The sequence below is a fragment of the Spermophilus citellus genome, assembly GCF_964194105.1.
Source record: "Spermophilus citellus genome assembly, chromosome: 3".
Lineage (NCBI taxonomy): Eukaryota > Metazoa > Chordata > Mammalia > Rodentia > Sciuridae > Spermophilus > Spermophilus citellus.
In genome coordinates, this window is record NC_138184.1 from 51,553,494 (window position 1) to 51,625,582 (window position 72,089).

Genomic DNA, 72,089 nt, shown 5'->3' on the forward strand with positions numbered 1-72,089 from the left:
AAGTAAATACTGCATCTGGAATATGGATAAGGGAAAAAAGAAAATCTCTTGCCTTTGCTGAACATAGATACAATTATCCAATGAAGTCACTTATTTATTTAAATAGTAAATTTTTCATTTGGCTTTTATTCAAATCATGTCTACTAAAACATACTCATGTATGTTTCAATCCTGAAAACATTTTTTTAAGTTTTACCCATGGAATATGAGAGTTTTGTAATGTTAGTACTTAGGTCAACCCAGATTGAGTTCTTTCTGTTACCACTAAGATAAGATATAAATTCTGCTAACAATGTGTTTGCTATAACAAACTTACATACATGGATTCCTTCCTTGCACTAACATACAAAATACATTTGCCCAAATGCACTTTCTTTAGCTAATATATATAAAAATGCTTATTCCTTTATGATACTGAAACCACAAATATGAGAATGATACATTATTCTCATATGGCCCTAATTCTAATTTATTTCTCATTAAATTTTTGGTGCACTAGTATTAGCTTTCTCTCCATATATGTATATATTATTAATATATTTTTAATTATTTTGGGCAAGTTATCTAAAATAATTTCATTACTATGTCAATAGGGACACATTGACAGGCAAATATAAACAATAATTATAGTGACTTTGTCATTCAAAGTTTAATTAATTACAAAAGTATTCATTAATATGACTTATGCAAGACTAGTTTCATTTCATTTAAATTCTTGAATTGATACAAAAATTTCTCATGAAATTGGTAGATATATTAATGCAGGAAGAAGACTATTAATTTCTGCATTAAAATATAAATCCCTGGGTGAAGTCAAATATGTATGGAATCAGCATAAGTTTATGAGTGTGTGTGTGTGTGTGTGTGTGTGTGTGTGTGTGTGTATATATATATATATATATATATATATATATATATATATAACTGAATTGATATTTTTCCAATTTGGTTTCAGTATTTTTTACATAGATCTTTCAAGATAACCTCTTATGATTGATTGATAAATGAAAACTATTGCTAGCTTTTCAATTTTTCTTGTGTTTCTAAATATGTGAAAACAAATTAAACCAAGAAAATAAAACAAAGCAAAAACAACATATCCTGAAAACAAGTTTAGTGCTGGCACAACATACCTAAAATTAATTTACACATTTTTTCATATTTAATATATTAAAATGTAAAAACAAATTATTTTACTTAAAATAATTTTTTAGTAAGAAACATGGAAGTATTAAAATGCAAAACATGAGAAGTTTTTAAATATAATAGAAACTTTAAATGAAATGAAACAATTAATTCATTGTATTAATTCTGTGGGTTTTCTTAAAATACTTTCAAATTTTAACTTCACTCAATGCACAAGTTAGGCTAGTAAATTTACTTTTGTTTATTATCCCCACCCCCCGCCATATAGTCCAAAACCAAAGTAAAACAGGAATATTCTGAGAACTGTGAAAACTAGAACCAGAGACACATGCTGTAGTACCAAAAAACTCAAATGAAACCTCCTAACCAGACCTAGATAGATGAACTACTCTTCTTAGTTTATTTTCTATTTTCCCTTCTTATTAAAAGTTGACAATTCATTTTCCAAAACCAACTTCTGAGGTAAACATGGAGATCCACATAGCCCAACCTCCTATATCTCATTTCTATACCTATAGTCCAAAACTTGGTACCTCCCTACAAGGAGTATAGATACACTACAAGTCCCCATCACACTCATACTCCATTCTTGTCATGACAGCCAGGCTTGAAACAAAGAGTCTTCTGGTTCTTGGCCAAGACTCAAGACTCCTCAAATAATCCCATCAAATTCTCTTCCAGAAAGTACTAAAGAAAAGGCCACTTCTGGCTAGCATTGTAGCCCAGTGACAGAGCACTTGCCTTGTACATATGAGGCACTGTGTTTGAGCCTCAGCACCACATAAAAATAAATAAAATACAGGTATTGTGTCCATCTACAACTAAAAAAAAAGAAAGAAAGAAAAAGAAAAAAGAAAAGGCCACTTCAAGAAAAGTTTCTCATATACGATAAAACTGCTGCTGTGGGTGCAGGTAGCACCTTACCAAACTCCACATCGGAAAGGTCTCCCCCATTGGGAAAGTCTCGGGAACTATTCCTAGTTGACAGCTTGCTGCCACCACTCGATCGGTAATCAGAAGCACAAGCTTTGGCTACTGACTGCAGGAGGTGCTCATCATCTGCATTTCGCCAACCCCACCAGCTGACCTCTGGCTGTCCACAGCGGGCAATGACAGCTCCATTGCTCTGGTGCCTGTGCCGGAACAAGAGAAAACAACTGTATCATCCTAAGGGTACATATTTAGGGAGGCCCATTCAAATGCTCTGCACTCACATAGAGAGTAAGGTACAGAAGTTTAAGCACATTAATGAACAACCTACTCTAGGTTAAGTCCTGAACTGGCTTCAAGTTGTCTCAATATTAAAGAGGGCAAAAAATGTATACACCAACAATAACAACAAAACCAGTATGTATCTTTCTCAAGTACCATACCATCACAGAGATCTCTGTAAAGTTACTTACAAAATGAATAGAGAAATATTCATTTAGAGAAAATAAATGAATACTCATAATTTCAATATTTGAATATTGTATTTCTAGGAAATAAAAAATGATCTACAAATACTACATTAATTTTCTAGTCAATAACTAACTCCTCCTTTCTGATATGGTACCTAAATACCCTAGAATAATATATGCTGAACTAGAGGGGAAAATGTGTTGCTTCACTGACTCCTGAGGGTCTACTACAGCAACTGTGCACTCATGGCCGGCTTGGGCTTCTTTTTTTTTTTTTTTTTAAACAAAGAGATTGAACCCAGGCGCACTTAACCACTGAGCCACATCCCCAGCTGCCCCCTTACAGTGCGCTTTTTAAACATTTTATGCAGGGTCTTGCTAAGCTGCTTAGGGCCTCATTAAAGTTGCTGAGCCTTCTTCCCCCCACTCTCCCCGACACACCCCAAACAGATCCTACCTTTGGAACTGAAAACACTTGCCTAGACAAAATCTGAGATTTCATGAGTCAAAAATTGCTCTTATTTAGGCAGATAGCTCAATAAGCCCACTATCCTTCCTCAGGCTCTTAGTAAAAGAATAGCAACCTCAATAAATCATACTCTGACAGATCTTTTTTCCCAAAGCAGAAATCATACAGTCTACTTTAAGATGCTATTAAAACCCAAAGTGTTTTCTAATTAGGCAATTATAGCAATTAAAAGGTTAGAAAAATTATTTAGCACTAAAAAGGAGTAAATCTCTGATACATGCTACAACACTGATGAACCCTGAATATGTTATGCTAAATGAAATAAACTAGACACAAAAGGCCACATATTTTATGATTCCATTTATATGAAAGTATCCAGACTAGGTAGATAAAACAGATTGCTGGTTACCCAGGGGTAAGGGCACTGAGGAGGGAACAAGGAATGACTGCTAATGGTACAGAATGTCTCTTCCAGGTGATGAAAATGTATTAAAATTGATTGTAGTGACAGTTGAACAACTCTGAATATAGTATACTAAAAGTAATTAAACTGCACATTTTAAAAGTGTGAATTTTACATGGCATAGCTCAATTAAGCTATTTGTTATTGTTATAAAACTAATCAGTTGGCAGTAAAAATAAATTATCAGAATAAACAGATGATAAGCAAAAAATTTAAATGTCCCTATTCTATAACTCCAAGGAAAATACTTATGTTTTACTTTCCTTTAAAATTGTTTTTTTAAACATGTATAAGCATACACACAAACATATATATGACACAGATGGATTTAAATAAAACATACTACTGAATCTATGTTTTTTCCAGGGAACAAAGTGAGAAAGACTATTGTTTTTAATCCTAAAGCTCATGAGCAATAAATTCAATTTGGCAATAATCAAATTCCCTGAAAATACCACTTTACTTATAGTTTTTAAATCCTCCCTCACCAGGACAGACAAATAGTGCTAACACCCTGAACTGGCTCATGTGCTGAATGAAGCCAAACTGGACATAAAATCTCATTGGCCAGGTGTGGTGGTTCACACCTGTAACCCCAGCCACATAGGAGGCTGAGGTAGGAGAATCCCAAGTTTGCAAGGAGGCCAGCTTCAGTAACTTAGGGAGGCCCTAATCAACTTAAGCAAGACCCTGTCTCAAAAAAAAAAGAAAAGAAAAATTGGCTGGGAATGAAGCTCAGTGGTAAAGCAGTACCTCTGGATCCAATCCCTTGTACCAAAAACAAATAACAAAAAAAAAGAAAAGATAAGAAAACCTCATTGATTTTTTAACAATGCCTTGCAAATAACAGGCACTGGATAACCACTGAGGCAAATGACTGCAAATCTTCACAGAAGAGGTTGGTGGGACCTTTCCTGAGCATCCTCTTCCTCCACAATGTTTCCCAGCACTGCCCAAGAGGAACAGTATATGGCACTTTTCAGTCTAGGTCTTGGATTTTAAGGGTCAATGGCTATATTTCAACTGGACTACTGCCTTCTAAAATGCTTTAGACTTCATGAAAGAGAACTCAAACATTACAGTTAAAACTCACTAATTAAACAGTATTTCTATCACTTTAATAAAGAGAACGAGGAAAATTACAGAAGTTGAGATAGCCAATGGATGAGCCTCACTAAAACACTGAAAGCTTCAATTTTACACAGAAACAACTGTTTTGAAGTATCCCCAATTTATAGGTTAGGCAAGCCCTCTACATGATTAGGAGTTACTAATAATCACCACATGCACAAAGTGGGGAGCTGTGAATCGCACTACAGACGGTGCTCTTTGCACCATCTTGCTATGTTAGAGCAATCTCTGTCTTCAGTTATAAATCCAATTAAGTGTTCTCTCATCACAGCAGGAGAAAGCGCTAATCAGGCATTGGTTCAGCGTGGTGCTATCTAGTAACTGGCTACTGGCAACCTCAGGAATCATTACCACAAAATACAAAATGTAACACACATACATACACACACACATACACACACACACACACACACACACGTAACGTATTTACTGAATTTGGTGTCTGTCATATTCAGAAGCACTCTGCCACTTAGGCTGGTAGAACAGAAAGTGATAGAGTGTCCCAAACATACTTCATGTTTCCCTTTAAAAAAAAAAAAAAATCTGCCAACTAACAACCCAGTTTGGCACTCAGATAAAAGATATGTTCTATAGTTTGAGTCATTTACATCAAATAAGAATATTAGTTGAGAATTTTTTTCTAAGTTTTATATTCTATAAAGGCCTAAAAATAATGTATAAAGTAAAACATAGCCAACATGCAAAATTCCTTTTTACTTTTATTACATAAAAGTAATTGGAATTCTTATCTAATAAATATGATGTAGATATATAATAAATCACTAGATAGGTAGTGTGTTTCAATGAATATGTAATATTTTCTGAAGACATAAGGATTTCTAGTCATTAAACAAAAACTAATGAAATCTGTATCAGGAATTATAAGTTTGCCTTTCTAAAATAAAAAAAAAACAGCTAAATAATATTATTAATCCACTTGATTAACTGGTGTATTAAAAATAGATGATTGTGAAAACACCTAGAAACATGAATAATATTAAATGGAAGAACCACATATAAAACTGTATATCAATGATTACAAGTAAAGACCATTCTTTAATATAGAGTGGGCATAAATATTCCTATATTATAATAGCTGATGTGGTTATAAATAACTTTTAAAATTTCTTTCATATAAATTTTCTGGATTATGATTAGCATACTTTCTTAAGTAAATATTAAAGAATTACAAGGTTTATGATGCTTTAAAATTAACCTTCATCTAATTTTACTGTTTCAACACTAAATATAAAGGAGAAATTACAATTTTATTTTTAAGCAAGATTCTAAAACAGTAGTTTTAATCTAAATTTTGTATTTTATAATATTCAATATAAGTTAAATTTAAATTAACCATAACAAGTTAACAGAAAAAAATATCAAAATCTATTGCCAAATAAACAAGGTCAATTCATTAAAAAAAAAAAAAGATATATGTTCTGGGGCTGGGGCTGTGGCTCAGCAGTAGAGCACTCGCTTACCATGAGCAAGCTGCTAGGTTCCATTCTCAGCACCACATAAAAATAAATAAATAAAAGAAAGGTATTGTGTCCAATTACAACTAAAATATATATTTTTAAAAAAAGATATATGTTCTGAGATAGAACAACCAGTTCCAGAAAACCTATCTGGCTTTACAAAAGCTATACCATGAACTTTCATTTGTAATCTTGAGTAAGAGTTTTCACTTTTATGGTGTCTACAAAGGGAAAAAAGCTCTAGAGTTCATGCCCTCTAGAACAAATTTTAGAAAAGAAAAAAGGCTTCTTATTTTTATTATACTCTAGTTTTTCTTCAACTAGTATTCTTAGGCTTCTCTGCCAAAAGGGAGATTCAATCACAGCCTTTAACTTAGAAAATGAGAGTACTTCCCCCTTATGTTCAAAGCCAGCAGTCCTTGCAAATGCCTGATCTAAAGCAGTTGCTGGCCAGAGCAGTGGCTGGCTTCTTCCCCCATTCTAATGGGACTGATCATTGATTAAGAGTCATAAATCCCTTCAGTTTTTACTGCTCTCCAATTCTTGTGTCATCCTTACCACTTGAGTGATAGGTAAATTTGGTGACCTACTATTTTAGGACTGTCTGAAAATAAGAGTGATGAAAACTGAGATTGAAAACTTAATGGGTTCTACTGAGCCATAGCAAAAATCTTTCCATCTGTATTCAGGTTGAGCATCAGAATTTGCCTTCAATGAACTAAATGAAAATCTGGTTATCTCCATAAGATCTCCACAAGGAGAGAAATCCCTTCCTACAACCTCGATATTTCAGTGGAATGCCTCCTGGCATCAGAGAGTTTCTAACTAATCCATTGACTTGGACCAATTAGTCTGTAAAGTGGAAAAATGAAATGGAGAATGCTATAGGATGTAATAATTACTTCCTAGAAATTTTAACATGATAGTGTAAAAACTGAGATAGTCACTGAATTATAAAAGCAGGACTCAAGTATACAATCTACAATCTGCTCCAAACATTTCTTAAAGAAGAAGCCCAGTGTTTATAGGCCCTCATTCAGATGTCACAGTACATCTGCAAAGTAAGACCTATCTATCATTCCCCTTCTACTCATTAGGAAAAGACTGGGGTCAGCTAGGAGACTTACTCAAGGGCACAGCAAAGAATGTCAGAATAGGCTTGACCTCCAGTCTGTGTCTCCAAAACTTGTACTCCATCACCATTCTACCATCTCCTTCTAGAACTTGCATTCCTTGGTTCTCACAGCTTGGATATTTGAAATCTTCAACCAAGTTCAGCCCCACCCTTTTTCTCTAAATGCTCTCTCAAAACAAAATTGTTCCTCATGCTAAAGTGTCAATCACAAAGATAATCACAGATGATTCAACACTATTCTCAAGACTCAATTTCTAGGACTCACCTCTCTCAATCCAAAAGCCCTGCTAATATCTAAAGCTAAATGCAGTACCAGCACATGATCTTCTCACAGAATGAACTAGGAAGGATCTTGAAATAACAAGTCCATCTGCTTTTCTATTAAAATTTTCTCATCACTGTCAACTGAATCACCAGCTAATGCACAGGATGCATTATCAGTGTGTTACTAGAAAAGCAGCTTTAGCAATAAGGAAGCACAGACTTGCCTGGAAAGTTCTCTGAACCGTTCCCTCCCTAGATTAGCAATAGCAGAGACAGCAGACCACAAGTAACGAACAAGCAGTAGCACCAACAAAAGCTGGGGCTAATCCATCTTACACTTACCTGTAGACAACGGCAGGGATACGTTTCCAGGACCTGAAGCTTGCTACACTTTCTAGCTCTTTATCAGTGATCCAGGCAGGCACTATGAGCTCTTGTGGATAACTACCACATAACCTAATAAGAAAGATGAAAAGGGGGATGGGGAAGGGAGGGAAAGACAATAGGTGAGCCAGCACAGAGATTCTGATCATGCTATTACAAAACCACTTAAAAGGCAAGGAGGCATTAGTTGAGTTTTGGTCTCAATAGAATGAAGCACGATAAATGTTTGCTTATATATCTCTTGGATTGTTGCTTTTGATGTTACCTTTGAGAATCTGGCAATCTATCCAAGAAAGCAGGATGTAGGGGAGTTGAGGGGCACTCTCCTTATTTATTATAATTCTCTGTTGTAACAAATACATAGGTAATTTCTATCTACACAAGACCCAATTATTGGGGCAGGGGGTTCACCTCTAACAGACCTTTAGTCATTCAGACCTTTGTTGAAGGAAATGTGAAAAAGGATAAAGGTTCACAATTTCAAGTTTCCAAAGACCTCTTATGAGTAATTCACTCTTTGATTTGAACCAAACAGATTGTCCTAATTACAGGTAACAGGAGCAGCCATGAGTATAAAGAAACAATACCACATGCCAGTGTAGGTGCACACTCACAGTCTCCTTGAGAGCCAAGTTAGTAATGTGAATGAGCTAATAATCATAATGTCTATAAAACACACTTCAGAACAAATTATATTCAAGAAGAAAAAAAACTTTTTTTTTTTTTTTTTTTTTTTAAGAGAAGATGTTAGCTGCATGCCAGTCAAGCTGGTGTCACAGGAAGCTGTGTTTCTGATAGGTTTGTATTTACAGTACAGTCTCTCTCTGTGGGTAACCCAATCTTCCTTTTTAACAGTGAAGCTTGCCACAGACTTTAATCCAAATCTTAACACACACAAACTCTACCACCTCCACCACCACCACCCTCTACTCTAGACTATTCTGTGCATTAGAGGAAGAAATAGAAAAATGCACTGGATTGGGAATTGGAGATTTTTATCACTTTGTACCCTTCTCCTTATGATAACCGTTTTCTTAATTTCCAGAAGACAAAAGTTTCATGAATTAAAAAGCCACTCAACTAAGAAAACAGCTATGATCAAGAGCAGCTATACAAACTTTCTAACACCTACTCCATAAATTTAACCTGGGACACAATGATCATGATTAATATTCTAACCATGAGTTTCATTCCTTTCATTCTGTTTTAAACTCAAGAGATTTGGCTCTCATTCTTCCTTTTATAGAACTTTACAATGACCCAAAGACTGGTTTTAGAGTGGAACTAGTAGACTCAAAGACAAGAAGTTAATTTTTTAAATCCATATTAGGGATTTTGTTTTTAAATAATTGTGTGTGTGTGTGTGTGTGTGTGTGTGTGTGTGAGAGAGAGAGAGAGAGAGAGAGAGAGAGAGAGAGAGAGAGAGACCTGCACAATGTATAATGAACCTATTATCTTCCTAATGACCAATATACGAGCTTTAAAATGCTCGCACGCATTCTTGCGCAGTACCCAGGATTGAACTCAGGGGCACTCAACCACTGAGCCCCATCCCCAGCCCTTTTTTCTTTTATTGAGAGACAGGGTTGCTTAGCATCTCGCTTTTGCTGAGGCTGGCCTTGAACTCGAATCATCCTGCCTCAGGCTCACAAGCCACTGAGATTATAGGCATATACCTCTGTGCCTAGCTTAATTCAGGTTTTTGACTCACCAATTTTTCTGAACATTATGTTCATTGTCCTTTAGGTACAACATTATCCAGAAGTCAGCCCTTAAGCAAGAACTAGCTGCTCACTCTGAGTAAGCAATTCCATTTTAGAAAAGGGGAGTTATAATCAGCAAAGCCTGTAGTAATCTCGGGTTCTAAGGCTCTCCCTTCTCCAGTCTTCACTCTCCTTCTCTGCTGCAACTTGTCACTGAGAATAAGTAAAGATATGACAGACAGATCTGCAGACTGTGATTCTTCACAACACCCAGGCTTTTAACACCATGGGTGAGGTCCATGTTAAGAGCAGTATACAGGGGTGGGGTTGTGGCTCAGTGGTAGAGTGCATGTGTGAGGCCCTGGGTTCAATCCTCAGCACAACATAAAGATAAATAAATACAGGTATTGTGTCCATCTAGTACTAAAAAAATATTTTTTTAAAAAAAATCTGTATACAGTAACAAGCTATAGTTTTTTCAATGAAAAATGAAATACTGTGATGGTCAGACACAAATAGACCAGGAAAATAGCTATCATAAAGTGAGGCAGCTCAAAGAACCAAAGGATGATTAGTGCTGCAAGGAAACTTAAGAAAAGGATATTTTAATTTAAATTTTCTGGACAATTTTGTTTTACAGAAACTCAGATAACCGAAATCACAGTAGTTAACTGTCTTCTCCCCACCAAAGCACTTACATGTTTCAAGAAAACAAGTAATAGCTAAATATTTAATAATTATTACATGAATATTTAATGGGGAAATGATTATGAAGTTACTTTTATATCAACATATTAAAAGACCAGAATATTACTTGTGTCCATTTTATAAGATTCAGAATGAAATTAAGTCACAAAAACTAGTTTCTGAAGGTTTTGTCACTGCTTTTCATTGATTGTAATTCTCATGTGATGCCAAGTGATGATGTGCTTACCTACAGGTACACACAATATGATCTAGACATGCGTGTGCAAAAACAACAGAGGCCTGGAGGGATAGAAAGGAAGATTCCCGGATCACTTTCCACTCCAGTGGAAGCAACAGAATAAAAGGCTCAAGAAGTACTTTGATGATCATATGGTTAAACTTAATAAATAAAACCATTTCAAAGAAAATTCTGGGTTCAAATGTTCTTCCACATGAGAATTGGGGTTTCTGCAAAGGTGTTGGTTGTCAAACACAGTTTACAGGGACCCATATAACTCACTTATATTTCTCATTGATGTTAGAAATCCTCCAGGCGTTGTTCATATCAAAACCCATTCGCTCCACTTCATTCTTAAACCTTGACGTTACATGCTCCCCTAGGGACCACAGACAGCAGAAAGGAAAAAATGAATATCATTTTGCAAAACAGAATAAAACCATGGTTACCTTGTTCCATTACAGTTAAAAATATGTTAAAAGACAGGAATTGTATAAATAAGTCCAAGTTAAGATTTTTATAAAGAAAAAGGAAAGAAATTTAACTTTGATCAAGAATTGACTTATGTAATCTCTAATATCAACTATGAGGGCAACAGTGCATAGCTCATTTTACAGAGAACAAACAGACTGACAGATTATTATGGCTTATCTCTCTGGCCCTAAAACACATGTTCCTTCTTTTGACCATACTGGTCACTTTCATACTTCCACACTCAGACTGACATAATAAATAAAATTAATTAACAAGATCACCAGGAGTAATAATGATCTACAATACTTCATTTGAAACCTACTGTGTCTCATTTCAGAACTTGAGAATTTTCTGAATTTTAAGATGGTGCATATATTATACTATTAGGTTCATGATCTCAACAGGAGGTAATAAAGCATTGATTTTTTTTTCTTTTTGTATACCAGGGATTGAACTTGGGGGCACTCAACCATTAAGCCACATCCCCAGCCCTATTTTGTGTTTTATTTAGAGAAAGGGTCTCACTGAGTTGCTTAGGGCCTTGCTTTTGCTGAGGCTGGCTTTGAACTTGCAATCCTCCTGCCTCAGCCTCCAGAGCTGCTGGGATTATAGGCATGCACCCCCATGCCTTGCTGAATTTTTTTCCCCCTCAGTGAACTACACGGGTAATTCATACCAAGTGGGATTAATAAAGCTACAAGTAGTTTCCTGTCAGCTCAGATCAGGTCAGGTCAAGTCACCAAACAGTAAGAGAAGCCTTTTGGTTTTTAGAGACTTTGAGATTACAGAACTACAGTAGTAGTCATGGAATCCCAATTGCCATTACCCAAATGCACCAGGAAACACAATACTAAACTAAAGTGCTTGCTGGGCTCAGTGGCACACATCTGTTATTACAGAAACTTAGGATGCTAAGACAGGAGGATCCCAAGTTCAAGACCAGCCTCAGCAACTTAGCAAGGCTGTAAGCAACTTAAGGAGACCCTGTCTCAAAATGAAAAACAAAAAAGGCTGGGGGTATAGCTCAATGGTAAAATGCCTCTGGTTTCAATTCCTAGTACCCAAAACTAGGTAAAATCTGGCTATTTTGCCCTGATGAATTTGGCTTTTTTCCTCATATGAAAGCAAAAAGGTAAAAATGAACCTAACATAAAAGTCAGTAAGTCTGAAATATCTTCTTCCCTAAAAACACATTTACTAGAGAAATAAAATTATTAAAGCAAAAACAAAAACATTAGCAAACCCCTAACATACACAACCTGGTGTTACAGGTTGTAAAATAAATGCTGGTGAGGGCTGAAAGAAATCACAATGACAAATAAAAGCACAAAACAGACTGCTTTGATGATCAAAGCATAAAGCTTTCCTCTCCCTGGGAGAGGAATTACAGAATAGGAAACAGCAATTACTTGAATGAAGGACAATTCTATAAAACTACTTCCCATTTAAACTGCTTTTCTTGAGCTTAGACTGGGTATTATGTGTTTCCTGAAGGAGAACTATAAAAAGATGATGTTCAGAGATGCAGAGAGAAATAATAGCTGAATCTGCTCCATTTGGAAAAGTTTTAGAAGCAATGTAGTAGGTTTCCAAATAGGAAAAAAAAGCTATCCAAATGGGGTGCCATCTGTCAACAAATTGCAAGGAATATTGACCATGAAGAACAAAACAGGAAGTCTTTCATTCAAAAATCAAAATCTAAAGGCTGTAAAACTGGCAACTTCCAAATTCAGTAATGAAAGAAAAGATATTCCTCCTTCTTCCTGGTAACAGGTCCAAAATATTGCAAAGGCAAAAATACCTTTATTAAGGATGTTTTACATTAATCTCTCCATCTTAGCCAACATAAAGATCTTGTGATTCAAAAACAATCACTGGCAATAACCTACTATAACTACTAGCAACAATTTGCCACATAGAACCAACAGTTAAAGAAGGGCTTAGAATCACCATCCAGAGCACAAAATTCTGATCTTTACACAGAAAAATAAATACTGATTAATGACCATAGAAAATTTGTTATTTTATGTTATCCTATAAATCAGTGATCTTCACAAACTTTGAAACTGACTATCATGACCCACAATATGAATTACATTGATGTTTACATCACAACACAGTTTAAAATATTTTTACATTTATATTTTTGAAAGATTTTCACAAACAATACCCTTACCATGTGTGTGATGCATTTTGACATTTCTCATTTTAATTCATTTCTTTACAATTTGATTTCATGACCTATTAGTGAATGCTTTTTTTAAAAAAATCTGGGCTGGGGTTGTGGCTAGTAGCAGAGCGCTTGCCTCGTAGATGTGAGGCACTGGGTTCAATCCTCAGCACCACATAATAAAATAAAAATTTAACAGCAGATCTTATAGACAAGAGTAATTCAGCTTTTGAAATTTGTGCTAAATGTTCACTATGTTTATTTAGCCAGAAAAGTGAATAAAACATATTATATTCCTCATAAGAATTTCTACCTCAGCATTCCCATGTCTTAATTTATTCAACATTGTATACGTTGTAATATCAGAACTTATTTTAAATATTGTGACTATAAGGTTTTTGTTTGGCTTTATATTTCCATTTCAACTCTTCCTGTCTGCGTCCTTCACTCCCAAATGGGGATCTGTCTCTTGTTAATGCTTAGTATTTCTTTACTACAATTATAGACAATCCAACAATTTTCATTTCACTGGAGATAAAACTTACTTTAAAAAATAAGTTCCCTCTATCATAATCACAGAATCAATCTACATTCAAAAAAAATTCTTCCCCCCAAAATCTAGCTCATTGGGTGATTCTAGGTATTAAAACCCACAATACACTCATGTCAAAGGCCTAGGATAAAAGAGATAGGCTCTTACCCAGCATGTGAGAAAGCAAACCCTACCAGACTCAGAGGGGTAAAAACTACGTCTCCAAATTTTCAAATATGGAGGGAAGAATCACCCTTTTATATGTACAGAGATCCCAGAGAGTCCTCTAGGTACATACTTCCTGGGCTGTATTCAAGCCTGGATAAGACTGAGACTTATATGCTGTTAATGGAAAAACAAGAGGCACTTAATGGTCATTTCTCACCTGATGCTAAACTAGTAGTTGAACTGCCCAATCATCTGTCAAGACTCTAGACTAATGCTCTAATACAGAGGCATCACCAAGAAGCCAGCTGCAGTGAGGAGCAGGAAGCTGAAAGACATGGGAGAGAAGCTAAAGCTTTGAATCCACTCCTTGTATAAAGTGTGAGATGGGGCTAAGGACAGAATCAAGGGTTTGGTGAAAACTTTTACAGGTTTCACCACTGAACTCCAATAGCAATGCTAAGACTTTTTCCAAAGCTGATTAAGACCTAGAGTTATGGCCACAGTATCGTTGGCTTAACTAAAATTTATATTAGTACCAAGATAATCATGTGATTTGGCCATTTTCCTCCTCTCTGATACATTCTAATCTTATCAAGCTAGGTGCAAAGAACTGATAAAAGGCTTTATTAACTGCTGAAAGACTATTAACTCTCAGGCTATGCTTGTGATCTCACATATTGAGGCAGATTATACAAAGGCATCACTTTAAAAAATCTCAAAAGTGTTGTCTCACCTTTCAGATGACTTATTAGAATGTGGCTGTCTGGTATGCTCATAAACGGTGAGTAATGAATGCTGTAGCCACAACCAACACTCAACAATAGTGGGTGGAGACAGGAGAACTAGGTGAACTGGCTTTTAAAAATACCACGAGTATTCTGTTTCTTATTGAAAGCAAATTTTTCTTCTGTAGTCCATAGTGAAAATACATGAAAGGACAAAAGCCATAATACAACACACTTAAGGTCACTAAAATACAATACATTCCATGTGAGCAGGGGCAGGTTGATTTCAGCATGGACCCTGTGTCTTGGGAAGGAACAAAGGGTAACCTTTACTCAGAGAATCTCCAACATTGGTTATGACAGCATTACCTTGTAAGTTGCATAACTTTCAAAGAGTCTTCACAACCATTGCACATAGGAGGCACCCAAAACATTTACTGAACTGAACTCTGTAGCATTAAAAGATTTGCTCTTTAGGACATCCAGCTGAATCAGTACGGACAGAAAGAGTATGAATATCCCAGTTTGAAGAACAAAGGAGACCCAAGTGCAGAAAGGATGAATGACTTATCTGATATTATTTTCAAATAAATAGTATAGGTTTAAATTCAGGTTTTTGAACTCCAAAATCAGAACTTTACCACTTACATGTATAATAAGCCTGTGGGAAGACAGAGGACACTGTAGATATCTCTAAGTCCTGATGGCCAAGAAACCAGACATTATCAGGAAGAGAAAAACTAGGGGACCCCTCTTAGGGCAAAGCTACCCATAATTAAAAAGAGTGGGGTTCTGACTTAGCACATGTTAGGAATGCCCTAAGAGTTGGCTTAAATACAAAAGAAACTGAAAGTATCAAGGGAATAAATAAATCTTCTTAAAAAGATGGGGACTTGGGGCTGGGTTATGGTTCAGTGTAGAGCGTTTCCCTAGCATGTGTGAAGCACTGGGTTCAGTTCTCAGAACCACATCTAAATAAATAAACTCAATAAAGGTTCATTGATGACTAAAATTTTTTTTTTTAAATGAGGACTTTTCAGTGAAAGGAAAGGACAGAAGAAAGTAAGCTGACAACCCCAAATTGGGAAATGTCTCTTTAGAGTTAGGGATCCTCAACAAATCACAATTCTTATATAACATTATGAAGTATGATGCACTCTTAAATAAATTCATTATCCTAAGAGATGGTGGAAACTAAAAATTTAATAAATAAGAGGCAATGATTAAAAACTCAGAAAACATAACACATAAGATTCATACACTTTGTTGCCTGTAAACTTGACCATTAAAATCCTCCAAACTTGAAAAGAGCCATAAACAAATCCAAAAATAAATTTAAAATATGACAGCATCTCAAGAAAAATGAAAAACAGGAAAAAGAGGGGGCACCTATCAAGAAAGGAAAGTGAGAAACTTTCAAGGTGGGGACTGTTTCTTGTGAATGACTGGGTTCCACCAGCCTAGACAGGCTCAGTATACTGTGGATTCTGAGGCTGCCCCCAAGGCTCCATGAAGGTAGGTACCTCTGTTCTTCACACTAGGTAGCTATAGCACCCCACACCTTGGCTTTCAATAACTGAGGACTGGTTTTAAGTCCTACCTTGCTTACTGACTAGTAGTAGAACATGGCAACAGGCTTTACCTTTAAGCTCCCCATTTCTTGTGTTTCTTTCCTTTTTCTGAGTCTCCATTTCTTTGGCTCCTAAAACAAGGATACCAACCTATCCTGCCTGATTGATGAAGTCATAAGAATCAAGCAAAAGTATATATCAAACATCATTTAAAGTAAGACAAGGCTTATGTTTGTCATAAGCATTTTGATTAAATAGGACAAGAATCTGAACCAAAAGCTTCCCTTCCATCATTGATGGGTCATGAAACAAAGTAATATAAACATAGTCCCTTTAGCCTCAAATGTTTTAAATGACCAGGGCAGACACCAAAAATTGAAGATTCAGTATTAAAATTTCAGGTTTAAAGAAAAAAGTCCCAAAAGTAAGGGAGCTTACAACTTTCCACTGCTTTTAAATTCAAGACACACTGAAGAGTTGTTGTTGGACCAGCAAAGTTCCACTTATGGGAGCATAATATTTACAGAAAACTGAATGCAGAGAAATAACATGATCTTGATCAAAGCCACTTCAGAGGGAGAAAGAAACTGAAAGAGACAAGGACTATATGAGGATTCAGGAAATCTGGGTTTTAGTACTGGCTCAGCGTCTCTGTATTTGTCAGTGAGGAAGACAAATTTGCCTTTCTGGATTTCTTGTTTTTTCATCTTTGGGCAGAAAGGGGTAACTACTGCTAATTTATACCTTGAAAATTCTATGAGAGCAAAAAGCTATTTTGTATTCCCTATTCTCAAACCTGTGTACCTCTATTCATGCTACTTGCTATCTAATGTTCCCCATTCTCTAATCAATGAGCACCTATTCAACCTTCAAAGCCTACTCAAAAGCCTTTTTTTTTTTTTTTTGGACTGGGGATTGAACCCAGAGGTCCTTAACCACTGAGCCACATCCTCAGTCCTTTTTTATATTTTGTTTAGAGGCAAGGTCTCCCTGAGTTCCTTAGGGCCTCACTAAGTTGCTGAGGCTGGCTTTGAACTCATGATCCTCCTGCTTCAGTCACCTGAGTCACTAAGAATACAGGTGTGTGCTACCTCACCCAGCTCAAAAGTCATTTAATGTGAAGTCTTCCCAAACTTATACACAAAACTCGAAACTCCCTTCAAATGGGATTCCATAATACCCATGAACCTTATTATAGTTGCTTTTAGGTATAGAACACAATACCAAATCTTTTATTCTTCCCTTCCCCTGACAACAATATGTTCTTAAAAGGATTAGAAGAAAATAGGCACCTGCTATGATCCATAAAATATACATTGATTGGAATATAAGAGTACTAAGACACCCCATTTTGTATTAAGGTTACCTCCAGCCCCATTTTAGAAAGGGTTACCTGGTCTGCACAGGTCTCCATGTTGCTCTTTTTCACTGGCGTAGACCTCCATGCACCAAGCATGATATGCAAATGAGAAGAGATCTTCTATTTTAGCAGGAGGTCTGATTGCATTGTTCAGTCGCTTAAGCCAATCTTGACACTGTTCAAAGGTTGAGAACTGACACCTTTGTAAAGTCAAACAAGTATGAATATAATCAGATGACAGCTGACTATGAAATCTAAGAAAAGGCACCATTTTGAGAGTGTCTATTTATAGTGAACTACTAACTGAACAGAAAGCATCAAAGGCAATCATTTACATATTCACTACTGTTTATAATAAAAAACAGTTCCAAAAATTTTTAGCCAGCAGTGTAAAATATCAAAAAGACAAGAGCTTGGGGCTGGGATTGTGGCTCAGCGGTATAGTGCTCGCCTCGCACGGGGGTGACCCAGGTTCGATCCTAGCACCACATAAAAATAAAGGCATTGTGTTGTGTCCATCTACACCTAAAAAATAAATAAATATTTTTTTAAAAAAGACGAGAGCTGGACATTGGAAAATCTGATAATCTAATGAAACCTCTCCTTATAATGATTAATTATAATAATTAAAATAAAATTGCAGTTATTGTCTTTCAGAACGAGATTTCATTCTACTTCTTCAATCAGTATTATGGTTGTCCCTTTCAAGAAATATATTTAGAAGAGTCCTTTTAGTTTTGTTATGACATTTTAGACCAAGGTTAAAAAAAAAAACACACAAATACTATTTTTAGCCAGCTATGGAGTAATCAAAATTTGTCTGTTTAGCAATGAGGACAAATCAGCATGTCTGGATACAAATAAGACAGATTACATTGAAATTTTCAGCTGTGAACATGCAGAGAACAAAACAAATTCTATTTTATCAATTGCAATTTTCATTATGTACAATTAAGAGGTTAAAATAATAAATGCAAACTGTTTTTTTAGCAATTAAGTATTTGAGGTTTAAGCCTGAGTAATTAATAAGCAAACTTTGTAAAACTATGAGTGATAGTCACTATCATCATAAGTAAACCAAATCTCACTGGCTAACATGCAACTTAAATATTTACTTGAAAACTAATAAGGACAGCATTTATACCTCTTCCTTGTCCCAATCAATCTGACTCATCGACATGCTGACATACAATGCTTATTGGTATCTCAAAACAGGTCAAAGGGATAAAATAAACATATTCAGAATTTAAAATTTCTAGAGCTACTAAATTTAAAAGGCACATTTCAGATATCATTCTGCAACCATTATAGTTAAAATTAGATGAGATAAAAATAATCAATGAGTGGTAAATTTATGGAAAAGTTTTGATGAGAAGCAAGACATTTTCTCAGAGTGTTTCCCTAGACTATATTAGTTGTAAGGAAGAAAATATAGAAATTACACAGAAATCAGATGACAGCTTGATTGAAATAATCAAAATTCACCAATGAGGGACAAGTAGACTGTTCACCTCTGGATGTAACACAATAATGCCGTGAAAAGGACACAATACAAAATTCCAACTGAATACACAGTATTCCAGCTGGGAATGTATAACATCAATTTAATCTTGATGAAACATAGGACAAACACAAAATAAGAAACATTCTATTAAAAGAAAAGACCATATTCTTCAAAATGTATATGTCACAAAAGACAAAGAAAGGCTGTTGTGGAAAATGTTCCAGATTAAAAGAAGGCTACTGAATTATGGCAACTAAATGTATTTATTATCTGAGCTACACTGGGTTCCCACACTGAATGAGGTGGGTCAACTATCAAAATTGGAACATGGATTTGGGGTTGTGGCTCAGTAGCAAAGCGCTCGCCTAGAACAGGTGAGGGACTGGGTTCAATCCTCAGCACCACATAAAAATAAATTAATAAAAATAAAGGCATTGTGTCCACTTACAACTAAAATTTTTTTAAAAAGGGAACATGGATAGTAGACTGGATAACAGTATTACCAATGTAAAACTGTGATGTTGAGAATGATACCATGGTTATGGAAGAAAACATCCCTATTCTTAAGAAAGCACTTTAAAGTATTTTGGGATTAAGAATCATGTTTACCTCACTTACTCTCAATTTGTTCAGGAAACTCTCCTCCGTTCCAAACACCCCCCACCTAAACACACACACATCATAATACTCAGAAGGGTTCTGGGAATGATAAAGCAAATTGGGGTAAAGTGTTAACTACAGGTGACTCTGTTGTTCACATGTTATACTATTCACCTTTTATGCTGTTTTTATTTTTGCACTTTAAAAAACTTGAAATTATTTCCAAATGGAAAATAAAGCATTTGTCAACATAAGCAAAATATTGAAAAAAATATTGTAGGAACTACTCAGAAAATATTCCTAACAGTGCTTACTTTCAAGAAGATATTTTGCCACGTTTACCAAACCATATATTCATTTTTTAAGGTGCAGATGGACACAATATCTTTATTTTGTTTTGTTTGTTTGTTTTTACGTTGTGCTGGGGAATGAACCCAGTGCCTCACCCATGATAGGCAAGCACTCTACCACTGAGCCACAACCCTGGCCCCTTCATTCTTTAAAAAACATTTTCCACACAAAACAAACTGCACAAACGTACCTTATAACTTTGCAGTCTTTGCAAGTCAAATGAAGCTGAAATATATCTCGGCATTCAACGCTTTCTATAAGCTGTAATGGAACCTGTAATTTAAAAAGATGAAGTCCCTTAGTCAAAAAGGTTCTTCAATGTACCCAGCAAGACTGATTAGAAAGATCTCCTGGGGGAAGAAGCAAAAAAAAAAAAAAAAAAAAAAAAAAAAAAAAAAAAAAAACCCTATAAATTTAGCAGAATTAATAGTACCCAAGTGATCAACTACAAAGTGAATTAGGGCTTTCCTTATTCTACATAAATAGTCTCAAGCCATGTCATGGCAAGGGGAGGAACAAAGGGGAGGAACCACCTCTGGAAAAACAGTGTAATTATGTCACTTGAACATCAAACTCACAAGCTCATCTCTCAAAGTACTACTTTTACAGTTTTTTGCTGCCTATGATTTGCAATGACACAGAAACTGAAGGGTACTGGAGTAATAGTCCAGTCTTGCTTATAATAAAGAATCACAGAACACAGTGCAAGTGAGACTCTATTGGAATATTGACAAATGGAGTGGGCTTATGGCTTAGTGGCAGAAAGGAGGCTTGTGAAAAAGCTGGAAGTCTGAACTGCCTGTAGGTTGCAAAGAAGAGACAGGACAGTAGCTCCTGGTCCAGCTCTCAACTCAGCAGGATAGACCCACAGGAATCAGAAGGAAGGGAGAAGGTCACACAGTGGTCAAGACAGTAGGTACAACTTGCTTCAAAAGACCAGTTGAAGAACCCTGTTTGCCAAGTAGGGCTTGAGAGATCTGAGCAGGCTGTAATGGTTCTCCCCCTGAAGATCTGATCAACAGAGTGTACTTGAACACAGGATTGTATGAATAATGAATAGGATCAGAGACAGGAGGGAAAGCATCTGAACAGGGTGCAAATCTTAAGGGTGACATGAGGATCCTTCTCCCTCTGTCCCCAAAATCATCCTGACTCAATAACTGGCTTCAAAAAGCAGTTTCCAAGCCTTCAAAACAGAAGCTGGTAAATTAATAAGTGGATATTTTTATCCTTTGGAAAAGTAGTGGATCACTTGTCTTTTACACTATATCAAGCCCAGCCAAAATTTGGCTCTAGGAGTTGCAAGCAGCCTCCCAACAATTCTTGGTTAGCTTGAGAAGGATACAGCCTCCTCCAAAGCAGAGACAAGAGTTGTGCCTGCACAGGGTGGCTCTCATGTCAGCTGAATCAGTTTCAGAAACAGGCTTTCTGCAAACCCTGCCTCACCATGCAGCTGCCATAGTCAGCAGAGAACTCTGAGAACAAGGATGCAGAGATCAAAAAGAAGCCCAGTGCTGGAAATCTGAAACAAAGAAACAGAAACTGGGCCAGGGATTAAAAAAGAGAAGAAAGCAAAATAATATTGCTCAGATGAATGGCTGTGAGTTTTTACCTCAGGGCTAAATAAAGCCTCTTGCTTCTAAAATCTATAATCTATAAAAATTCCCTTACAGTTGTAGTAAGACTGGGAATAAGGACAAAGACTAAGAAATCTTGCCTGTGTTCTGAGAAAAAAAAGAAACTTTTGGCTCTCGGTTTTTAAGTCCTTAACCCCAAGGTGTTGTGAGAAACTGCAGCCGATGTGGCTAAAATTCTTTCAAGACCTGTACATCTAAGAAGGAAAGAAAAAAAAAAATGTCAGTAGAGATAAATTATAAAGAAGGAACATGGAGATTAAGAAGATACAGATTAGAAGATGACACTGATTTGTTCTCAGTCCAGTCCTTTTGGTGCCCTGTAATAGACTCTCATTATTTTATTTATTTATTTATTTATTAAATGTACTCCCACTATACATTTAGATACTGATGGCTTTAAAAGTGTACATCTGACACTCAAAACCAATTTGTTCCAAGCACAGGTGCAGTAACCACCTAGGATTCTCATTCTACCTTGCCCACTCACCCCCACCCCCACCCCCACAAAAAGTGGCTAGCTGACAGGCAAATGAGAAGCCTGAATTCTAGGCTTGTTTTTCTAAAATTTTACCACTTAAAAATTTGCCTGCTTCCTGGCTTCCTTGAATGAACCTCCAGACCCCTTATATGCCACCAGCCTCTGCTTTCTAAATTTCAGATGGTCACAATTTACTAGGTCTCATGTACAAGACTTGGGGTGAAGTGATAGTTTTAAAAATCCACACAGAGAGGCTGCTCTCCCAGTAGTCACCTGCATCCCAGGTCCTCTTCAATTGCCTTTCCTTATAGCTAGAAAAGGTAAAAAACACTTATGCTATTAGCTGTTGGGAGAATGTTATCAGCCTGTGCTACATTATTACAAACAATAGACAAGTTTTACATTTCTACTATTGGACCAGAGCCCAAGGGCCTGAGTCCAAACTCCAGGAATACGAATTAAAACCCCCCAGAGCATGCAAAATATCTGCTACCTAAAGTGCATTCAATAAAATTTGTATGAATCTTAACATTGCAGTTTTAAAGAATAATAATAAAAATGTTGGTTCTATGTTTCAAATCAGATTAGAGATACTCGACAAGACACCAAAACCAACAATGTGTTCTCAAGTCAGATATACAGAAAATTGGATTTTAATACTCATGCAAACTATCACATGCAGGGGAGTTTAATATGTAGCAAGAACAAGGACATTTAAAAGAGATACACCTAATTTTGTATCAATAAATGCTTCCTTTTTTCACTTCTCCGTTTGTCCTCTCTGATTTGTCCTCTCTTCCTTCTAAAAAGGCAGAATTTGCCACCTTTTCCTCTTTGACATTCAACTATACTGTTTTTCTACTTTAAGACCTACCACATGGCTCTAGTTTTCTTAACATTTCTCACCTATGGAAATGTTACCATTTCTATGACTAAACATATGCACTACTCAACCTCATAAACAAAGAATCAAATATTCAAGCCCAGTCTATTTCCTAGCCCAGGTTGGTTGAAATACACTATAAGCAAGCAGCAAAGTCTGGGTTAGAATTCTACGCTGCCTTTTAACCCAGGTTCCTTCGACCACATATGGTGTGACTTTCTTTCTTCCCCTAAGACTAACTGCCCTTCTGTTTAATACGAGATTTCCTTCACTTTACTTTCAAAAACAAAAATTTGGTTTCTCCACCAGGGATCATCAGGAGAAAAACAGAATTTAAAATAAAGATTCCTCAGAAGCAATTCCATCTGCAAAGGAAATAGAAAATCACTTTCAAACCTTCTCCAGACCAATGATTCGATGTTTCAAACAACTCATTTTCTTTTTGCTTCTTTCTCTTCCATCTTCTACCTGTCAGGTAATTCTATCTTTTTACACTGCATTTGGTCTAACAAATTCCACCAAACTCATGCTCAAACAATGCATAAAACACTTGGTACTGTTAATCAAATCCTCAAAAGGCCAAAAGTTACACTTTACAGGCACCAAAACCCAAGAGCATCAATCCACAAAAGCAAAAAAGAAGCAATTTAAAAATTTAATAGACATGCATAGGTATTAAAGACCCATAGTACTGTCATATTCATGAGAGATCTGACATCATCATACTCTAGTTTAACTCTTGAATTCATTCTGGGTGTGTGTGTGTGTGTGTGTGTGTGTGTGTGTGTGTATGCATGCATGTGTATTATTTTCAAGCACCAGGATTTAGAAGTGGAATAATTTCTACCTTTTTAAAAACAAGCACTCTTTTCATAATCTGAATGAGAAGTATTAATTTGTACATATGAAGTAAAACTGACAGTAACACAGTAAAAATAATAATTCTAATGATAAAATATAAAATAAAATGGAATATCTAGGCACCCAATCTAATCAGAGGAGGAAAAATACATAAATGCAAGCTATCTCCTTCCAGCCCTGATTTCAGATGCCTCAACTATTATATGAATGCTATGCCAAAATATACTCAAGTATTAACAATAACCTCCTCCTGGTAATATGGGGAATGAAGGTGATTGTTGAAGGAAAATGCAAAGTGCAAAGAAAAGGTTTTCTAAACTACTATATTTCCACACTTTTTTCCTAACAGGCATTGACAGATTGGCTTGAAAAATGGAAGTTTAATGTCCTCTTAAATACAAATGTTGATTTTACAAATTATTTCTGGCTAAAACTCAGATTACATTTCCATCACTTATGTATAAACTATGGGCCTTAATCTTCACCCCACAATCTGTTCTCATCAAAGCATACCACTAGAACAGGAAAGCAAATCATGCAGAGAAGACACATTTTGCTGATTTGCAAACTGTACATCTGACACTCAAAACCAATTTGTTCCAAGCACAGGTACAGTAACACCTAGGATTCTCATGCTACTTACTGGGATTTCAGAAGCAGCAGATTGAGAAGCAGTCTATTGAATTATACAACAAAAAAATTGTTTTAAACTTTCATAAATTCCACTTGAACATTTCTTTGTTTATATATTATCTAAGTTTCAAAGAAATATACCTGCATATATATATAAATATATAGTTTTGGAAAAAAACTAAGAATGGAAGCAATTCATACCTTAAATGTTACAAACAAACTCTATTACAGAGATTGTTTACCCTAGGAATTGGAACCTTGATATTTAGTGAATATGTGTAGATTAAGGTAATGATGTTCATGGTATCTAAATCTACTGACACATTTTACTCAATGTGCTGTGAAATTAAAAGAGAATACATGATATCAGGTAGCTTTTTAAAACTTGATGGCAAGTCATTTTCTAAAGTGCTAAATGATGTAAAGTGGGGCATACTACAACACAGAAAGGCACATTTCGAAACTGATGGCTTAAAGATTATTACATCCAAATCAAACACATTTAACAGGGGTTTCTTGATCTCCTATGTTTTACTAAAGTATTTATTTGCTGAGGAAAGGACAAAGGGAGGGAGGTGAGAAACAACACTATCAATAACCCTCTGATCTCCACCCATGTCTGATGCAGGAGAAGTCATTATTTCCTGGAATAACTTGAGGTTCCAAAAATCTAATGCTATGATGAGATTAACATATTAGTATGGAGAAAGGCTGATCTATCTAAATAGGAAGTGTTTATAGACACTACAATGTCAAAATATTTTTGCACAACCATCTTTTTGTGCAAAGCCATTATTTTGGGCTTTTAAGTGACATGTAGGCTCTAAGCCTTAGAATTATAATGCTAGAGAAAACATGTATACGAGGAACTGGGTCCAAAAGTAAGAGCAGTGGTAAGTTTCCTTAAGCATAATACTTCATCTGTGAAAGGGACCCACAATTCCAGTAAACAACCTACACATAGAGCTACTATTTGAGACAAAAACCACACATACACACAAAATATACAGGCCTATTCCCATAGAAATACATTGTTTTAAAATTAACTATAAATTCAAAAAGGGGAAAAAATTGTTCAATGTCTATTTCAAATTCATAGTAACTTCAATTAACTTAATATCTATTAGATAGCAAAACATCAGGAAACAAACTGGATCCTGGAGATACAAAGATGAAAACCAAAAAATTACAATATGCCTAGTAAATATTGTAAAGATATGTTCAAGATAAAGAAGAGGCCACATGACTATAATTAACTGTCAGGAAAGGAATGAGGACTGAGCAAGGCTTTTTAGAGGAAGTTATCACCTGAAGTGGGTTTTGAGAGATGAAGAGACGTTTGCTGAGCAGGAAAGAAGGGAGAGATAAGAAGTAAAACTGAAGTAAAGAGAAGTATGAGGTATGACTGACCAGTCCAGGGAGGCTGGTTTTACTAGTACAAAAGGTGAGAAGAGGGAAGAAGAACATAGAAAAGCTAGCAGGGACTCAAAGATCACTGTCTTACATCATGCAAAGTAATTTGATTTTCATCTTAGAAATAGAAAAGAAACACTGAAGGGCTTTAAGATAGTGAATGGCAAGACACTCGAACCAACCATTCCCAAAATAGATCTAAAACCAGTTAAAACCCAAAATGCTGATAATACAGTATGGCATGGGAAAATGCAATGACATGAAACTATCATTTTCACATGCAATTTACTTTTACTGAAATAACTTCATTGATTCCATCCATTTAAAACGCTGAAAGAACACAAAATTAAATTGTGTAGTTCTATTAATTATTACTTCCATAGTAGATGACGGGAAATTTTTGATGGCTGAGATTTTAGAATTTCCACCTTTTCTTTTCCATCATACACTCAAATCCAAATGGATCCTCCTGATCATATGCTATATGGTATGGAAGATAAGTATTGCCTCATTCCTTGATGAATTTGGCACATACTTTTAACTGATGGACAGAAAATTGATATAACAGCTAAGATTGTAGCCCAAATCTAGAATCCAGAGGAATTCAGGTCAAAAGGGCTCCTGAATATAAATGCTTAACTACAAAAAGAGATTAGATTAGGTGAAATTAGATAACACATACTAAGAAAATGGCAGCCACTGACTCATGGTAAATCACAGAGGATTTGGGTAACTTTTGGACTGGTGAGTAAAATGAATAAAAGTGACAGATCTCAAAGAACCAAAACACAATCTGAATGGAATACAATACTGACCTCTTATTAGGTGTTATAATATATTTCTCTGCGCTAGCACTGACATGCAGAAAACCACAATACCAGCAAATAAAGAATGCATTTGTTTTGTGCAAGTACAACTTTTGTGCCTCTGTGGGTTTCATTTAAATCTACTAATGACAGCAGTACACTGAAAGATCCAGTTCACTGAAAAGACCCTCATAATTGAAAAAGGGTAAGTATACCCTTGAGAATTCCTTTTCTTCGGTAATATATGGTCCATTATGCAAATAAACATTGCACTTAACATCTATACTTATACCACTTAGGAGCCATTAGAGTAACTTCATCCTATAATGAGTCTGCAGTGAGCTCAAAGCACATATCATCTGACATTAAGGCCCAGGAAGTAGTTGGTAACTACTAACAATTGAGGAATAAAAGCTTATTCAGACTCTGTACTTTTATAAAGCTTAACATAAGGCATTACTTAGTGCAAATTATTCAGTTTTAACTAAACATTGAACACCTCAGCTGACAACTAAATACATCATTTTAAATAAGGCATAAGAATTGCTGACTAACTAAATGTCCTTCAAGTGCAAAACAGAGAAAAGCAGAGCACACAATGCTCACACACCCCCAAATCCTGTATGTCTCTGAGTACACTATAAAGTTTTTTCAACTTAAACTTTCTATGTCTACCTTAGAGATAGTAGTTAGTAATCACTTACATTAACAAGAGACTCCTTGAACTTGATGTGAAGTCTATAATTTGAAAGGGCAATGATGGCATCCTCAGCACGACCCACATACTCTGTGCTCTCTCCATGAAGTTCAAGGAAAGGAACCTTCAAAATGAAGAAACTCTTCAGAGTTCTGAAGCAATTAAGGCCAAGTCTTTAAACAAAGGTCGGGTGAATAGATAGTGCATCCTCTTTAAATGGCCAGTCATCCAAGTTTAAAGTACAGTACATAAGTAAAGAGGACGAGATTATACCCACCTAATTCAAATATAATTATTCAAATCCTGGACTCCTAAAGGAATGATAGAGAACATCATCTCAAATAATGAATTCTAAGAACATAAGTCTTGCTACAATGGTTTCCAGCTTGCATTTCTATAGGTATGGCTTAAAAAAATATGTTTATAAGTCCATCCCTTTAATCCATTAGCTCTGCTACATCGTTACTATGATGCTAAATACATACATATTACAATCCAAAGTGGCCTATGATTACCTGAAGATTCTCATCCTCCCAAATCAGCTGCTTCCTGGGAAAGATCTGATTGGCCTGGATGCACTCAAGACTGTGCCGAGTCTCTTCATCCTGAAAAAAACAAAAATTTTAAAATAAATAACTTCAAAAACTTCTAGTTATCTATATTTAGTTTTTCTGCCATGTCTTCTCACATAATCACAGTAAGAGCCCAATGACCAAGGCAAATAGGCAGAAAAATGCAAGAAAAAAAATATTAATTCCCCAAACTGTTCCATCAACATATTAACTGCTACTATGGTTTGGATAAGTGTCCTCCAAAGGTCCATATGTTAAAGGGCTGGCCACCAGTCTGTGGTGCTACTGGGAGGTGGTACCTTTAAAAGGTGGGGCCTAGTGAGAGGAAGTTGGACACAGTGGGATCTGCCATTGAAGGAGATATTGGGACTCTAGCCTTTGTGTCACCTTTGATTTTTATGTGAAATTTTCATCAATCGAATCTTGAAAGAATATTTAAGAAAAAGTAAAAACTAAATTTCCCAAATTTGAAACATGTGTGAATACCAGCCCTAATTTACTCTGCCCTATATTCCCAAATAAATCTATTTCTGTTAAGGAAATTTCAAAAGAGAACAAAAACTTCTCATCTAAATTGCACTACAATTTAATTCACATTTTAAAAAGTAATGTTACAGGAAGACCCAAAAGAAATGTAACCTGTTAGAAAGCCTGACTCAAAATGATAGTGAAATCTGTTTACACAGATTTTTGAGGAGAGAGGGGAGCAGTGTTGGGAGTTGAACCCAGGACTTGATACATACATACATACATTTTTTTTTAACACAACCATTTTTAAAACAGCAAAAACCACATCATGTTCAACTTATAACCACTATTTACTGAACATTTAGCACATGCTACTTATCACAATGTTATAAATCTCCTCGGGGTGGGGGGGAGTATAAACAATTCTTAGGATTAGAGTTGCTGTTAAATAAAACCATATTACACTACTTTTATCAGTGTGGTTCTTCAAGTGAAGTCTGCAGATCCTATGAGGTCAAAACCACCTTCACAATAATATTAAGGCATTATCTGCCTTTTTCCTACTGTGTTGACACTTTTTCTAATACTCTAAAAAGAATAAGAAGGGTAAACTGAGCACCTTAGCACAATCAAGGCAGACATACCAATTTAACTAAAAATGACCTTGGAAAAGGCAGGAGAAAATTATATGAAATATTATGGTTGCTTCAAGGAAAAATATCTATGTGACTTTCAATTAACAATGAACTAGCCATTTTTTATGCACAATTTTTAATTGAAAGAATAACTGATGGACAAATTGTGGAAATTAAGACTTGGCCATATGGCAGATCTTTTTTCCAAATGACAATATATTTTTTATGCAAAAATTACAATACTGGAAAACCTGTCATCTGCCACCATGAATTTGATAGCTTTCCAATACTCAAAAATTTTGTGATAAAATCAGTGTGATATATCAAATATGATGTTTTAAAAATTCACTATATGTCAACAGTTGAAAGACCTGCATTGCATAATGAACCTATTATTTTCCTAATGACCAATGTATGATATTTTAAATCATACATGGATAAAAGTGCAAGATAAGGGCTGGAGTTCAGGGGTAAAGTGCTTGCCTACCACACTCAATGCCCTGGTTTTGATCCCCAGAACCACACACCTGCCAAAAAATTACAAGACAGATCAAAAACGGTTAAAATAGAACAAAGAGGTTCACTTATAGTTTTAGATTCACACTGCAACTAAATTAAGGAACTACCACTTGTCAAGTTTTGGTGTAGTATTAAAAGAAAATACACGTGATTATCTAAAACACTTTTAAAATATTCTTCACTTTTCTAACTACCTATTTATGTATGGCTGAATTTTCCTCACATTTGAAATAAAACATATTTTAATAGACTGAATGTGAGAGTAGATATGAGAATGTGTCATCTATTAAACCAAGCATTAAAGAGATCAGAAAAATTACACAATTTTTGGATAAGAAGTTATTTTTAATTAAAAATATTTATATTGCCATGTAATTTCTTACTTTTAAATGAGTTTATAAGCATTTGAGAGATTTCTCAGCTTTAATTTCTATTACAGTAAACACAGCAAACATAACCCACATAAACAAGCCCTCTTGGGAGTCCTTAATAATTTATCAATGTAAAAAGAGATGCTGAGACCAAAGGGTTTCAGAACTGCTATTCCAGACTGCACTCTAATACTAAGTAACAATTAAAGCTGTATAATTGGAAAAGCCAAACTTGTCCCAAAACTATTCTCCTATTGTTAATCCATGACAGAAAAAGCCACTCAGAATTTAACAATGACCTCAACCATCATTCTAGCAATCTTTGCTACAAAATGACTAAACCATTTTATTTTGAGACATGAGCTTTTTAAGGGCCTTTTAAAAAGATTAATATTTAAAATTTTTAAATAGCTTCAAATTATAAAAATATAATTTTACAAATGGTTTATAAAATGCTATGAAAAATTATGAAACTTCCATTATTAAATATACTTTTATTATTATTATAAAAAACGTATTTCCCTAGGATTACAAGCATCCCAGGATAATTGTTAAGAAACTATAGCTGATAATCAAATAATTTTAAAAGCAAAATTATATTAAAAAAAAACAACTTTTGTTTATTATGTAGCCAAAATAAAAATGTTTAATGAGGGCTGGGGTTGTAGCTCAATGGTAACGTGCTTGCCTAGTATTTGTGAGGCACTGGGTTCCATTCTCAGCACCACATATAAAAAAAATAAGTGAATAAAGGTCCATCAATAACTAATAATTTTTTTGAAAAAATACTTAAGTGATGCACTTTAATAAGGCTGATATGACAGAGCTTAGTGGTCTCGGAAAGAGTAATTACCTAAAGTGTACTAAAGTCTGTAAATGGCTCCACTCCTATAAACACCAAAATAACTTGTTAGATGAAAAATGTTGAATTATGTCCCATCTGATTGAAATGTATGATATGTCAAGGTCACTGTACTGTCATGTGTAACTAATTAAAACAAATTAAAAAAATAATATAAAAAAAGAAAAATGTTGTGTTGATCTGTACTATATTATGCCTTTCCACTCATTTCGTTTGAAGTCAATTAATGAGTGAAAGAACAGGGGGAAGTGATTTGTTTAAAAAGAACCCACTTTTCTACCATAAGTACTGGCTTTAAAAAAAATCCTACTTTCATTATTAAAAGGTATCTCTTGACTTAAAGAAGGCTTAATGTTTACACTTAAAGGGAATAAAAGGAAAAGAGAGAGAGAATCCTGAATCAAGAAAAATGTTCTCATGAACCAACAGGGAATAGGTAGGAATTGCTATAAAAGAGGGAGAGGGGACAGCTTTTAAAAATTCTTACCTGAAAGTACACTTTAAACATACCTTCTCAGCATCACATTAACTAGCTTTTTAACTCACATAAATGTATAAGGCCTAAACTTTTACTGTCTTTAAGATCATTTTACAGAGGCACTCATTATTTCTTTATGTGATTCCTTGACCCAGTTTTCCACTGACCCTCAAAACAGCTCAGAATTGAAATAATGTAGCAGGCTTTTTAAAAAGAGAAAGAAAAGGAAAAAGGAAAACAAGGGAAAGAGAAGCCATTTACCTATTCATTCTTGCTAGCACACTCACTTTGGTGCTAATCCAGACTAATGTACCTAACCAAAGTAGCTACTGAACACTGAAATAAAATTGTTTTCAACATATGAGAACTGACAATTAAGCCAGCAAGACAAGAACATGTAGTACTTATTTTCAGTTAAATCAAATAAATGCTCTTTTTAAAAAATACTGCCTCAGCTCATATTACCTATAAGGCTTCAGAAAAAATGTCCCCCTGGGCTGGGGTTGTAGCTCAGTGGTAGAGTACTTGCCTGGCAAGTGTGAGGCACTGAGTTCGATTCTCAGCACCACATATAAATAAATGAATAAAATAAAGCTCCATCAACCTCTAAAAAAATACTTTAAAAAAAGAAAGAAAAATGTCCCCCTTTACACAGAACTGCATTTAACCTCAAAGATTTAATTAACATTAGGACCAACTAACTAACTGCCTAATTTTATTATAGTCTCTGTGATTTTACAGGTATAAAAGGAAACCCAACTTGACACAGTTAATAGGGAGGGAAACTGGGAAGAGGCAGAACTGGAAAGTAGTGGTGTGATAAAAAGCTGGGAACAGATTTTGCTTAGGCTATATGCACTTATTCATTAGTATTAAAATATGCATTCCACGTTGTTGATTTCCTGGTATTACTCAGGAATGCCAGGTGATGTAGAATCTGGTATTTCTTTGGCTCCACCTAGCTCTATAAAATTAGAAGGGTCACTTGCAAAATCCCGAAAAGGGATCAGTCAACCAGAGTTTCAGGCTGGTTTCTGCTACTGGCTAAATTGTGCAGGTAAGAAAGTTAAGTACATACTTCAGAGGAGAAGTCAACATTAAATATAAATATTTAAAGCACATAAGAGAAGCCTGCTGACCAATTAAGTCCTATGAACTAAATCTATATATATAGTGTTCATGTTCAAAAAATGTAAAAGTAATCACCGGTCTTCTTACTGTCAGTATTGTCCATACATTATTCTTGGGGCTAGTATTTATAGTCATTGAAAATATATTTCCCCCCCCCCCAAAAAAAAAGAAAATATATTTCCCTTGCTATAATCCTTGAAATTTGGTCAAAACAATTCAAAGGGCTAGGAAGCACAGAGTAGGAATCAGATAAAACAAGTAGCCATAAACTGATAGTTACTGCAACTGATATATATGAGAGTTCACTACAAATTCTTTCCTCATATAGTCTATGCTTAAGATTTTCCATACTGAAAATAAAAACATCTTTTCATAATTCCTGGTCTCTCAAAGAGACTTAAATATCATTTTAGATCTTTTAAGATTACAAGAGGCAGGAGAGAATGTTACCTTCAGATTACTACAGAAATATACATCAAAAACAAAATTCAATGCTCCTTTCTTACACAAAACTAAGGATTAAGGATGTACAATCTGAATGTTAAAATAATATGGTATATTAAATATATACCATATGAGTGGATCAAAGGCTCAATAACTTGCAAGATATTATGTAGCTAGTAAAATGATCTTTAGGAATCCAGTAAATCAACATGGGAAAACGTTTAATGCACTGAATGAAATGAGAAAAAGACTTCATTATGTTATTGTAACTATATATGTAGATATATGAATGACAAGGACTACTTAGGAAAACATACAACCATAAGTTCTGGTGGTAGAATTACAAATGAGAATTAAAAAAAAATTGTTATAATGTTTTATGTGGGGGGCAGGATGCACCACGGTCAAGCTGTTCGCCAACCATCACACATAGAGGTATCTCCAGAGCGTTTCTGCAGCACAGGGGCAGGAAGTACACAAGGAAGATAGTTGGGCACCAAAGAGATCCCAGCAGCACCAAGAAGAGGACCATGCTATTTGTTTCTAGCTATGTGGTATAAGATGAAGGACAAAGTCTCCATATAGAACAGATCTGCTTTCATAAGCCCATAATTTGATAAACATTAGCATTGGCATAGCATACCATATAAATACAAGGCAAGCACTTTTTCAATTCATTAAAAACTGAGACCCAGCACCACCAAAAAAAAAAAAAAAAAAAAAAAAAAACCCTGAGACAGGTAGTAAAATAAAATGTAGTCTAGAGAATTAACAGTAAAAGTTCATCAATGTTTCGGTACAAGAAATTAGAAAGTTGTAATGCCCACAAACTAAGAAAAAAAGAGTCTACCTTTAAGAAGGGAACAGTTACCTTTCTCCTCTTTTTCATATGACATTTCTGCACAACTACTTTTTTTGTTTTGTTTTACTATGTTTTTAATTTTAAAAGCATTTTCCATACACATCCCTAATCAAGTTTGAAATTAACATGGTCTTTTCAATTCCTTTTTTGTGCACCAGCATGAAACAGTTTGGATCTAGGAAACACCATAAGGTAAAAACAGGACAATATTACAGAGAATCATTTTTCTCTTAAGATCTGAAGTGCTGTTTATATGTCCTCAAGATTAATAAAAATGTGTTGGCTTGTTGCTCCATCTTCTCTGCCTTTCCTGGACCCTAAATGGTCCAGAAATCACTGAACTGTCCATGATATGTTCTTTTCAGTCAAAGATTCAAGCAGGGGAATGCAGATCTGCTGCCCTACTACCGAACCAAAATACTGCTTTGAAGAGACATAGATAGGCTGGGGATGTAACCCAGCGGTTGAGCACTTGCCTAGCATGTGCTAAGCCCCGGGTCCAATATCTAGTACTGAAGGGCAAGAAAAGAGGGTGGGGGGAAAGAGAGCAAGACTCATAGGAAATATAGGGAATTGCTTTGTGAGGTAACACATGTTAGCTAGCGCAATGTAGCCATTCCACAATATAATACACACTTCAAAGAACATTGCACACAATATACATAATTTTGTCAATTAAAAAAAGTAAAGACAATTCAGATGAAAAAATCATTGTCACTATATCCTACTTCCTAGAAATTTCTTTTTCTCTCTTTTCTTTTTTCTTATTTTGGTACTGAGGATTGAGCCCAGAGCCTTGGGCTACTACTGAGCTATACTCCAGCCCAGTTTCCTAGAAAAGGAATGAAAAACCTAGAGTCCAGGAACCATATGTTATTCTTTGGTTCCATTCATTAGCTGATTTAAAATGAGACTTAGTGTCTAGGTCACAGAATTCAAGTTAAGAGAAATGAAATTGCTCGATACACTGGAGTACCCTATCATTACTAATAATAAAAGAAGAGAGATTCTAGGGGAAAGAAAAATGATTTCTAACAAAAACAGAAATAGGTAAGTATGGATTAGTGTTCAGCTGAATTGTCAGAATTGAGTTCAACTCCAATTTTCTTATTTCCTTATACTTACCATGACAGGAGGCCCAGATTAGGAGGAGAGATCCCCGTCCCTTCTTCAGTGTCTGGCAAAGTTCTTCTTTCTCTTATGCTGAGATCTTTTATTTAAAAGAGAGAGAGAGAAAGAGAAAAAGAGCAAAATTGGCAATAGTTTTCCCCTAACTGGCATATCCTAATTAAAGGGACTGCACATATACAAACTAAAAAACTGAACAGAATCACTCAAGAAAAAGTTGAATGTCACCCTGTCAGTTCTCACTAGTCAATTCCAAACTTGATAATGCCTTTGCAAAAATCTTTCTGGACTTAACCTAGTTCTGAAAAAAAGTAGCAAATGCTAACATTCTTACACTGATAGTTGTTAAAAACAAAAAGGCTAAATCTTGGATGAAAGTAATAATTAAAATCAACCTGCAAATGAGAAAACAATATTCTTATAATTTTCAGAATGTTTGTAAGGATCTTCTGTCTATGGGAAGCAAACATATTTAGCAAGCAAAATATGAACAACCTGTTTGTTATTCCAATATTCTATACTCACCTGTGCTAATACTTCCTATCTATCTATCTATCTATCTATCTATCTATCTATTTATTTATTTTTGGAGGTACCGGGAATTGAGCCCAGACTGTTCTCTCACCAAGCTATACCATCACCCTTTTTTATTTTTTGAGATGGGGCCTTGCCAAGTTGCCCAAGCTGGCCTCAAATTTGTAATCCTGGCTTTTGGGGAGGCTGAAGTGTGAGGATCTCCCATGTACTACAGTGCCCAGCTCCTCTTACCTGTTTTATTAAGAACAAAAAAAAGAAAGGGGAAGAATACCCTAGTAGAAATGCAAAGATAGGCTACTAAAGTATTATCTTTAGTAAATTGCTCTTTTCTTTGAATAGATTAGTCTCATGTAATTCTGATTTGCTAAAGTTCAAAAAACAGAGGCTATCCTGGTTAATATTCAATATAAACCATATAAGACAGTGTAAATGACAAAACAGAGGACAGTGTAAATGACAGAAAAGGGGACAAAGAAGTAGCAGGGTCCATATCATACAACGGTTTTGGGGTATTGTGAGCAAGAATAACATCAAATGATTTACTTTCAAGGATTATTCTGGCTAGTGAATCTAGGTAGGGAATAGTTTAGACTATTGGGAATGAGGAAGAAACAGGTGGAAGGTAACTGCAATGATCCAGCCAAGAGACAAGGTAATAGTAATGGAAATGGTGGGATGTTGCTAGATTCTGGATATACTTTGCAAGTATCATCTTCAGGATTTGAGCTCATGAATTAAATTTAAAAGAAAAGGAAGTCTTTTTTTTTTTTTTGCCCCAGCAACTGAAAGCAAGGATTTACTGATGGGGAACATCCATGCAAAGACGGGAGTGAAGAAACAAAGGAGAATCATAAGTTCTATTTCAGACGTATTACATTTGAGATGCACATCAAATATCCAGTTGAAAATGCCAAGTAAAGTGCTAGATAAACCAGACTAGAGATCTGAAAGATGGAAGTCAGAAATATTAATATAAATGTGGGAGACATTAGTGTGTGAACAGCATTTAAGCTGTATAAGTTTAAAGAGAGGCCATGAAGATCATGGACAGGAGCTTGGTATAATCCATTGTTTAGAGAAAAGACCACAGGGTTCAGTAATAAGCCAAGTCACAGTCATCATTCTTGACATTCCTTCAAACCCACACCAAATCTTTGTGATTTGATAATGACCCAAATTGGCATAAAATTATTTCCTTTGTTCACTCTAATAAATATACTCAATACCTACTATATTCCAGGCATTGCTAGGCTTTAGAAAGACAACTGTGCATAAAGTCAAGAAGCGGTCTTCCTCAAGAGAAACAAACAGGATCTAATGTTAAGTTGTTAGCTAATAAACGCTACAAAGAAAACAGAGTTAAGGGTAAGAAATAACAGAATATGGTACTTGAAATAGGAAGTAAAGATGTTGTAAGAGGGAAACTGTTAGAATTAAAAAGGAGAGAGGTATTATGCACAGTGGCCTACACCTATAAACTCAGCAACTCAGGAGGTTGAGGTGGGAGGACTGCAAGTTTGAAATCAACCTCAGCAACTTAGTGAGCCATAAAAAAAACAATGAGCCAGATGTGGTTGTTCACACCTGTAATCCCAGCACTCGGGAGGTTAAGGCAAGAGGATCGCAAATTCAAAGCCAGCCTCAGCAAAAAAGCCAGGCACTAAGTAACTAAGTGAGACCCTGTCTCTAAATAAAACACAAAATACGGCTGGGGATGTGGCTCTGCCCCTGAATTCAATCCCTGGTACCCCCACAAAAAAATAATTATGAAATTCTATCATTTGCATTAATATGGATCAAACACAGGACATTACTTTAAGTGAAATAATTCTGACACAAAAAAGACAAATAATGCATATTCTCACTTACATGTAGACTCTAACAAGTTGATCTCCAAGAAACAGACAATAGAATAATGGCTAACAGAGCCTAAAAGGTGAGGGAGAGAGGAGAGAGGATGGTTAACAGATATACAGAGGTAAAACTAGATAGGAGGAGGAATAACTTCTAATGCTCTATAGCACCATATGGTAATTGTGGTCAACAACAGTTGATTATATCAAAATAAAGGATTTAGAACACAAAGTTCCCCCCCACACAAAGAAATGATTAATGTCTGAGGTGATAAATGTCAATAATAAGTCTGATCTGATCATTACATATTGCATACATGTACTGAAATATCACACTGTACAGCCTATACTCCATAAATATGTTCAATTACTATGTGTCAATTTAAAAATACACATGTTGAGACTGTTATAGAGAAACATTTTAAAAACTTGAAGTTCTGGACATCACAAAACCAAATTTACTGTTTATACAATAAACACCAATGTGCACTCTGTGACTTTGTGTGTGTATGTGTGTGTGTCAGGGGTGGGGGGGGCGGTAATATAGATTGAACCCAGGCTAAGCAAGCACTCTATCATTAGGCTACATCCCTAGCCCCACCTACCCACCCACCCCCTTTTAATTTTTACTTTGAGACATGGTCTTGCTACGTTACCTAAGCTAACCTTGAACTTACAATCCTCCTGCCTCTACTTCCCAAGTGGCTGGGACTACAGGCTTGCACCACAACACCCAGCACATTTAGTGTCCTTTAAGGTTTATTTTTTTCCCCAGGAAAAAAATGCACAGAAAACTCATACAGGCATCACAGAGTAAGATGACCAGCTGAACTGTACTCATCTAGTGACAATTCACTAAAATTAAAATTCCAATTACAAAGTAAATTGTTGTAAGAATTGTAATGCATTCTTCTGTCATATAGAAATAAAATAAATAAAAAAGTAAACTGCTGATCAGCAGTTACATCATATACACATATGCTAACTTTACAGTTAAGGCTAAATTTTTAGTAAGCAAGGAAATAATCACAATGAAGATCTGCCACTTAGCATTAAAAGACTAAATCAATGTAAAAAGTCTTCATCCAGAAGTGATGCCTTTGATTTCTGTACCAAATAAAGACTTTGAAAACAGCGTACTACACTGCAGGCAGTCAAAAATTACCCAAGAACCCATGTCAGATAGTTTGATATGTATTGGTTCTTACACTAATGCAGTTTTTGTTCCAATGACAGACAGAAAAAGATAATAATTACAAAGTATGTTAAATGTGATGAAGGAAACAATTAGGATGCTGAGACAAAGAATGAATAAGAGGATGCAAGAGACTACATCAGAAAAGCTGGCTGGGATGTGGGGGGGGGGGGTCAAACTTCTGGTATAGATAACAGCATAGTATTCCAGAAAGACTGACATATTTGAAGAACTAAAAGGAAGAAATCATTCTAGCTAAAATATATTGAATCAGAGTGAAAGTAGCCCAATTTAAAGTTGAAATGTATAAGGAAAAGATCATGTAAAGATTATATTCCAAGCACAACAGGATACCATTTACAGGTTTTAAACAGAAGAGTGACATGAAGATCATGCTGACTATTGTGTGGTGACTGGATTAAAAGACGGAAAAAAAATAAAGAAGACAATCGGGAACGATTACAGGAAGAGGATGATGTTTTGATTTAGAAGAGTGGAAGTACAGACAGAAGAAAGACAAAGATCTGAAAGGTATTTTGGAGTATAATAACATAACAAAGGTAAAAACATGGATGTAGGGGTTAAGGGAGAGTGGAGAATTTACAATTCAGGAAAGAAAATAAGTAGATAAAATAAAATCAGAAAATCGGAAGTGCTGCTTTAAGAATTTGAGAAAAATTTAAAATTGCCATAGGAATTCCAAATTCACAAGTAAAAGCCAAGATCATGGGTAAGTCTGCAACCAATCTGAATTTAAAAGTTTTTAAAGGTTCCTTTTAAAACTACAAAGAACGGTCATGAACAATCCTTAGGAAATATTCAAGGGTTATTGCAACACCTCACTTGCATAACTTGGGCCGTATTGTGGTAGTTATACTTTCACCACAAAAGGAAGAAGTTGAATCATTACTGTTAGTCTGATAAACAATTAAGACATGTGAATTTGCTTAGGTCTAATAGTAATGGATGGTCCATGTAAGAAATTTTAAAAATAGCTATAAAAGGTAAACAAATACCCTCTTATGATGCTGGTGGGAATATAAAATGGTGCAGCCTCTTTGGAAAACAGCCTCATATTTCCTCAAACAATAAAATAGATTTACCAATTGACCCAGCAATAGCAATCCTAGTATTTATCTGAGAAAACAAAAAAGTATGAACACATAAGAACTTATACATACATGTTCTCAGCAACATTACCGAAATAACCAAAAGGTGGAAACTATTTGTTCAACTATATGAACATTTGGATTAACAAAATGGTATCCAAACAATGGATTATTGTTCAGTCTTGGAAAGGAATGAAATATTGATAAACTTTGAACACATGATAAAAGAAGCCAAACACAAAAGACTACATGCCATAGCAGGATTATGTTTACATGAAATGTCTAGAACAAGGAAATTCTATAGAGATAGAAAATTAATTAGTATTTGCTTAGGGCTGGGAGAGATGGAGGGCAAGAGACAGTGACAGCTAGGGGATATGAAGTTTCTTTTCTGAAGTGATGAAAATGTTCTAAAATAGGCAAGTGATGGCTACAGAATTTTGTGAATACACTAGAGTCACTGAATCATATACTCTACATGGTGAACTACACAGTATGTGAATCTTCCCCCCTAATCCCACAAACCATCTTGGGAATCAAACCCAGGGATTCTCTACCACTGAGCTACATTCCCAGCGCTTTTCCATTTTTATTTTAAGACAAGGTCTCACTAAACTTCCCAGACAGATCCCAAACTGGCAATCCTCCTGTCTCGTCCTCCAAAGTAGCTGGGACTATAGAACCACACTCACCAGAATTATATTTTAATAACTGCTTCTTAAAAAAACAAGAACCAGCAAGATTTTTTTTTTTTTTGGTACCAGGGATTGCACTCAGCAACACTCAATCACTGAGTCCCATTCTCAGTTCTATTTTTTTAAGATAGATAGATAGAGAGAGAGAGAGAGAGAGAGAGAGAGAGAGAGAATTTTTTAATATTTATTTTTCAGTTTAAGGTGGACACAACGTCTCTATTTTATTTTTATATGGTGCTGAGGATCGAACCCAGTGCCCCGTGCATGCCAGACCGCTTGAGCCACATCCCCAGCCCCTATTTTGTATTTCACTGAGTTGCTTAGGGCCTCACTGTTGCTGGCTTTGAACTTGTGATCCTCCTGCCTCAGTCTCCCGAGCTGCTGGGATTACAGGCGTGCGACATGATGCCCAGCCAAACCAGCAAGATCTTGAACTATGAGACAAAGATTGAACAGAAATGGTACATATAGCAGAAAAAAAAATGAACACTGAACAGTATTAAAAAGACAGGAAGTAGGCAAGTGTGTTTATAACAAGAGTCATCTGAGGTACACAGGGAACAGGTTATTAGCTATAGAAGATTTGTTCAAATCCATCTCTAAAGAGCCCTACATGCCATGCTAAGAAGTTGGATCCATGTTCTAGGGCAATGATAAGCCAAGACAATGGTTTGGATTTAATAACTTAAAAGCAAAGCACAACTTTTCAATGAAAGGGAATTATAATTCCCTAAATTAAACAGATTTATAAGGCTATAATAAAGATACAGTAAGGGACAGATACTGCCGGATTAATATCCACACTGGAGAAAGATCTAGAAAAATCTTTAGAACTTGTTTTTCTAATTAAACTTCACACTTGTACTACTACCTCTAGTACTAAGAGGCATTAATTATCATATAAATATATACCAATTTTAAGAAAATTCAAAGACTCAAGTTTTCAATTTTAAAACTCCAGATTGGTAAGCGCTGTTTATTTTAGAAGAAATACTTGCTGCAACTCATTAACTCTCAATTTAAATACAAATTTCCAGGCACAGAACATTACCACAATTACATATGGAAAAAGTAACTCTCCCTGTATCCTAATGAAGGAAAAATAAAATTAAAATTACAGACACACACACACACACACACACACACACACACACACACCCCATATTTAAAGACATTAAAATGAACAGAAAACTTCATCTAAGTAATTATGGACAAGACAGACAGACTCCCCACCACCATCATCATTCTGTAAATCAATTTTTCCTGCTTCAAATCAGCAGAGAGAGAATATTGGAGGGGGGGTGTAACTTACCAAATGAAGTTTGTACTGAGAACTTTTTCTATCAGAAGGTTTCACAAGGAAATCTGCAAAAGAAACACATTTTATAATGACAAATATTTTAAGAATCAAGATAGATTTCATTACCAGATTTTTCTGTACAAGTTAGAACATATGATGGATTTTTCTTGCTGCAATAAAGACTGTTCAGAAAATACTCTTTATTGCAGCGAATAACCACAAATTTTATAATATTTAAATCACAGAATTAAGACCCAGCCAGGCCTTCGCATGCCTTCTGCAACAGTAGAAATATACAAAAAAGAGCTTTCCAGGAACCTCCTATTTTAGGGCTTTTCTTCAGTCAAGAAAGCATCATTTCTGACAGCTTGTCAGGGAAATCTCCGCAACTTAAAAGAACAGGTACGTTAAAAACTAAGGTCACAGCTACTCTGGTTTGGACTTCCTAGTTAAAGTTTTTGGTACATATAATTGCCTTCTACCAATGAATCTTTTTTAAGAAAAAAGAAAGGGGCACAAAGAATTTGTTCTCTACTAGGCAACAATTCTGACTTTTACAGAAATAAAAGGCCTAGTTGACCTAATTCCTATGTGATTATTTCTCTCAATTCTTTTGAGCTGATGGTTCAAGTGACATGAAGTTATATATGTGAAGAAGAATATAATGAATATTGAAACTCTAAAGAATCAGAAAAAGAACTATTTCATTAGAAAATGAGGGTGGCATTCAAGGAAGCTAGCCAGCTATGTACGATATTCTAGTAACCTCCCAAGAAGATATATGTCCATCAGATAATTAGGGTTGTGGCCGGGTGTGATGGTGCACACCTGTAATCCCAGAGGCTTGGGAGGCTGAGAGAGGAGGATTGGGGGTTCAAAGCCAGCCTCAGCAAAAGCTAGGTACTAAGCAACACAGTGAGACCCCGTCTCTAAGTAAAGTACAAAAAAGGGATGGGGATGTGACTAGTGGTCAAGTGCTCCCGAGTTCAATCCCCAGTACCTCCCCCCACCAAAAAAAAAGATAATTGGGGTTGTGGGGTGGAATTAAATTCAACACAAAATCACTACATCTATTCTAAGAATTATCTGACATGTTTTAGAAATTACTTATTCTGGCAGATATATGTTCATTAAGTGTTCATGTAAAATTTCCACATGAAATTCCAAGAAATGAACCAAATAAAAAGACAGATTCAACGAAAAGGCTGAGACAGGTAGGCTTCAATTACAGCAAAGAATCTTCTTCCCAATAACCAAAATCAAACCACCAGCAAAATACATTGCCCATGTCTCTAAGGACTATTTGTCACATAAGTGCCAGGAGTCTAAAAGAAGCTCGGCAGGAGACAAGCGTGAGGCAATGGGTTTGATCCCCAGTACCACATAAAAATAAACAAATAAAGTAAAGGCATTCTGTCCATCTACAAAAAGAAAAAAAAAAAAGGTGATGAGTGCCTTCCTATGATAAAAGTCAGATGTACCTCAAAGTAGTTATGTTTTGGGGCCTTGAACATAATCTTAATTTTAGAGCTAGAGAATTTAATATGGTTATGTTGGGTGAGGTAGGGGTTAATTAACTCTTAAATGTTAAAGTTACTCTTAAGTTCCATCACAAGGGAATACAAAAATTAAATCCTTCTGGCGAGATGCAGTAGCCAGCAGCTCCAGAGGCCGAGGCAGGAGGATCTCGAGTTCAAAGCCAGCCTCAGCAAAAGCAAGGCACTGAGAAACTCAATGAGACCCTGTCTCTAAATAAAATACAAAAAAGGCTGTGGCAAAGTGGTCAAGTGACCCTGAGTTCAATTCCCAGTACCCAAAATAAAATAAATAAATCATTCTGAAGCTATCTGAATTAAGATGTAAGTTTTTTACCATTACATATTACACCATATGAATATGATTTTATCTATTTTAAGAGATAACCCTAAAGAATAAAAATCAACACAGTTGAATATTAAATACTATGACACAAGATGTTATTACACAGCTTGATCAGAGAAAGAAACCTAACACAATATACTCAATGAACTCTCTTTCTGGAAGATAATGAGGTTGACTATGAAAGTCATTGAGGCCCTGAGAAGGCCAAGAAGGAATGGACAAATTTAGTATCTACTCAGTATAGTTTGTGATTACCTATGTGCCACCTACCACACTAGCTTCAACAAGGGCAAAGAGGTACACCAATCTGGATGATTTATATAATCTTTTGAAGCCATTACATTTTTTAAAGAATTTAACCTTTATTTTTTTTTTATTTGCTTTTATGTGGTGCTGAGGATCTGACCCAGTGCTTCACACCCATGCTAGGCAAGCGTTCTACCACAGAGCCACAACTCCAGCCCCCACTTTTAAAAAAAAATTTTTAAGTTGTTGATAGAAATAAATGAATAAATAAAGATCTATGTGGTGCTGAGAATCAAACCCAGTGCCTCACACATGCCAGGCAAGTGTGCTACCACTGAGCCACAGTCACAGCCCCAATTTTTTAAAAAACATAAAAACTAATCAGTAAATATAAACAAGGGTCCCTCTCCTGAGAGAACCTACTCTCTCCCTTTACTGTGTCCCCTTCTCTCCTTTCCTATCCTTTCTAATAAACTCATGCCTATTATTCTGAAAAAATAAATAAAACAGGAAAAACTAAAACAAAGGCCAGGCATCCTAAAATGTTTGGGGGGATGGGAGAGGGGGACAGTGGAGAACTTTTTTTTTTTTTTAACTGAAATACATTTTAAAAATGGAGTAATTTTCAAATAGCCCTGTCACTTTTCAAATGCAGGCTATTAAGAGTTCAAAACTTTTTTTTTTCCCTCCCCCTTGCCCCTCATAACCTCTTATAATTTTATGTATCCTTGAAGGTCTCCTACCATTTCCATATGCTTTCCCTTCTCTCTCCGTTTCTCTCCCCCCATTCGTCTTTGTTTACTGTAGTCTTTTCCTCCTGCTCTTTCTTCCTGTTCTGTTCTTAGTTTTTCTCTTTATATCAAAGCAGACATTTGGCATTTGTTTTTTAGGGCTTGGCTAGCTTCGCTTAGCATAATCTGCTCTAATGCCATCCATTTCCCCGCAAATTCTATGATTTTGTCATTTCTTAGTGCTGCATAATACTCCATTGTGTATATATGTCACATTTTCTTTATCCATTCATCTATTGAAGGGCATCTAGGTTGGTTCCACAGTCTAGCTATTGTGAATTGTGCCGCTATAATCATTGATGCAGCCGTATCCCTATAGTGCGCTCTTTTAAGGTCCTCAGGGAATAGTCCGAGAGAATTGAACAACAGCAGGGGAGGTAGAGAGGGAAGATGGGAGGGGAGGGGAGGGGAGGGGGGATAGTAGGGGATAGGAAAGGTAGCAGAATACAACAGTCACTAATATGGCATTATGTAAAAATGCGAATATGTAACAGATGTGATTCTGCAATCTGTATTTGGGGTGAAAATGGGAGTTCAAAGCACAATTTGAGTCTAATGTATGAAAGATGATATATCATGAACTATGTAATGCGATAAATAATCAATAAAAAAAAATTAAAAAAAAAAAAAGAGTTCAAAACTTTAAGAAGGCAAGCAACATTAAATAATTTTAAAACAATCTTATTTACTGTGGATATGAAAACAAATGGATCTGCTTGCACATGCACTGAATAGTTAAAAAAAAAAACAGATTTGGAACACACCTTGAGTGTGGAGGCAATACTAAATAGTAAATCCAGGAATATTAAATTTTAAGAAATGATTTTACAGCAAGGCACAGTGACACAGACCTTAGTCCCAGCTACTTTAGAGGTTAAGATGGGATCACTTGAGCCCAAAATTTCAGAACCATCCTGGTCAAATAGCTAGATCCTATGTAAAAATAAATAAATAAATAATTTTTTAAAAAGATTAAAAAAAAAAGCTTTATAACTGTCACTGGAAGGGATAATTTTTTTCTTTTTTCCTTATTTATGTCTATTAACTTTTTAGATATTCAAAACTAGGATACCTGTAGTAGGTTGGGCAGGATTATTCCTTGGTGGAGAGATGATTTAATCATTGGCATTAAGTCAAACACAAGCATTTATCATCTGGGTAAAGCAACTATGGCTTAAACTTATTCCCTCAAACTCAAGTTTCCTAAAAACCTTTACTGCTTAAGACAAGTATAACTAAAAATACAAACAAGGAGAAAATCAAAAACATTACTGCATCCACCTACTATGCTTAAGTGGTGAAGATTCATGCATTCAACAAATATTTTTGGATGGGAGGTACTACTCCAGACACTGGTGATGCAGCAATGAACAAAATTAAGTTCTAATCCTTCCGCAGCTGCCATTTTACTATCAACTACGACCTCACAGGCCTGATTGTTCACTGTTTGACTTTTTTCCCTATTTATACTTTGAAAACAATAAAACAAATTGGCAGTATTTAGTTCAATATGTAACTTTATGATCAGTGTACTACAGTTTTCTGCCAGCTGTGGGACACAGATAAGCAGTTAAAACATTATCATTTCCTAAACAAAAAACTACCTCCCTCTCTGGGGCAGGGGCTTATCAAGTTGTCAGAATCAGCTAGACTTCATGTTATAATCACATTTCTGTACCAAAAGAAACTATAGTGGTACCAAGACTCTTAAACCACTAACATTTATGATAATGTCACTATAATAAGCATAAGCTCGTGGAGCACAATGGCACATACCTATACTATAATCTCACTTAGTTGAGAGGCTGAAGCAGGATGACTGCAAATTCAAAGTCAATCTTAGCAACTTTACAAGACCCTATCTCAAAATAAAATTATAAGGGTTGCAGGGGCTGGAGTTGTGGCTCAGTGGTAGAGCATTTGCCTAGCATGTGTGAGGCACTGGATTCGATCCTCAGCACCACATAAAAATAAAAATATTGTGTCCATCTACAACTAAAAAAAAAAAATTGAATTTAAAAGGGTTGGGGATGTAGCTCAGTGATAGTTGCTGGACTAGCATGCACAAGGCCCTGGATTTAAAAAAGGTAAAAGCTTTGTTTCAACAGATAATAACCAGAAGATCAATTCTGTCTGGTTCTGTACTACATTAATGGTGGCGTTTGGCCCATTTCTCATTTACATAAATGGACTTTTTTATATATATATATAAAATGTGGAAGAGGTTCTGAACACATTCCTCAAAGAAGGCTCTGCAAGAAAGAGAATTTCAAAGTCAGCTGGTAATCAATGTTTAAGGTCATTTTTCTTCATTTAGCCACTGAAATGCTAGCAAAAGTTTTTCCAAATGTGAACCCCAAAACATGAGAAATTAAACACAAAGTGATCATTGTGCTCTGATATTTTTAGACATTAAGATACTTTACAACACCTTATTTTTTTTCACATCAAGAAATAGGAAGGGGGAAGCCCCGCGTTATCAGAAAAGATTAACTATGATGAATTCAATAATAACTGGGTACCCTTTAAAACAATTTCACAACCACTTCTCTTTAAACTTAATCCTCATGGCAGGGGCAGGTGAGGGGACATATCAAGCATATATGATGACTTGATCACCAAAACAGATTAAAACCAATCACATAACAAATTTTTTTTTAAAGTGGGGAGGGTTAAGAATTCTTATTTCATTCTTTGTACTAAGGATTGAACCCAGGGGCGCTTAATGTGGGGATGAATCACATTCCCAGTCATCCCTCCCCACCTTTGTATTTTATTTAGAGACAGGATCTTGATGAGTTGCTTAGGGCCTTGCTAAATTGCCGAGGCTGGCTTTGAACTCATGATCCTCCTACCTCAGCCTCCTGAACTGTCGGTATTACAGGTATGTGCCACTGTACCACGCAAGAATTTTTTTTTAATTTAAGAAAGAATTTTGAGATAGTATATTCTGACTTGCTCTTTATAATCACTTCCATGCATAACAGGTTCACTTCATACTTGAACTCAAATATATTAAACTATTAATAGGGTTATACGTAAGTTATATAAATAAACCATAATGTTATTTTCTAACTGCATGTCCAGAAGAAAGAACATGGGGTAGGCCTCATTTTACTACTGAAACTGAGAATTAAAAGTCTAATTTTATAAGGCAGTATTTTAAGTTCACCATCTAAAATAAAGAAATGTTCCCTATCTCCTAAAAGAAAAAGTTAAAACCTTTAGAGCAAAAGGAAATATTTAAGTCTTGGTTAATTAAGAAAAAAGATAGGAAATTCAGCAATCACTATAAGTTGAATTAAAAGGCAAGCAGATATGTACAACCATAATGCACCAATTTTAAAATGGAGGAAAAAAAAAACAAGCAAGATCAGAGTGCCAGAGGTAATTCAATACTTGTAATTGCTATGGAAAGACCAGAAAGACTAGCCACAAGCACTGGAAAAAGGTTTCCTGACTTTTGTTCCTTTTACTAGTTCCAAAGTCTACCTGTGGGAAGGCAATTCCTGTACACTCATTAATGTCCTGTTACCTGTTCTCAGTTAATCACTGATGAAGAGGAAAGAAATAATTGTGGTTCACAAGCCCTCCCTCTTTCCTCCCTACCTTGATCCAAATCAGAATCCTCACCAGCAATGCAGAGATCAAATCTTTTTTATTCAAATTTCAGAAATTCACAGAAACTTAATATTTCTCATTATAATCTTACAATGACTTCTGCCCTCTCTTAACATATATTTAACACTAAACCACTAAATCTGTACTTTTAACACTAGGAGGCAGGATGGACAAAGTTTTAATTGAATTTTCTTGGATTAAAAAACCAAAATGACCACTTCCGATGAAAATAAGTCATTTTATAGACTCTCAAAAAAAAAAAAAAAAAAAAACAGTTTCTTGCTAAGGTGTAAATTAAGAGCTCCTTTTTCTTTTGTACTCAACAGACAAAAATTAACCAATGAGATAGGTAATAAACACCAAAAATTTGAATTTTTAAAGAAAGTCAACTAAAATCCTAGGCAAAATTTATGATTAAAAACATATCAGGGCTGAGGATATACCTCAGTTGGCAGAGTGCTTGCCTCACATGCACAAGGCCCTGGGTTCCATCCCCAGCAAAACACACACACACACAAAATCAATGTCATATTGAAACCTAACAAATTTACACTGCTATACCAATATGCTTTGCTTCTGAATTCTGCCATAAAGTAACAAAATAATCTCCAAACCCCACTCAACATTCCCCTTTCATTTCAGTTAACAGGTTTCTTTTCCATAAAGATAACCTAATCTGAAAGTCAGCTTGCCTTAGGAACTCAAAAGTATGCCTGTGTATAAATAAGCATGTATTTCCTATTTTGCCTAGATATCAGCAGTTGTCTATTTTGTTGAGATATTAAACATCAGTTTAGGAAAAATTTGGAAGGAAACTACACTTGAAAAATAGCTATCAATACCCCACACCTAACCAATCTATACATTGTTTATGGGTATATAAATATCTTAGTAGACATGCTAATGTTCCTCTCTTTTTTTGGTAAACAAACAGACTCTTAAAAGTTGTGGCTCCTTCTACTGGGTTTTATGCAGAGAAATAGGCATCAAAATGAACAAGGACCTGAAAGCTGAATGAAAATGCAGAGTCATCCTTTAAACACATGATTTAACATCAAAAAGAAAAAACATTTCAATTTTTAATCACTGTTATCACAATTAAAACCTGTAGGGTCTGGGGTTGTGGCTCAGTGGTAGAGCACTTGCCCAGCATGTGTGAGGCACTGGGTTGGATTCTTAGCACCGCATATATACATGAATAAAATAAAGGTCCACTGACAACTAAAAGGTATTGAATTAAAAAAAAAAAAAAAAACTATACACCTCCAGCCATCCAGGAACTAATTCAGAGAGGAAAAACAAAATTCAAAACATAAAGGCTGTGTGAAATGAAAAGTGCCTACCTACTCTTTTACTAAATAAAATTTATATTCTGGAAATTATGTAGGGGGCTACTCTTATTTCTGAAAATAAGCCAATAAAAACTCAACCTTAAGTAGCCACATACCACAGTGCAGGATCTGTTTACATAGTGAACTCAAATACTCTTGTTTGGTGCTGGGGATCAAACCCTGGACCCCGAGAATGCTAGGCCAGTGTTCTATCACAGAGCTACATCCCCAGTCCTCAAGTGGCTTTCTCAACAGTTCTCCTTAGATAATTAAATAGGCAAGAGACAGAAACTGTCAACCTAAACACCATCTTCAACTCAATACATTCCTAGAAAAAGACCCACCCTTTTAAACTAGCAATATTTATCTCATGTAAACAGAAGGATACATGTAACTGCCATTTATACACAGGAAAAAGTTAAAAAGAAGAATTCATCAACGTAAGAAAAGGAAGGCAAAATACTAAATTAAGCAAGGGCTAATAAAAAAGTTGGTAAGTGGGCTGGTGGTATGGCTCAGTGGCAGAGCGCCTGCCTCGCACATGTGAGGCAATGGATTCAATCCTCAGCACCACATAAAAATAAACCAAAAAAAAAAAAAAAGATTCATCTATACTTTAAAAATAAATAAATAAATGAGTTGGTAAATACAAGGGATTTCTCTCTTGTGCTTTTAAATAACCACACTTAATTCAAGGAAATTCCAAAAAGCCTAGGTTCAAGCTGAAGATAAAAACCAAACTTTGACTTTAAAAACATTCTTAAACCATCATTTTGTTTAATCCATTAACCTGAAAGAAGGGAGCTTAAAAAAAAAAAAAGTCTACTAGTTAAATCATTTACGTTCATACTAAACATTTAACTACTGGCGAAATAGCTTCAATAAGATCAATAACCTCTCAAATATTCAGCTTCAAGAGAAAATTTTTCTACTCACATAGAGTAATCTGAGTATACTGTTCATACAGAAAAAATATAAGTACTATTCAATTTTTTACAGAATTGGAATTTGTATTTCCAATAGTCATATGAACATAACTACTGGTAATATCACATGTTCCTAAGTCAACCTGAGCCTCTTCTTATGTTTCCTGAATTTTCCAACATGAAAAGTTTGTCAAAGGAGATTATATCTGAAAGCACAGAAAAGAATAAAACTCAGTTCTCTATTAAACATCATGCCTATGATTGAACATATTATATACTACTTCTGTTTTTAGTCAAGACACACACACACACATACTCAAATACAAAGAAATAAAAGAATCTTAAGAATTTACGCTTCTTTTCTGATGATTTACATCCAACAGTTTCCTGACTTACATTTAAGCTAAATCCTACATTCTATAGTTATTTTTTTCAATAAAAATACTCTATTACTATTTGCTTCCATGTTGTGGTAAACATGCCACTGGTGATATCTGAGATAATTTAAATGGAACATACAGCAAACCCTTTAAAAGAAAAAATATATATATATTTAGGCAAATGAACACTGAAAAAAAATTCTACATTTTATTGAATCTGAGATGTCACTGAATTCAAAACACCATTAAATTCTTACTCCACTAAGGAAGAAAAAATTCACCATTTCAACTCTAACCATTTTTAAGATGTATTCCCTTTGGGTATACAGATACTGCAAAAAAAAAAAAAAAACATGTAACTTATATAGTAGTGAGAGGTTTAGATGACACTGTTCTATATGCTAACACAAATTCTTCGGATATAGAAACTGCTATAACTGTATTTCCTCAGGATGCTTTCTGTGTTCCTTCTTTTATCTACATAAGACCTATTTTTCCAGCCCATTAACTATCTAAACTCACTCATAAGCAGGCCTGACTGGGTCACATGTGTGTCAAGTCTTCCCTCACAATTTTCTCTGGAGATTTTTAGCTACCAAAGAGCTCCCCACAGAACAACTCTCCTCTAGGCTGTCAACCTAGCACCTCCAACTACATATTTCCTAATCAGAATACATATCCTGCCTCTCTTCCCTACAAAAATTACCTTTCCCACATAGTGGAAAGAGATGGACATCATTACCCTAGGTACACATATGATTGCACAAATGGTGCATCTCTACACTGTGTACAACCAGATAATTGAAATGTTGCGCTCCATTTGTATAGGATGGATTGAAATGCATTCTGCTCTCATGTATAAATAAGTAGAATAAAAATAATAATTTTAAAAAGTAACCTTTCCCACTGGGATTCAGTCATTCTAGCTCTTCCAGGCTAGAAACCATTTGACTCTACTTCCAATAAAATCCGATACCAATTTCCACTGCTTTCTTTGAAATGTTCAATTTCTAATTTCCATCTCACCAATTTCTATGTCACCACTCATTACCACTTGGTCTAAACAAATTGATTCTCAAACATTGTTGAATTGAATTTAATGAGAACTTAATTACCATTACAACTGAACTTACAACAAAACTGGTTCTGATTAATTCTTCTTTTAACATCACCTAACATATCTTGTCAGTAGAAATTTCTCTAAAGAGTCCCTTCTTTAAAACATGCCCTATGGCATATCCAGATTGACCATGAGGCTGCTTTAAAATTTTTTACCCATGAGCTTTTCTCAATGCTATTACTTTTGCCTGATTTACACATCCTACTTTATTCTCATGGATAAGTCCTTATAATACTTCAATTCTTGACTTGAAAACTACCATCCCTACAAAAGCTTCCCTGCAGAGTTCACTATGGAAATTCAATAGAATTCATTTTGTTTGTAAGAGTTACTACATGTTATCATAATTATTTACATTTCTATCTGTCCCACTTAGATAGAAAATGACCTGTCTAGAATGCAATCTAACTCAATATTTGAATCCAAAGGCATAGTACTATTTCTTAAACATGAGGTATAGCAGATAAAAAAGAGCACAGATTCTGGCATCAAGATGGTTTGGGAAGTGAATTATGGTTCCAAAATTTACTTATGTCACTTTGGGAAATATCACTGAGTTTTCTCACCTGTGAAATAAAGATAACATTAGAACACAGAGTTATTACATTAATGTCTTCAAATCAATGATCAATGAATACTAATTCTATTGAAGAAGAACTCTTTTCATATAAAAATAAAGATTTAGGCAAATAATAGAAATTAAAATTAACAAGGGCCTCTATTAACCTACCCATTCAATAGATGTCTCAGACACTCCCACTGTCCATTTAAAGTCTCTAGGTTCTAGATTGTACCATAAATTCTTTCTTCACATAGAATAAGCTGTCAGGAAAGATTAGTTAAGTTTCCATTATTCATTATAAACTTTGAAAGTCCAAAATAATGAGATAATATATAATTTGTTGAAGCAAGAATTTTAGTCATAGGTATCCAAGGCCAAATAAGATATCACTTAACCAAGTAAGTCAAGCAACATTAACCACTATTCTCTACACATTCTCAATTAACTCTCAGGGTATTGTAGTATTCTTATAATATTTGCCACAATCCACAAGCTCTCCCCCAATAAAGGACGTTCCCTTTCAGCAACAAGGTCTTCCTCAAATAAGGATCTTACTCTTCTCTAGGACATTCTATGTTCATTCCAAATTCCTTGCCATTGTTTATGCTATTTCCTATATACCTAGACTGCCTTTTCTCTACCAACCAGATTTTCATACCTCTTCTAGTATCCCAAGCCACTAAACTTTTACTGTAATTTTGCAGGTACATATGATTTAGCATTCTTTATTCTCCCGCATTCTTTTTCCCTCCCCACCCCCAACCCAAACTACTACAAGCTCCCTCAAGAGATATGCAAGATGATTAATTAATGAAATAATATTTAGCCTTCTTTAAGAGTTCTAGGATAGATATTCAAAATTCCTCTCATACACAATTAAAAATACGTATAAACCAGGCATGGTGGCTCATGCTTGTAATCCCAGCAACTCAGGAGGTTAAAAGGAGGATCAAAATTCAAGACCAACTTAGTGAGGCCCTAAGCAACTTAGGGAGACCCTGTCTCAAAGTAAAAAAAAAAAAAAAAAAAAAAAATTAAAAGGGTTGGGAAGGCTCAATGGTAGAGTACACCTGGGTTCAATTTCTTGTTTAAAAAAAAAAAAAAAACAAAAAACCTAGAGCTATAGGTGCTGAGAGAAGTAGGACACAATTATAATTCTAGGGGGCAATTTAGCAAGACCCCGACTCAAAATAAAAAGTTTTAAAAGATTTTTTAAAGACTGGGGAGGTAGTCCATTGCCAGTAAAATATCCCTGGGTTCAATTCCCCAATACTATTTTAAAAAATAAAAATAAGGGGCTGGGATTGTGGCTCAGCGGTAGAGCACTCGCCTAGCATGTGCAAGGCCCCTGGGTTTGATCCTCAGCATCACATAAAAAAAATAAATAAATAAAATAAACATATTGTGTCCAACTACAACTAAAAAATAAAATATTTTAAAAAATAAAAATAAGCAGCAGCTACAGGTGAAAATTCTCATTATAATCCATAGAACTGGAGAGCTTTCTTTCTTTAAATATATTTTTAGTTGTAGATGAACACAATACCTTTATGACTTTTATTTACTTTTAAGTGGTGCTGAGGATAGAACCCAGTGCCTCATGTGTGAAGCAAGCGCTTCACTACTAAGCCACAACCTCAGTCTCAGAAATGGAGTGCTTTCTACTTTTCATGTTCTAGCATTAAGCCAATAGATAATATATGATCATAATTAAAAATAAACTGTCATTTCTCTAATATGCATAAAGATTTTAAGAAATGGAAACCAGGCTGAAATGTTAGTCCTCATTTTTTTTTTCAGTAGTGTTTTTTTAAAAAAAAACTGTCCTAACTAGTATTAATAAAATACCATTTTTATAAGGATGGCCTTTGTAAAGATAGAAATACTTTTTTAAAACAAAGATAAAGAATATGAAAGTTACAAAAGTAACAGCAAGATGGTGGTCTTATTCCTCTCTAAACTCTATGAAGCCACTATATAAAATTAGAAGGCCTTACAATCTTGCTCTGATTAGACCATTCCATTCCTTTTTATGTTCCATTCTTTGGGCAACAAATTTGCTTCAGCTCAAAAAATGACTTCCGCTGGGCATGCTGGTGCACACTTGTAATCCCAGTGGTTCAGGAGACTGAGGGAGGAGGATCAAATGTTTGAGGCCAGCCTCAGCAATGTAGTGAGGACCTGAGCAACTTTGCAAGACTGTCCCAAAATAAAAAATAAGGGCTAAGGATGTGACTCAGTGGTTAAGTCCCCCTGGGTTCAATCCCTGAAAAAATAAGACTTTCCTGTCCCTATCCTTTCTCAATCTTCCTTGAATTGACAAAGGACTATAGTTTCTTTCAACTTAAGACAACTTTTCAATCTTATGTATTTATTTAATGCTTTCTGGTAACTGGCAAAGAACCTGAAAGGTACTGTATCCACACGAATAACTGACTCCATAGCATCAGAAAGCATAGTAATCCATGGTATGCTAGCCCCCACAAAAAATAATTTATATCTACTAAGTTTTTTTAAATATAAAAAACACACTTTTATAAGAACAGAGACAAAAACACTCCCAATCAAGCAACACACAAGCTTAATTTCACATTAACAATCCGAGTGTAACCAGCTATAAAACTCGTATTATTGGCAGTTACCTTTTATTAAGCACTTCCCAATGTCAAGCACTCTTGAAAAGCTTCACACACACACCACACACACACACACACACACACACACACACTCATACATATATTATAATATGTATTATATTCCCATTTAACCCCACAATAATCCTATGGGGTAGTATTCCTTATTTACTATATACAGCTGAAAAAAAAATACAGAAGGAAGTAAGTTTCCTGCCCACATCAGCTAAGTAGAAAAACAAGAACTCAAACACAGGCATTCTGGCTCCATAATTTATATTGTAAATTCATTCTATTCCATACCACTCTCATTAAGTAAGTTCACTATTTTGGCTAACCTTGACATTAAGTAATACTGCTTACAGAGAAAAGCAAATAGGAAGCCCTTAAATATTGACTATAAATTTCTTATACACACACACACACACACACACACGCGCACACACGCACGCATATATATATAATGTATATACATTATATATATATTATATATATGTATATGGTAGTTGGATACAATACCTTTATTTATCCATTTTTATATGTTGCTGAGGATCAAACCTAGCACTTTGCACATGCTAGGTGAGCGCTCTACCACTAAGCTTCAACCCCAGACCCTACATGTCCTACTTTTATTTATACAGATTCATTCTCCCACAAAACAAGATTTTCATCAATAATTTACTACCATCCAAAGTATATTATTTACTATCTATCTTCCTAAAATCCTAGACTCTTTACAATCCCTTCTCATTTGTCAAGATAATTCTGAACTAATTCCAAGGGCTGACTAATTATCTGTGAACGTAATGAATATAGTCCCTATTTTATCATCTATATTACTGATAAGAGGATTAAATAATAGAGAGTCTAAATGTAATCCTTTTATAAAATTAACCCATAACTTTCTCCCACCCATCTGGAAAAAAAAACAGTAACAATGAAAGTCACATACTGTTATGTTTGGACTATTTAGCAATAAGGTATATTTTCATCCTTATGGATGAGCATGCTGCTATCAATAATTAAAACCTTTCCTAAAGTAAAAACATATCCATTGCTTGTCTCTGTTGCACAGATCTTTGTATTTCAAAGTTATATGGTTTATTATTTCACCTTTAAGTTCCTAAAAAATTTATCATTTAACCAGATATCTTTTTCCAAAAATTTTATTAAGAAATAACTGACAAACTGCATATATTTAGAGTGTACATATTTCCATGTTTAAACTGTGGTAAAACATGTCTAATATTTACAATTTTAAACTATACACTTAAAAATGCTTAAAAGTTTTAAGTACATTCACACCACTGCGTAACCACTGCCCCTATCTATTTCCAGAACTTTTTCATCATCCCAAAGTGCAACTCTACAACCATTAAATTATAATTTCACATTATTTCTTCCTCAGTTCCTGGTAACCACCATTCTACTTTGTTTCTATGAATTAGTCTATTCTAAGCTTGTCAAATAAGTGAACTAATGGTATTTGTTCCTTTATGTCTTTAGCTTTTAGCATTATTTTCAAGGTTCCTCTATATGTAGCATGTATCCACATTACATTCTTTTTTTCAGACTGAGTATTATTCCATCCCAACAAAATATAGCACATTTTGTTGGTTAATTCACCTGCTGAGGGCCATTTAGGTTCTACCTTTTGGTTACTTTGAATAATCCTATGAACAACGGTGTCCAAAAATCTGTTTGAGTTACTGATTTCCCTTATGTTACCCATACCAAGAAGTGGAATTGCTGAATAATTATTTTACCTATATTTTAACTATGTTGTTTTCTATTGTTGAACTGTAGTTCTTTATGTAGAATAGATATTAATTTCTTGTTAGATACATTAAAAAACATAATTTGCAAATATTTCCTCTTTTGATTTGTCTTTTCACTCTATTAAGTACCTGGTGATGCACACAAGTTTCTAATTTTGATGAAGTTCAATTATTTTTTTCTTTTGTTGACTGTTTCTGGTGTTATATCCAAGAAATAATTGCCAAGTGCAATGTCATGGCAATTTTCCCCTATTTTATCCTAAGAATTTTATAGTTTTAGCTCTTGTATTTAGGTATTTGATTCTAATTACTCAGCTACCTTTAAAAGCCCACATACCATACTTTCAAACAGGTGAGACTTACTAGAATTTGTTATAGAAAGAGACAGGAAGGTATGTATACAAAGATGTTAAATTTTGTTCTATTTATGATTTTTAAATGGAAAAAGGTAAATCTCTATATTAAGACAATGGAATATTATACCCTTCCAAACAAAGGAGTGGGAAATGACCCAGGTTAACCAAATCATAACCTATTCCCTTGACCATATCACCCAGAAGGGAACCAATCAGAATCCTTCTCTTCTAGAACTATGGTTCCCCAGTTGTGCACTAAGGCACACTGGGATACTACAGTAATTTCACAGGGACATTACAGGACTGCATTAATTTTTTAGGGAAAGAGCAATAATTGACATCTACTGGATGATACAAACTACATCTGAGGTAATTCACAGTTTCAAAATTAGCTCACAAAACATTCTTTTCAATAATATCATTTCCTTGAGAAGCTGGGTTTTTAGTAGCTGATCTGATAAAAAGCAAGTACCCCGTAAAATCAATGTGGAACAAGAAACTGAAGTGCTAATGTCTAATATGATTCCAAGGATACAGAATTTGTACAATATCCAACAGGCACACCAATGAAAAAATTTTTTTTCAAATTATGTGTATTAATTTTCCAAATAGCTGTTATTAGAATATGAATATTTAAGTTGTTTAGGCCTCACTACTTAATAAAAGGAACTATTAGTTATTTCTTTGGTCTAGTGATGCCACTGAAACAATCAGACACTAGGAGGAAGAAGAGAATTTGAACTGTACATCACAAACCAGGGGAAGCCTGAAAGAATGGCATCAATGCCCTGAGAGATGCAAACCTATCATATTTGAGACACTACACCTCCACTTCTAGTCCTCAAGATCCCCAAGCTGCCTGTTTCAGTTCTTCTTTCAGTTATGTAAGATGTTTCAGTATGGTGCCAATAAATCCATCATTTCCCCTTTGGTTTATTTGTTGAAGCTCTTGAGTTTGTCATCAATAACAAAGTCCTGAAAAACAAACCTATCTGAATCAAATGTATCGGGTTTTATAAAAACAACCAGAGACAGGATTAGAAAATTACTGTAATTCCAATACAAATCTTTGTTTACTATTTTCTGTATCAACTAAACACAGGATACTTTTCCTATCTGAATGCATCACAAATTTTAGTTTTTAAAGTTATAGAATTTTTGACAAAAATACTCATTTGAATAAATTTTTATAACCACGGTAATGTAAGTTATAAATTATTTTCTCCTTACACTAACATTAGAAATCAGGATTGGGGGGTAGGCCAGTGGTAAGAGTGCTCACCTAGCATGTTCAAGGGTTCAATACCTGGGTTTGATACCCAGCACAGAAACACAGAAAAATAAATGAAAAGAAGAAAATTAGGCAATATTCTAAATGATCCAGAATTCTAATCTACTCAAAAATTACAGCTTCAAAGAACAAAAACAAATGAAACATTCTATGATACAAATATTAAAAGAAGTCATATATTTTCTTAACATTTAAACAATTCATTTCCAGAAATAAATTTATGTGAATACTGTATTGACTTTATGGAGAAATCTGCTATCATTATAATTCACACAAGTGACTTCAGCAATGAGCATACTTTATATATAGTTCATTAACTGATGATCATTCATTCATTTTAACTGATGATCACTCATTGTAAATTATGACTGAAATAAAACTGTATTTAACAAGTACAAGTAAACACATCTAAAAATGAGAAAACTAAATCAGAAATCTACCAATTAAAAATACAATTACAACTAATCTAAGAGTTTGTACAGATTTACTAACAATACAGTTTTATTAGGATGAAAAGTAACTTCTTAGCTAGCTAATATGTCACAAATCTACTCTTCTGGTATTCCACCTGGTCACACTAGCTTAAAAAAAAAATCCTAACAATGAACTTACTCTTTATGTCCATCTTGAAGAACACAATCTACCATTTTGCTTCCCTACAGTATCCATATTCATTTTTATCCTATGTATTCATATTCCTTGTTCAAAAAAAGTTGAAATTTCTCTAACTGATCTGAGACACTTTGTATGTATTCAGGTATTTGGCACTCCTCTGTAACATCAAGTGTAAATGTTTTACCCCCATAACTTATATTTGACTGTATTTATATTCCCCCTAGACAAATGCTTATGTTTATGGAGCACTGTTTATAATTTATAACACTGTTTTTAATTTATAATTTGCCTACTTATATTATTTAAATAGTTAAAATTTAAACATTTAAAAAAAACCTTCCTTAAGAGTAACTGTAATCTTATATGAGACTGACTAAAATTTCTAGGGTGAAATATACAGGTCAGTGTTTTAAAGTTAAATAGACATCTCTGAAGACTATCATTAATACGCATTTAAACCTCCCCAAGAAAGAAACTGGGATATTCAACCTATTGGGTTGTAAAAGTTCCTACAGGTCTAAAGATGAAGAAAGAAAGAGAAACAAACATTAGACATTTACTTGAGAGAAAAAAATAGATGGAGACAGAATTCAGTAATCTGGATTATGTTTGAGGTAAAGCAACTGGGGTTTGTAAACAGTCCATTAGTGTCTTTCTCTGTCAGGCAAGAAGAAAAGGGGGGAAATTAGAGTAGGAAGTGAAGAAAGAAGGGAAAATCCAGCTCCCAGGGGAAAAAAAATAGAATAAACTGATCTTTTTATCATTTTATCTATGCACAAATTTAGGTTAATCATTTCTCCCTCCCCAATGCAAACTATGAGTTTCCTAGTTATCCAATAAACCTCTGCTTTTAATCTTCTCCATGTATTTAAATCAGTTCATACTGAACTACTTTTATAAACGTTGTAACCCTAATGCTTTGACAACCTATTTTCTAAATTATTCCTATGCTATCCAATAAGCAGATATAAGGGCCCCTCCAAGTTTCTTTAAAATTCTACTTTCAGAGTCTGGGGTTGTTGCTCAGCAGTAGAGTGCTCACCTAGCATGTGCGAGGCCCTGGGTTTGATCCTCAGAACCACATCAAAATAAATAAACAAAAATAAAGTATTGTGTCCAACTACAACTAAAAAGTAAATATTTTTAAAAAATTCTAATTTCATTTTGAGATTTCATGTAACCTGAACAGAAAAATAATTTGTCAAACATTACTATAAAATATTTGGGGTTACCACTGGAGTGAAATGGCAATTTTCAGTAAATTCATTCCATTTTCATTCCAGCACTGCTGCATGTTTCTCCTGCTTCCATTCTTTACCTAGTGCTTCTCAACCGAGTAATAGAAGGATCAAGCCGCTTTTCACTATAAAACTAATATTATACAAGTTGAAATATCTTTGATCTCAGGATGAAGTCAAAAAATACACTTGGTCAATATTTCACGGACTACCTAAACATTACACTTCAAGCTCTAACATATCCATTCACACAACCCTGACACCAGTGTATCTTATAACTGGAGGTAACTCTCTTAAACTCTACCCAAGTAGTTAAAAGCTCAATCTTTCACTGAAACTCATACACACAAATCTCATTACAGAATTCCAAGCAGAAAGCCAAAATATTGGTTATAACACTTCCAACAAAACCAAAGTACAGGCTAAGTATCCCATACCCGAAATGCTTAGGAGCAAACATGTTTCAGATCCTAGAGCTTTTCCAAAATTGGAATATTTACATAGACTTTACTATTTGAACATCCCTAATCTGAAAATTAAAAATCTGAAATACTCTCCTATCTGAAATGCCAGCAAAGTTTCAAACTTCAGAGCATTTTGGTTTCAGATTTGAGATTCTCAGTCTAAATCAAATTGGCACTCCTGTGGAGGACAAGATGCTGAATTTTAAAAATCAAATATATTTTAGAATACATATTTTAATATATATTAAAAAATATATTTTCTTAAAAACAAAGATCTGCTGGGCATAGAGGCACATGCCTGTAATCCCAGCAGCTCAGGAGGCTGAGGCAGCAAGTTCACAAGTTCAAAACCAGCCTCAGGAACTTAGTGAGGCCCTAAGCAACTTAGCAAGACCCTGCGTCTCAAAATAAAAAATAAAAAAGGGCTGGAGACCTGGCTCAGTGGCTAAGCACCCCTGAGTTTAATCCCCAGTACACCAAAAAAAGAAAAAAAAATTCTATGGGACAGTAAGCTCTTACCAAAAATCAAATTCTTGATATATGGAAGGAGAAAACCCTACTCAGGCAAGTTCATCACAAGGTAATACTAAAATCTTCCCAGATTTTCAAAATTTTGAAATATTGAAGATATTTTGAAGATAGCAAGTGTTTATGATAATGTGAACCAAGAAGAATTCTTTTTTTAATATTTTAAATATTTATTTTTTAGTTGTACACAATACCTTTATTTTGTTTATTTATTTTTATGTGGTGCTGAAGATTGAACCCAGGGCCTCATGCATGCAGGGTGGGCACTCTATCCCTGAGCCACAACCCCGGTCCAAGAAGAATTCTTACATACTGCCATTGGAAATGTGAATTAACAAAACACTTTGGGAACCAACAAAACATGAAAGTTAAAGATAGATAAATACTGCAGTCTCGGACTGGGGTTGTAGCTCAGTGGTAGAGCATGAGCCTAGCACATGTGAGTCCCTGGGTTCAATCCTCAGCAGCGCATAAAAATAAATAAATAAAAGTACTGTGCCCAACTACAAGTAAAAAAAATTAATATTTTTTTTTTAAAAAAGAGAAATACTGCAGTCTGGCAACTCTGTTCCTCAGTAATACACTGAGAATTTACACGAATATTTATAGCAGCAAACCTAGAAACATCCCAAATGTCCAACAACAATAACATTCATAATGTGTACTATACGTTGTATCTCAATGCTAGAGCACTTGCCTAGCATGTCTGAGGCACTGGGTTCAATTCTCAGCACTGCAAATAAATAAATAAGAAATATTGACAGCTAATATTTAAAAAAAACTAGAGCAATATGCAACAACCCATAGAAACATGAAAAAGAAAAATATATACAATATGTTTTTGTTCAAAAACAAGAAAAACTCCTCTTTGTTAGGGATGTACACAAGGGTAACGATACAAATAAAAGCTAATGATTAAAAAAAAACACTAAGGACAATTGTAACTACTAAAAGAGTAAGAGAGATGATTAACAAAGAACAGAGATGGGTTAGTCGTCTTCTGATTGCTTGGCAGTGACATAAGTATTCACTTTAGAATCATGCACTACACTGTACATCTGCATTTCATGCATTTTATGTTACACTTCACTATAAAAAGTGTTCTAAAAAAGACAACTTGGGAAAAGAAATAAATGCATGGGAATGATAACGAGTCTGTGATGGTATAAGTTTTGGAGCAAGGGAAAGATATTTAAAGTCTTCAACCAATTCTGGAAGAAAAACAGGGTTTAATTGGTTAGAAGAGGAAAAAAAGCAAATTGACTTTCAAGGCAACAAAGCAAAGCAGTTCCCAAAACTTTAATATGCCACAGAAGTAAGAAATGGTGCCTCATTTCCAAAAGTCATGTTGCCAGAAGCCACAGATGTCCTAAGGATAATAGGATTCTTTTGTAAGAACATAAATACTATCCTCCTCCAACTCAGTTCAATATCTCCCAATGCATTCTGTATTTCCTTATGGGTTATAAAGAAAAGACAGCAAACTCAAAGATTTTGTCCCACAGTGATCAGAAACACGACTTCAAGTGAGGATACATGGTGTAGAATAACGGTATAGAATAAAACATTACAAAATTAACATACAAGTCAGAAAAAATTTTTTTTTACCTGAAACAACAAGTTCTCATGGTAAAGAGGATACATATATGAAGATAAATACATTAATGCCTGCCTTCTCTGACAAGCTCATCTTGCTGAACACACTTCTCTCCAAGACGTCAGGCAAAATTCCTTAGAAGAGCTAAAACCATCACTAACTTTTACATTTATGGGTACTAAAAACAGTGGCAAAGGTAAACAAGAAAAACACACTTATGGGCTGGGGCTGTAGCTCAGTGATAGAACATCTGTCTCACATGTGTGAGGCACTGTGTTTGATCCTCAGCACCACATTAAAAAAAATGAGTAAATAAAGATATTGTGTCCATCTACAACTAAAAATATAAATATATTTTTAAAAAGAAAAGAAAAACACACTTATCTTTGGGCTCACAAATGAGTAAAATCATATTCTCCTTAGATATAACTAGAAGTACATGTATGATTACCAATCAGAGACTGATTTCAGAGAGGCCTTAGACCTACTGAAGCATCGATACAGCAGAGAATGATGCCAAATTAAGGAGTATCAACTAAAAAACAGGCTTTTGAGAATGTATACCATCATTCAATGACTTTAAATCCTTTATATATACTTATGAAATATATTTTGATGTCTACTTGAGATCAAGAATTATATGTAGTAATATGATTCACCTACTTTATATTCTACGGACTAGCTTTTTATTTAAAAAAATTAAATGTTATTTGAAAGAAAAAAGTAAACAAGCACAAAAAGGAGAGAACAAAGAGCTCCTGAGCCTCAGAACTATGATCAAAGACAGTGGATGTCTTGGTACTCAGCAGGCATTCAACTGATACTCACAGCCATTTAAAGTGCCAGGAGCTGGGGATATTGCTCAGTAGTATAGTGATTGCCTAGTCTGCAGAAGGCCCTAGGTTCAAACACACACACACAAAAAAAGGTTAAAAAAAGGGGGGGGGGGCTGGGGATGTGGCTCAAGAGGTAACGCGCTCACCTGGCATGCGCGGGGCACTAGGTTCGATCCTCAGCACCACATAAAAATAAAATAAAGATGTTGTGTCCACCAAAAACTAAAAAAATAAATATTAAAAAATTCTCTCTCTCTTCTCCGTCTTTTTTTAAAAAAAAGTCAACATCCTCCAAAGAAATATGATTCAGCACTGCTAAGGATCTTAAAATTGCAAATCCAATTGAGATACAAGATAAAGCTAAAACACTAGTAGAAATGATTACCAAGATGACAGAAAAAAGACATAACAAAAGCTTAATCTAATATCAAAACTTAACAACAACAACAACAAAAAAAACACAACTCAAAATGGATCAAAGACCACAGAATTTAGACCTGAGACTATACAAGTCCTAGGAAAAAAACATAGCATCAACACTCTAAAGCTCAGGAAATAATGCCATGAGTTAATAAGTGTGACAGCATCAAATTAACAAGCTTCTGTACAGCAAAGGAAACAATAAGGAATGTGAAGAGAACCTACAGAATAGGAGAGAAACCTTTGCTAGCTACTCTGACAAAGGATTAATATCTAAAATATAGAGAGAGCTCAAAAAACTTTACATCAAAAAAATAACCTACTTAATAGGCAAATGAATTAAACATACTTTTCTAAAGAAATACAAATGGCCAACAAATATGTTGAAAAAATGTTCAACATCATTAGCAATTACAGAAATGAAAATCTAAACTACATTGAAATTTCATCTCATACCAGTCAGGATGGCAGTCATCAAGAATAAAATAATAAATACTAGAGAGACTGGAGAAAAAAAGAACACTTTTACACCATTGGTAGGACTGTAGATTAGTAAAACCACTATGGAAATCAAAGTGGAGACTCCTCAAAAGACTAGGCATGGAACCAACATATGCCCAGCTAAACCACTTTTCAGTATTTATCCTGAAGAATTAAAGTCATCTTACTACAGTGATACATGCATACCCGTGTTTACAGCAGCACAATTCATAATAACCAAACTATGGAATCAGACTAGGTATGCATAAACAGAAGAATGAATAAAGAAAATGTGGTATATGTACACAATGGAGCTTTATTTGGCCATAAAGAAAAATGAAAATGTCACTTGCAGGGAAATGGATGGGACTAGAGACTATAATGTTAAGTGAAGTTAACTTAAACTCAGAAGGTCAAGTCTTATGTTTTCTCTTATATGCAGAGGCTACAGAGGGAAAAGGGAAACAAAGATGGAATAAATCTCATAAAAATCAAAAGAGAGATGGGTAGACAAAAGGGACCAAGGGGTAAGAGGTGGGGAGGGAAGGAGGGCAGAAGTGCTGGGAAATGATATTGGCCAAATTATATTGTTATATTGTGTGCCTGCACAGATATGTAACAATAAATCCCCTCATCTACAACAACAAGGAGCCAATAAAAAATGTGGGGAAGCTGGGCATGGTGGCACACACCTGTACTCCCAGCAGCTCAAGAGGCTGAGGAAGGAGGATCTTGAGTTCAAAGCCAGCCTCAGCAACTTAGTGAGGCCCTGAGCAACTCTGAGACCCTGTCTCTAATAAAATATTTAAAAAGGGGCGCTGGGGATGTGGCTCAAGGTTAAGCACCTCTGAGTTCCATCCCTAGTACCAAATGAGTCGGGGAGGGGTATGGATTAAGGTCTTTTTTATTAATATTTATTTTTTAGTTGTAGTTGGACACAATACCTTTATTTATTTATTTTTATGTGGTGCTGAGGATCAAACCCAGGGCCTCGCACGTGCAAGGCAAGCGCTCTACCGCTGAGCCACAACCCAGCCCAAGGTCTTTTTTATATTTTTTAATATATATAGTTTTTTAGTTGTAGGTGGACGCAATACCTTTATTTTTATGCAGTGCTGAGGATCAAACCCAGTGCCTCACATGTGCCAAAAAAGCACTCTACTCCCAACCCACAGCCCCAGCCCCTTTTTTTTGAACCCTGTTATAGACAAATACTAGAAAAGATGTGCTCTCAGTTCTTTTTCTGATACTCAGTATCCTGAAAATTAGCTCAGCTTTGGGAGAGCCCACAGGTTAGAAGCGTGAGTAGTATCAATTCTCAACAGAGAAACCCATGTAGTTACCAAAACATGGGTAAATAAAGTCTGGTGTCAATTAATTATTTTTGCGTAAATTATTGTCCTCTGTAAATCTTGGTCATTTAAAAAAAATTGACAAGATTTGTTTATATACAGCAGGGAAAACAATCCAAGACAGACATCACTTTCTAGCTACTCTTCTTAGAGCCTGTTTATTTCAACAGCTAAGACAATCTAATCTAGTGGGAGAAAGTCAGGAAATCAGGTTTTCCATTAAACTTTGAGGCTCACCATCCTAAACTGGCATCTAGTACAGGAAAAAACGCCAAGGCAGGAAGGAAGTCTATTTGCCCTGCATTACTGGGCTGTAAGTTTATGTTGTTATGGGCACCAGCACAATAGAGCAAAAGTAAGAGCAAGGAAGTAGAAGCTGACTGGAGAAGATAATTTGGTCCATGTGACCAGCATATTAATAAGACTGAAACTACCTAAAAGTTCCTAAGCATACCCAAATAATTTGACTTTTCCCAAAAATTAACTACTGGATTAGGGTTGGTACTGTAAAAATAATACACAGGTTAAGGGGTCTTTCGTTTTTATCTAATCTAATCTTGGTCCACATTACAAGCTTACAAAATAGAAAGAGATATCAACCTATCTAAAGGATTTCAGAATGGATAGCTGATTTGGTCTATATCTTCTGAACTTTTCTTCTGAAGAAAAAGGGAAGAAAAAAGTATTCTAGAAAAATAGTAAACTTCATCAGAAATGCAAATTATTTTACAAAAGTCAGGACTTAAGGCATGATCCCCCAATTTACTTTATTCTACTCCCCACAATTTATGAAATTATATTACTCCTATTCTTTACATCTTTAATCTAATGGAAGAATATGATTTCCTCTTTTACTCTGCATTATCACTTCACTTTCTGTTGTTTTAAAGCATTCCTGAGGAATTCTAGTGTTCAGAAACTGAAGACATACACTAGTATTTTAAATAATCTTGGCTTATAAGATACTTGCACAGCTTTAGAGTCAGCCTACCTGCCTCAAAACTCAATTCAGGCACTTACTAGTTTTGCAAAGTTGCTAAGTCACTTTTTCTTTCTCATGATTCCAATGGCAACAGTATCTCATTAATGTTGCAAGGAATAAGTGAGCCGATATCCACATATTTTAGCTATTGCCACTAATGCCCTGTTGTGGATCAGTAACTAGTTAAACTATACACTTTCTAGGTATCCTTTTTGAGCTCTCAAAACAAATATAATCATCCCCCTTAACAGCCTAATTGTAGAATCAATAATTAAAAAGCCTTTTAAAAAGTGTTTATTGCAGAAGGATCAACTTCGAAGTTCACATGAGAACTACAGCTAAAATATACATAGAAATGCATATAAAAACTATGTAAATACTATAATACATATTCTTAATAAAACCTATTCTAAATACAAAGATTACTTTGTTAATCAAAATCAAACTCCAAATAAATATCATTATGCTTTAACTTTAAATCTAGTATTTACTAAATTATGTACCAATCACTGGGCTATGTACTTTACACACAGTATCTCATTTAATCCTCATAGGGTTGTTGAGGTAGGTGCTACTTATCCGCATATCACAGTAGAGGCTTCAGCTTTCCAAAGAATCAAGTAACGTGACCAAGGTCATAAAGTTAGTATGTTTCTAAATTCTTATATATCAAAAAAAAAAAAAAACAAACAAACAACTCCCCAAGATGTGAAAATATTACCTGCATGCCCCACTTTCCCCCTAAACCAATGATAGGATCTTTTCAAATTCTCCAAATATTATATAATCTATAACAAAATTTTAAAACTTAGACACAAAGGAAAAGAGATTATTGTTATCAGTTTTACATTAAAATGTAAATGTGACAAGGGAAAATACCAGAATTTATACATATAAGAGGAAAAATGGGTTCTGAAATATCCAGACAGGGTACCACCTTCAAGTACTTTAATACAAATACTAAACATACTAAAAATTCTGATGACATATCTGAGGTACTATGTGAAATATTTTGCCAACTCTGAGGTATATCTAACATTTAAATTAAACTATAAAAACCCATAAAGAGGGACTGAGGTTGGGGCTCAGTAGCAGAGCACTTGGTTTGATCTTTAGCATGACATACTAAAATAAACATATAAAATAAGGTATGTTGTCCACCTACAACTACCAAAAAAAAAAAATAAAACAAAAACAATAAAGAAGTAGCTATGATTATATAAGAGAATGTCTTTATTCTTAGTAAATATATGTTCAAATAATTACAGAAAAAGGACACAGTGCCTCCAACTTATTCAGGAGACAAAAATGGAGAGAAATGCATATGAAACAAAATGCAAGCAACTGGTGAAGAGCACTGGGAGGTCCTTGTATTATTTCTGTAACTTATACTAAATTTTAAATTGGACTCTAGCAAAAACTTTTTTTAACCTGAAACAAATATGACAGAAGGTAAATATTTGTTAAATTAAGTTATAGATAGGTACATTACATCACATTATCTTTTTCATTATTTTTCTTATGATAAAGAAAATCCAAATGATAAAAAACTTTATACTCTAGTTCCAGTAAAATATACTCTGACCATGAGGAATGTTACTTAGGATGATGCTATTCATCATATGAATTATAATTTGCCTTCCTCTGATTGTAACTTTACTAATAGGTTAGGTAAGCCCCTATTTACAACCAAAAAAAAGGAATATCCTGAAAAAGACTTTACTATAAAATGAAAACCGAGAACCAAAGGTTTTATCATGATAGAAGACAACAGTATGTTCTAAGAAAGAGAGGAAATCTAAGAAAAGAAACATTCTGTATCCTAATATGGATATAATTACATGCCTCTAAACATATGTAAAATGATACACAAAGGTTTTACTTTAAGAATACTAAACTTTGTGGATATTACATCACACTATTGTGCATAAGTACTTAGAAAACATAGAACTTCTTGGTTCAAATCCCAAAATCTACAATTCAATAAACTGAAATAGATTATATGAGCACTCAGATTTATTACCAGTCCTTGTAATTCTCGTCAACCTATCTCTGAGTTTTTGGGGGTTTGTTTCATCTTGGTTTTAGAATAATCATTTCAGACTTTTGAGTAGGAGGCATACAGTAAGATCAAGGTACTTGCAAGGAAGAATGAAGAATTGGCTGTCAAGAGTTCTGACATAATAACATGAAATCTTGATAAATCTGTAAAATTAACTGTCTTACAAAAGATCTTGAAGTGTCCACCAACAGTTGAATAGATAGAGAAAATGCGATGTGTATATATACAATAGAATTGTATTTTAACCTTAAAAAAAAATACTCAGCAAGGCACAGTGGCTCACACCTGTAATCCATGTGACTCAGGAGGATTGCAAATTTGAGGCCAGCCTTAGCAATTTAGCAAGGTTCTAAGCAACTCAGTGAGACCCTATCTCAAAATAAAAAATAAAAAGGGCTGTGGATGTAGCTCAGTGATTAAGCACCCGTGGGTTTAATCCGTGGTACAATTTTTTAGAAAAGAAAGAGAGTGAGAGAAGGAGGAGACGAAAAGAGGAGAAAAGGCTAGGATTACAGGGGTGGGCCACTGTCCCCAGCTGCCACATGATCTTAATCCTGAAATTTTAAAAAGTTATCACAGAAGGAACAAGTAAAATGGTGTTTACTAAAAGTTTAGGTGATTAGGAAGGAGAGGCAGATGGAAGATGTTGGTCAAAGGCTATAAAATTCTAGTTAGTTAAAAAAAATCTAGTTAGATAGGAGTTTTGGGGTTTTTTTGTTTGTTTTGTTTTGTTTTGTTTTTTAATGTCCTAAATGGGCAAATATATAGAAACCGAAAGTAGGTAAGTAGTTGCTTGGGGCCAGGAAAGGGAAGAGTACCTGGAAGGAAACCCAGTCACTACTAATGGTTACAGAGATTCATTTTTGGACAATAAAAATCCTAAAGTTGTGGTGATATCTTTCCAATGCAGCAAACAAACTAGAAACCACTGGCTTTTACATTTTGAATTGGTGATATATTAATATATTATTTGTGAATTACATCTCAATAAAGATATTTTCAAGGGAGGGTGCTAGAAATCCTTCACTGCCTCAGTCACATTCTGGGAAAAAAATAAAAATAAAGGTCCCTTAGTGCTCTTGGGGAAGACTATGGGAATAGAGCATTATGTTTTAAAAACATAGCTTTGGCCAAAACTTATTACAACATCACTTTGAATCTTGTCCTTTGTTCAAATATACATATATACAGGGAAAATATAAGCCTAAAAATATATTTAATGGTTAAATAACCATGAAACTAACTTTTTTTAAGGCAAGTATGGAAATGGATAGAGGTAGATTATTTCTGCTATCTTCCTTCCCCTGTCCTATATCTCATTTCAGAGATTCACTGTTAACCTTGTTATGTCAGTATTTCTACTGTAGAATTTAACACAAAAATTTCATCTAATAGTGAAGTAAGATTACCAAGTCACCATTTAGAAACAACTCTTAACTAAGAAAATTCAAGATTTAAACCAATAATTCTTAAAGTTAATAATTTTTAGTTTATGTTCTTAATAACAAACAATATAATCACAAACCCAGAAGTTGATAAAAGATCTGGAAATAAATATTTCTATTAAATTCTGTAAGAAGGGAAAAAAAAAACTAACCCATGGCAACAAGGAGATCACACCAGTAATTCACTGGGGCAGGAGGGAGAAATGCTAGCCAATGGGCACCTGGAACCTGTTAGCAGTGATGGGAATATTCTGTATCTTGACTGGGCAATGATTTTACAAGTGTATACATCTTCTCAAAAAAAGTTAGGTGAATGTTGTTATATACAAATTTACATTAATAAAGTTCACTTGAAAAAGTAAAAATATGCAGGTACAAATCAAGCTTCAAAATATTACCAGGAAATTAAATATTAAGAAACAAATTCGGGCCTGGGGTTGTGGCTCAGTAGTACAGCGCTTGCCTAGCATGCATGATGCAGTGGGTTCAATCCTCAGCACCACATGAAAATAAAAAGAAATAAAATAAAGGTATTATGTCCATCTACAACTAATTTTATGTGTGTGTATAATTTTTTTTAAAGAAAGAAACAAATTCAATGAATTTAACTTAAATTAAAAGGCAATCTGTATGGAACCCAGTGTTTCTCCCAGAGTCATTTGGCCCTCAACTATTTGCCCAACTATAGGAGAAGCATTTCAGTCAAAATATAAACCTTTCCTTTAAGCATTAGAATACTTTAAAAATGATGTCTGGGAAAATACCAAATGCACACTTTTCTAACCCATCCACAAGAAAATAATCTGAAGTATATCCATTAAAAAATTTCATCTGTTCCATAACAAAGGAAAAATACTCGAAAAAGTCAAAAGAATACTGGGGAATGATACTGGCCATATATAATGTGCATGTGTAAATATGTAACAACAAATGCCACCATTATAATTATAATGTACCAATGACAGGATTTCATCCTTTCTTATAACCAAATAAAATTCTATTATGTACTTATATATCATATTTTCTTTATCTAGTCATCAGTTGATGGACACTTAGGCAGATTCCATTTCTTAGCTATTATGAATAATACTGCAAGGAATGTGAGATTGCTATACACTTTCATTCCTTTTGGATAGGTTAACCCATAGTGGGACTGCTGGATCTTGTAGTAGTTCAATTAATTTTCTGAGGAATCCCTATACTGTTTTCCATAATGGCTGTGATTCCAGGCTCAGAAAGACAAATACTACATCATTTCATTTATATATGGAATCTAGAAAAAGTGATCTCAAAGTTGAGAGTAGAAAAGAATAGCAGTTACTAGAGGCAGGGGAGAGAAAAGGAGGGATGAAGAAAGGTTGGTCAGTAGGCACTACAATACAGTAAGACAACAGAAATAAATCCTGGTGTTGTACTGCTCAGTAGGGTGGCTACAGAAAACAATATTATACTGTGCACTTCAAAAATTCTAGAAGACTTAAAAAATGCTAGAAGAAAGGATTTGAAACATTTTTGCCACAAAGAAATGTCAAATATTTAAGCACATAGATAGACTTACCCTAACTGAACAAAACACAGCATATATATTATATATAGAAACATCACATGGTAACTCATAAATATATGTGCAATTT

General features: G+C 34.8%; 1 protein-coding gene across 3 annotated transcripts; it reads right to left on the reverse strand.

The window, feature by feature from the left end:
• Window positions 1-1,625: 1,625 nt before the first annotated feature.
• On the reverse strand, window positions 1,626-52,617 carry LOC308645348 (phosphatidylinositol-3,5-bisphosphate 3-phosphatase MTMR3-like). Of its 3 annotated transcripts, XM_081287393.1 has the most exons (12): window positions 52,547-52,617; window positions 41,533-41,585; window positions 34,829-34,913; window positions 27,877-27,966; window positions 27,369-27,485; window positions 24,456-24,488; window positions 20,144-20,226; window positions 17,532-17,698; window positions 10,781-10,877; window positions 7,829-7,942; window positions 2,071-2,279; window positions 1,628-1,967 (listed from the first exon to the last, which is right to left on the reverse strand). In XM_081287393.1, the coding sequence occupies exons 3-12, from the start codon at window positions 34,829-34,831 to the stop codon at window positions 1,918-1,920; spliced, it is 963 nt and encodes a 320-aa protein (XP_081143519.1). In that variant the 5' UTR covers window positions 34,832-34,913; window positions 41,533-41,585; window positions 52,547-52,617; the 3' UTR covers window positions 1,628-1,917. The 3 variants fall into 3 exon arrangements, with proteins under 3 accessions (XP_081143518.1, XP_081143519.1, XP_081143520.1); XM_081287392.1 differs by having other exon boundaries at window positions 1,626-2,279; XM_081287394.1 differs by lacking the exon at window positions 24,456-24,488 and having other exon boundaries at window positions 1,628-2,279; window positions 52,547-52,609.
• Between the last annotated feature and the right edge of the window lie 19,472 nt (window positions 52,618-72,089).

Bases quoted from the DNA above. Each gene is read 5' to 3' on its own strand.
- LOC308645348 (XM_081287392.1), bottom strand. The intron at 27,486-27,876 runs GTAATCATAGGC...TTCATTTTGAAG, and splicing joins GGGAGGATGAGAATCTTCAG to GTTCCTTTCCTTGAACTTCA. The intron at 10,878-17,531 runs GTAACCCTTTCT...TGTGGTCCCTAG, and splicing joins TGGAGACCTGTGCAGACCAG to GGGAGCATGTAACGTCAAGG.